The 69,873-nt window shown below is 50.4% G+C and overlaps 3 protein-coding genes, 1 non-coding gene and 1 pseudogene across 6 annotated transcripts; 2 read left to right on the top strand and 3 right to left on the bottom strand.

Moving 5' to 3' along the window:
• Positions 1-14,697: 14,697 nt before the first annotated feature.
• TENT5B (terminal nucleotidyltransferase 5B) lies at positions 14,698-22,122 on the top strand. Its single transcript, XM_043445829.1, has 2 exons — positions 14,698-15,134; positions 20,227-22,122. Exons 1-2 carry the CDS (start codon positions 14,871-14,873, stop codon positions 21,253-21,255), a joined length of 1,293 nt encoding a protein of 430 aa, XP_043301764.1. The 5' UTR covers positions 14,698-14,870; the 3' UTR covers positions 21,256-22,122.
• Positions 22,123-25,768: 3,646 nt separating this feature from the next.
• On the bottom strand, positions 25,769-32,392 carry TRNP1 (TMF1 regulated nuclear protein 1). Its single transcript, XM_043445849.1, has 2 exons — positions 31,378-32,392; positions 25,769-26,533 (listed from the first exon to the last, which is right to left on the bottom strand). Exon 1 carries the CDS (start codon positions 32,244-32,246, stop codon positions 31,551-31,553), a length of 696 nt encoding a protein of 231 aa, XP_043301784.1. The 5' UTR covers positions 32,247-32,392; the 3' UTR covers positions 25,769-26,533; positions 31,378-31,550.
• Positions 32,393-47,493: 15,101 nt separating this feature from the next.
• Positions 47,494-47,739, bottom strand: LOC122426148 (annotated as a pseudogene).
• Positions 47,740-58,443: 10,704 nt separating this feature from the next.
• KDF1 (keratinocyte differentiation factor 1) lies at positions 58,444-69,256 on the top strand. 3 transcript variants are annotated; one of them, XM_043445251.1, is made up of 4 exons: positions 58,444-58,544; positions 66,332-67,402; positions 67,987-68,061; positions 68,603-69,256. In XM_043445251.1, exons 2-4 carry the CDS (start codon positions 66,364-66,366, stop codon positions 68,683-68,685), a joined length of 1,197 nt encoding a protein of 398 aa, XP_043301186.1. In that variant the 5' UTR covers positions 58,444-58,544; positions 66,332-66,363; the 3' UTR covers positions 68,686-69,256. The 3 variants fall into 3 exon arrangements, 2 of the variants coding, with proteins under 2 accessions (XP_043301186.1, XP_043301185.1); XR_006265154.1 differs by having other exon boundaries at positions 58,528-58,606; positions 67,987-68,150; XM_043445250.1 differs by having other exon boundaries at positions 58,528-58,606.
• TRNAC-ACA lies at positions 63,721-63,792 on the bottom strand. The gene has a single exon. It is a non-coding gene; the product is annotated as a tRNA-Cys (tRNA).
• Positions 69,257-69,873: the final 617 nt, after the last annotated feature.

The following is a 69,873-nucleotide window of genomic DNA, read 5'->3' as shown; positions in this document are numbered from 1 at the left end:
AGCCGGAGCAGAGCGAGCTGGGGTTGGAGGAGGTGATACTAAAGTCACCCAGGGGGGGCCTCCCTGGTGATCCAGTGGTTGAGACAGAGCTTCCACTAGAGGGGCACAGGTTTGATCCCTGGTCAGATCCCACCTGCCGTGGGGTACAGCCAATAAATAAGTAAATAGGTCAGCCAGGGAAAGAAATAGCTTTTTTTTTCTATCAGTGGAAGGCACCTAAGGGCCATCCTTTGATTAGAGGAATGAGTGGGGAAGAAGAAGATGGACTGGGTGCAGGAAGGGGTACAGGGTCAGTGGAGGTGAGGGCAGGGCTTCCTACCATGTTGGGCTCCTGTTTCCTCAGTGAGATATGAGACTAGGTCATCACTGCACAGGGGAAGTAGGAGATGTCAGGACACGGGTCCATAAGGCCACGTCAGGCTTCCAGTGTTTTCGACAGAGCCATGATACAGTCCTGGGGAGGCCCTCATCCTCCTGGGCACCTCCTGGCAGTTCCCCTCAGGGGGATGGAGGCATTCCCTTGACTGAGGTCAGTGGTAGCAACCGAAGCCTGGTTGATGGTTGATCACAAGTACGACATCAGCCAGGATCATCATCACCATCACCTTCACACCAACAGGCACAAGGACAGGACCGGAAACCCTGGAGGGCACCCTGGCCCTGTGAGCTAGTGGGACCCCAGCCCCTATCTGCCTGTGGACACAGCGGTAGGACTGTCCCGGGACAGAGCTAGTGGTGTGTTAAAGCCGGCTCCTCCTGCTTGCAAGACACGTTGCTATGAATTTCTTCCCGACGCCACATGCAGTGACAACACATAAGTAGCTAGAAATCAAGACAGTGGAGGGCTTTTGGTTATTTTTCCTGGTAGTCAGTTGCCCAGCAAACCCTGAGGACAGAGGCTCTGACCTGCACCACTTGCCTCTGTAAACTCCAGAGACTGTAGCACAACCAGTGCAAGGAGGGTGCAGAGTTCTGGTGCTCAGGTTGTCTGGTGGGAGGATATTGGGTGGAGGTGGGAGGTCCCCTCCCCTCAAGACACACCTGATGGTGGACCAGAGCCTGGGCATCACCAGAGCCTCTGCTCCAGCCCAGGAGCCTAAAGGAAGCCTGTGGATTCCCAGCTGGACTGCCTGACTCAACCTCTTGGGCTGGGTCTGTCCTGGGAGGGACCAGCAGGCTGCTTCTCCCTGCTCCCTGATCCCAAGATGAGCCCTGACCTTGGTCATAACTGGACCTGAGCCCCATGACAAAGATCTCCACCCAGGCCCAGACAGCACCCCACCCTGGTTCTGGGTTGGGCTATGTTGGGGCCACAGAAAACACACTCCCACCTCTATCTGTGCCTGACATAGGCTCAGCCCTAAAGTCATGTCAAAGCCCAGCCCTTAAGCCCAGAGGGGAGCAGACCTGGCCAGAGGCTGGCTCAGCACCATCCACCTCTGTAGTCAAGGCTTAAGATCCTGCCTGGGAAGCAAACAGTGTGAAACAAAACCAAATTAAAACCCATCACCATCTCCTCCTTGTTTTAGTGACACATCTTCATCTTTGGAAAGAAAGCCTAAAGGCAAAGCATATTTTCTAAGACCTGAAGAAAGAAAGAGTCGGATACGACGGAGCGACTGAACTGAACTGAAAGAAAGAAAGTGAAGTCTCTCAGTAGTGTCCGACTCTGTGTGACCTCATGGGCTGTAGCCTACCAGGCTCCTCTATCCATGGAATTTTCCAGGCAAGAGTAACTGGAGTGGGCTGCCACGGACCTAACCCTTCCCCATTCCTGTCAGGCTCTCTCTGTGACTTGGAGGATTCTTGCCCTAAACTCTCCATCTCTTGTCTGAAAACACAGGCCTGCAAGTCACCAGGAGGACAGAGAGCTGTAGAAATCCCAGGAACTTCACCTGAGAACCTAGGGGTGGAGGCCAGGGCCTTATCTGGTGTAGGGGCAAGATCATTCCTCTCTACAGCCTCAGTTTCCCCATCTGTAGAGTAAGAGCTTCAGCTTTCCAGCTCTAATAGCCAAGGATCTCAGGACTGCCCTAGAAGTCCAGTGGCAAAGACTCTGTGCTCCCAATGCAGGGAGCCCGGGTTCGATCCCTGGCCAGAGAACTAAATCGCACGTGCCACAACTAAAAGGTTTCACGTGCTGCAACTAAGACCCATTGCAGCCAAATAAATAAACATAAATATTAAACACACACACACACACACACACACACAGAAAAAACAAAATTAAGGATCTTGATGGAAATTTAGGGCCCCATGTTCAAGAGTTGGAAGGGTTGTACTTCCTGGACAATTTAGACCCAAGAGACCCAGGAAACTTTTCCTAAAACATGCATGGGATACTGGGTTCAAGTCCCGGGATGTCTTCTTAGTTGTTCTGATTCCTTGCACTAGCGACTTGGCTTCTCTGAACCTCAGTTTTCTCATCTGTCAAATGGCAGTAACAGAGATGGAAGCAAGAAAATTGCTTTGGGACTTCCCTGGTGACTCAGTGGATAAGAATCCGCCTGCCAATGCAAGGAACATGCGTTTGATCCCTGGTCCAGGAAGATTCCACACGCCGAGGAGCCACTGAGTCTGTGTGCCACAACTCCTGAGCCCAAATGCTGCAACTATGGAAGCCCATGTGCCTAGAGCCTGTGCTCCACCATAGAAGTCCACACACCACAACATGAGAGTAGCCCCCACTCTCTGCAACTAGAGAAAGGCCACTTGCAGCCACCAAGACCCAGCACAGCCAAAAACAAATAAATAAAGCAGTGTGTCACGTAAAAAAAGTATTTTTAAAAAAAGTGCTTTTAAGGTGTGGTGCAGTTGTCCTGGGAGGGAGGGGCATTTGGCATTCCTGTTGTCATGGGTTAATGCTTGGCCTTCCAGCAGAGCCCAGAAGGTGGATTGGTCTGGCCAAGCTCTCGGGTGGGAGAGCTCTTCAGTCTCCCTGGAACCCACTCCACCACCCAAAGCTGGCTCCAGCCCTGCATAAGCCAGCTGCCTGGCCTCCCCGCCTCCCCACCTTAGAGATGACAAATTTTCCTCACTGGCCATGAAGGGACTGCAGGGTTCAGAGTCGGACTGGCCTTGGGGATCCTCAGGTCCCATCCCTTTATGGTGGCCCAGACAGGAAAAGGGCTTGCCCCAGGAGGCACACAGTAAGTCAGCAGCAAAGCTGGACCTCAAACCCAGGCCTCTCTTCGCTCTACCCTGGCCCCTAAAATGGGATCCTCTGGAATCCTTACAGCAGCAACGCCCCAGCTGGTGCCCCAAGTCAGCACCCTGAGGCAGGCAGGGACTCTGGGAGACAGGGCTGTCTAAGGCATCCCTCAGTAGTCATCACGCCCTCTGGGATCCTGCCTCCTCCAGGAAGCCTTCCCTGATTGGCACCCACAAGGTTGGCAATGAGTTCCTTGCCACATACCTCCTTTGACAGAACACCGGCTTAAAGGTGAAAGGTGTCAGTTTGCCTGTCTGCTGGCCTCCGGACTGAGAGTGTCTCAGGATAGGGAACCTCTGGATTCATCTGGTCTCCCCACAACAGAGGTCTGAGACCAGACCGGGGGCAAAAGAAGGAGGGAGTGGAGAAGGAAATGGCAAACCACTCCAGTATTCTTGCCTGGAAAAGTCCATGGACAGAGGAGGCTGGCGGGCTGCAGTCCATGGGGTTACATGACTGAGCATGGGTGCACGAGGGTGGAGGGAGATGGGTTGGTAGCAATAAAGTGGGAGAACTAAAAAAAAAAGAAAGAAAGAAAAAGAAGGAGGGAGGAGTGGGAGACAGAAGGATGGGAGGGCGCTCGGGGCAAGAAGACAGTGCACTGGGATTGACGGGCCCAAGCTGTCAGGACATAGGGTGGGGCCGACTGGACGTGGGAGTCAAAGACCCCGCCCCTTCAGACGTCAATTCCCGGGGCGCCCAGCCCTCCCCCGCGGCCAGAACCCCCGGGCGGGCTCCTCCCGTGGGAACTGCTGTCTCGGCAGCGGGCACCCAGCCACGTGGGTGCCAGGAATGAGGCTTGGCTGCAGGGCGGGCGCTTGCCTGGGTAGCGTTTGTTCCGGGCCCTCTCGACGGGGCTGCACCTTGCTTGGGACTGGGGAGGGGGCGGCTCTGGGCGGAGGCCTCGCTGGGAGGGCGGGTGCAATGGGCGGGCCCAGGGAACAGAAGGCATTTCTTCTCCCGCCAGCGCGCCCGCGGAGCAGCGGCTGGGCAGCGCCCGGGAGCTGGTTAGAGCTGCAGGTTCTCAGGTCCTTCCCCTGCTGTTCAGAATCTACACTTTAACAAGATCTCCGGGTAACTCTTACGCACATTTCCTTTTGAGAAGCCCTGTTTTGCAAGTGTCGGCCGGCCTGTGTATTTACAAATAAGGCAAATAAGTAAATGTCTACACATTTCCAGTTAATACAATAAATAACTCATGGGTGTACTGCATGGTAACTAAAAATAATAATGTTGTATGGTAATTCAAAATTTGCTGAGAGTGGATCTTACAAGTTCTCAACACACAAAAAATGTAACTAGATGTTAGCTAGATATTGTGGGAATCAATTCAGTGTATACAAATATCAAATCATGTTATACATCTGAAACTTAAATGTTTTATGTCAGTTATATAGCAACTAATAATTAAATCATAAGGGGGAAAAAATGTGAACTTCTTTTCATTTCTTCTTTAAGTTTCAGTTAGGGCATTACCTTGATTTTTTTTTTTAAGAAAAATAGGAGTATGTGAATAGGATATTTTATCTGTTAATTTCATTCCATTACTGGAAAGCAATATTGCCAGAAGTGAAAGTCACTCAGTCGTGTCTGACTCTGCAACCCCATAGACTGTAGCCTGCCAGGCTCCTCTGTCCATGGACTTCTCCAGGCCAGAGTACTGGAGTGGATAGCCAGTCCCTTGTCCAGGGGATCTTCCCAACCTAGGGATCGAATCCAGGTCTCCCGCATTGCAGGAGGATTCTTTACCGTCTGAGCCACCAGGGAAGCCCAATATTGCCAGAAACTTATTATAAAAGAGGGTGTGGGGTCTGCTGGGGCTGGAAACCCACCGATGAATACCCACTCCTATTTTTAGTCTGCAGTGTCAGCCCTGAGTAGACAGAAATGGGAGTAGGCAGCCCTTGAACCTGAGGATCTTAACTTCTGGCGGGGTAGATGAGACAGATGTATATTGCTGCCTCCCGAACCTCAGTTTCCTCACCCATGAAATGGGCATAAACAGTCATCAGTCAGGGATTCCCAGGTAGCGCTAGTGGTAAAGAATTCACCTGCCAATGCAGGAGACGTAAGAAACATGGATTTGGTCCCTGGGTCAGGAAGATCCCCTGGAGTAGGAAATGGTAATCCACTACAGTATTCTTGCCTGGAGAATCCCATGAACAGAGGAGCCTGGCAGGCTACAGTCCATGGGGTCGCCAAGAGTTGGACACAACTGAAGTGACTAAGCACGATCATCAGTCATGTCTGCCTGCCTCCTCAAGGGGCTGGACAGGCTCCAATGAGCTTGGGGACAAGGAGGGGCTTTGTGAGCTGCCTGGTACCTGAGGGATGTGAGGCCTGAGAGTGCCCTGCTTATAGCTATCTTCTGGTGTGTATCGCGGTCCTTCAGGGTCCAGCCCTCAGGCTCCTCTTTTTCTCCCAGAGCCCCTCTGTCTCTATGGTCTCACTCTCTCTTCCGCCTTCCTCCCCATCCCCACTTCCAAAAAACCCACACCTGTCTGAACCTTGCTGCAAATTAGAACTGTTTCTGTGGAGAGCGAGCATGCACTGGGTGCTGACTACAAGCCAGGACCCTTCCTGCACTGGACCTTTCATGCCGGTCCAGAGACCTGCTAATAATATCCCATTGAGCAGATGAGGTGTTACTCACTTCATGTATTCTGATGGGACTTCTGGGCCCATCACTTCATGGCAAATAGATGGGGAAACAATGGAAACAGTGAGAGACTTTATTTTCTTGGGCTCCAAAATCATTGCAGATGGTGACTGCACCCATGAAATTAAAAGATGCTTACTCCTTGGAAGAAAAGCTATGGCCAACCTAGGCAGCATATTAAAAAGCAGAGGCATAACTCTGACGAAAAATTGTCTGTCTAGTCAAAGCTATGGTTTTCCCAGTAGTCATGTATGGATGTGAGAGTTGGACTTTAAAGAAAGCTGAGCACCGAAGAATTGATGCTTTTGAACTGTGGTGTTGGAGAAGACTTGAGACTTCTCCAAGTCTTGAGACTCCCTTGGACTGCAAGGAGATCTAACCACTCCATCCTAAAGGAAATCAGTCCTGAATATTCATTGGAAGGACTGATGCTGAAGCTGAAACTCCAATCCTTTGGCCACCTGATGCGAAGAACTGACTCATTTGAAAAGACCCTGATGCTGGGAAAGATTGAAGGCAGGAGGAGAAGGGGATGACAGAGGATGAGATGGTTGGATGGCATCACCAACTCGATGAACATGAGTTTGAGCAAGCTGGTGATAGACAGGAAGGCCTGGCATGCTGCAGTCCACAGGGTTGCAAAGAGTCAGACGTGACTGAGCAACTGAACTGGACTGAACTGAGCAGATGAGAAAACTGAGGCTCAGCGAAAGGGAGTGGTTTGTGCCCAGGGTACACAGCCAATAAGAGGCCACGCTGGAACTGGAACTCAAGCTTTTGGTTTCTCCGACAGCGGGTTTCTTTGGCTGGAAAACAAAAACCGATTTTCCATGACCTTAAGGACGACTCCATTTGCACCCCCCCCCGCCCCCACCGCAGAGATCTGCCTGAAGCCACGCCCTGGTTCTAGAATAGTGCTGTTTCCTCCTTCCCTCAGGCATCCCTCATTTGTCTCATGAATATTTATAGACTCCAGGAGTTGGAAAAAAAAAAAAAATAGTGAAGTCGCTCAGTCGTGTCTGACTCTTGGCGACCCCATGGACTGACTCTTTACGACCCCATGGACTGTAGCTCACCAGGCTCCTCCGTCCATGGGATTCTCCAGGCAAGAATACTGGAGTGGGTTGCCATTTCCTTCTCCAGGAGTTGGGATACCCAGAAAACAAACTCTCTGCCCTCTTGTCGATTCTGTTCCAACAGACAAAGAGGCAACAAATAGGTAAACACACAGCATGATGTGTAGATGGTGCTGGGTGCTATGGAAACAATAAAGCAGAGGAGAGGGTGAGGAAGGGAGGTTGCCATTTATTATTTTTTAAGTTTAAAAAAAATTTTATTTATTTTTGGCTGCCCCGGGCCTTCATTGCCACACCTGGGCTTTCTCTAGTGTGGCATGCGGGGGCTACTCTCTAGTTGCAGTGCAGGAACTTCTCATCGCAGTGGGATCTTCACAACCAAGGACTGAACCCCATGTCGCCTGCATTGGCAGGCAGATTATTAACCACTGGACCACCAAGCAAGTCCCAAGGTTGCCATTCTAACTGGGTAGTTAGAAAGGCCTCACGGAGAAAAAGACCTGGAAGAACTGGGAAGAAGCCATGTGGCTAAGAGGGAACAAATGTGTCAGGCAGATGAAAGCAATCACAAAGGCTCTGAGATAGGAGAGCTCTGGCTTCGAGAAGATCAGTGTACCCGCAACAGATGATGGAGGGCAGAGGGGGAGGAGATGGGGGTGGGGTATCCCATGGAGCCTTGTGTGGAGTGGAAGGACTCTGGCTTTTACTCCAAGTGAGATGGAGGCATTAAAACACATGATCTGACTTCTGTTTGAAAAAGATCACTCTGGCTGCTGCGTTGAAACCACCCTCTCAGCAGCAAGTGCAATAGCAGGAGGGGCCAGCAGGGAGGCTCCAATAATCCAGGAGCGGGGTGATGGCCACAGAGGTGGCAGTTAGCTGGGTGAGGGGCAAGATGGGGCCAGAGCCTGACCCATGTTTTGAAGGTAGAGCCCACAGGACTTGCTGACACATTCGATGTGGAATGGGAGAGGAAAAAAAAGAATACGAAATGGCTTCAGATGCTCAGCCCAAGAACTGGAAGTTGCCATTTGTTGTGAGAGGAGCAATTCAGCTCAAGAATTCAGTTTTTGACGTGCAAAATTTGAGGAACATAAAGAGACATGGAGAAATGTTATGTAAAATTAAACAAATGGGTATAGAGGTCAGAAGAGAGCTCTGGGCTGGAATGTATAAACCTGGGACTTACCAGCACAGAGATGGTATTTAAAGCATGAAACTGAATGAGATCACCAAGGGAGTGAGTGTAGACAGAAAAGCTAAGAGGACCAGGGAATGAGTCCTGGGCACTTCACTGTTTAGTGGTTGAGGGGATGAGGAGGAAACCACAAAACAGTACTCAGTGAAATAGAAAACTCAGGACAGTAAGATCTCTTAAAAGCCAAGTGAAGAAAGTATTTCAAAGAGGAGGGAATGGCCAGCTGTGTCACCTGCAATTTATAGATCTAGGAAAATATGAGGATTAAGAATTGACAGGACTTCCCAGGTGGTCCAGTGGTTAAGATTCTGCCTGTCAATGCTAGGGACACAGGTTCAACACCTGGTCCGGGAAGATTCCACATGCCGCAGAGCAACTAAAACCCATGCACCACAACTACTAAGCCCGAGTGCCTAGAGCCTTTATATGTGAGAATATGTTAGGTGAATTATATCTTGATAAAGCTCTTTTTGAAAAAAATTGATGACTGGATTTACCAGTGTGAAGGTGACAGATGACCTCCACAAAAGCAGTTTTGGTCTAGTGGTGGGGACAAAACCTGACTGAGGTGTGTTCAAAAGAGAACTGAACAAGTGACGGCAGCAAGTATGAACATTTTCAAGGAGTTTTACTATATAGATAGTGCTCTACTTATAGTGATTCAATTTATAATGTTTTGACTTATAATAGTTCAACTTACAAGTTTTCAACTTTGAAAGTGAAAGTGAAGTCAGTCAGTCATGTCTGACTCTTTGCGACCCCATGGACTGTAGACTACCAGGCTTCTTCGTCCATGGGATTTTCCAGGCAAGAGTACTGAAGTGGGTTGCCTTTTCCTTCTTCAGAGGATCTTCCTGACAGAGGGATTGAACCCAGGTCTCCCGCATTGCAGGCAGATGCTTTACCCTCTGACCACCTTTTCAACTTTCCAGTGGTACAAAAGCAATACTCACTCAGTAGGAAATGTACTATGAATTTTGATCTTCTCCCAGGCTAGTGATATTCAGTACAGTACTCTCTCATGATGCATCTCAAGTGGCAACAAGCTGCAGCCCCCAGTGAAGCACGCTCTCACATCACATTGAGGGGAAACAACCCATACACTTAAACCATTCTTTCACTTTAAGCACAGGATTCAATAAATTACACAAGATAGGGGACTTCCCTGGCAGTGCAGTGGTTAAGACTCTGCACCTCCAATGCAGGGTGTATGGGTTCGATCCTTGGTTGGGGAACTAAGATTCTACATACTGTACACAGAACAGCCAAAAAAATTTTTTAAACTATTACATGAGATATTCAATTATTAAATAGGCTTTGTATTAGATGCTTTTGCCTAACTGCAGGCTAATGCTAGTGTTCTGAGCACATTTCAGGTAGGCTAGGCTAAGCTATGATGTTTAGTAGATTACATGTATTAAATGTATTTTCAACTTAGAATATTTTCAGATTACCATGGGTTTATGGAATGTAAGTCCTTCGTAAGTCAAGGAAGATCTGTATAAAGAAATGGGGTAGAGAGGAGGCAGATGTGAGGCCAAGAGAGACTTCATGGTTTTGTTGTGTTTTTTTTCTGAGATGCGAGAAGTTATGTTTCAGTGCTGATTGGAATGATCCAGGAGACGGGGGAAATGGCTCAAGTGAAGTCCTTGAGTGGGTGAGAGACAGGGAATCTGGTGTGTGAGTGGAGGGAAAGCACAGAGAGGAGCAAATGGATGAACATCCGAAGTAGCAGGAGCGAGGGACAAAATGCGGCAGACTCAGAGATTGGGTAGAAGGGGTGTTGAGAGTTTGCGGAAAGTGTCCTTTGATCACTTCTATTTTCTCAATGACTAGGAAGCAAGGTTAAGAGCTGAGGGAGGGTTGAGGGGAAGAGCTATCAAGGACTGAGGAGAAGTAAGACATTGTTTATAGGGGGACTTGCCTGATGGTCCAGTGGTTAAGAATCCACTTAGCAATGCAGGGCATACGGATTCAAGCCTTGGTCAGGGAACTAAGATCAGGGGAAACTAAGCCCACGTGCCACAACTACTGAGCCCACCCACCACAGCTAAGACCCAGTGCAACCAAATAAATACATTATTCTGCTTTTAAAAAAAAGAAAAAGAAATTGTCTATAGGACTGTGACAGAGTGACCAGACTAGATCATGTGCTAGGTCACATGGTAGGACAGTGCTAAGGGGCCCCTGGAAGAGGGCGGGGGTGACATTAAAGTGAAACCAATCATCACGGCTGTATGTCTTTCTCCAACTTCTGTCAGCTGTGTGGGTGCAAGTGCAGGGTTGTGGTTTTGGACTAACCAGGGTGTGGTTTTGCCAGGTGAGTGCAATTTAATACAAAAGGAGCAAGGGGATTGAGGGCGTATGCAAGGAAGTCATTATAATGACGGCCCATGGAATCTAAGCTGGTGAAGGAGGAAAGTCAGGACTTGAGAGAGGCGAGGAGCAGTAGGGGAAAAGGTGGAAAGATCAATGGACTGAAGGTCCTGGTGGGTCTGGAAGCGACGGAGCCGGGGTTCCAGAGGGAGTGAGCAGAAAAGACAGGAGGTGGTGTCAGGAGGATGGGATACTTGATAATGAAATTACACAGGGTAGGGGCACAATTATGAGTAATAACAAGGTCTGGGAAATTATCTTGGCCATGAGGGGCTGAGGCAGGGTGGAGGACAAGAACCATGGGAGGAGGGAATGGGTGTTCTCCATAGGGGAGGGTCATCTGTGTGTCACTGAACAAACCAAGTCATCCTCAGAGGCAGGGCCCTGGGTAGTGCATGGGCTTGGGATTCAGCCAAACCTCAGTATGAAGCCCCTCTTGCCCACCCCCTCTCATGGGAGTCGTACTCAAGTTAATCAGCTTCTCTGAGCCTCAGTTTTCTCTCATGCAAAGCAAGAGATCACTCCTAAGTCAAAAGATTATGTTCTGAAAATTGAATGAGCTGTGCAGAAAGTGCCTGGTGTGGTTTTAGGCACAGGGTGCTCTGTAATGTGGGTGGATCCCAGGATGTTCCTGTCTTGGGACTCAGAGCTGAGGAGGGGCTAATGTAGGGACCAAGACTCTCCCAGGACCCCTTCTCCTTTCCCACCATCTCAGATCATAGAAGGTGTGAGTGGAAGAGCCTGACTCCTATTTCTCTCCCATTTCACAGAATAGGAAACTGAGGCCCAGATAGGAAAAGTGACTTATGTGTGTCACTATGACTCAATTATCATATAGAGTAAGTTCCCTTGTAAAATCAGTTGAAGTCAGGATTAAGGCAGGACATTTGTATGAGGGGGGAAAGGCTTATATATAAAATTTGAAAGACAGTTGGACTCTTCAGGATGTACTTTAGCCATCATTCCCCTCCGTTCATTGGAACAATTAAAAGTTGATCTTGGTGAAAATGAAACCCTATGAGATTACCCCTGCTCTCTCGCCTCTTCTCTCTCCTCTTCCTACATCCCCAAGTCACACCCCCACCCCAGCACTGACGTTGAGGTCCTGTCATTGGTCAAACATTGGACCAATTAGCTTTGGAAATGGAAGTGTCAACAAAAGGGTGACTCACACCCCCTGAATTTGCCAATTGCTCCTCCTAGCCCAGACAGAAAGAAGGGGAGAGGAAAAGAGACCTCTTAACTTTCCTTCTTTAGGGAACTTAATTCCAGGGTACGGAGTGGGTGCAGCATCAGCCCACTCTCACAAGACCCTATAGTGAGTAGTTCCAGCCCTCGCCAGTCTCCTTGGGGTAAATCCTTTCTGCTTTCTGGACCGCAGTTTCCACATCTACAAAGTGGGAAGAGAGTAAACAAAATGATTGTCAAAGAGCCTGTCAGCTCAAGTCTTCAGAGTTCTAGGAATATGTGGCTTGGCCCCATCTCTGCTGCCCTAGCTGTCCAGGGACAAGCATGGGGAGATTGGGCCGAAGTGGATCCAGTAGGCACAATGGAAAAATCACTTCCTTAGGGAGGCTTTCCACGATTGCACCATCTAACAATGTATATGAATCTCTCTGGTTCTCTTCCCTCTCTTGAAAACTGTATCTTTTTAACACTCACACATATGATTGCTCTCCCTCCCATTGCCCTGTTCTATTTTCTCCTTAACACTATTATAAATGTCTTATTTATTTACTTACTTGACTATGGTCTTACTACACTAGAATGACAGTTTGAGAAGGGCAGGGATCTTGCCTATCACACACCAGAGTCTAGCTCAACACCTGGTACACAGTAGGTGCTTAATATGTCAGTGTTGGTTGATGAATGAATAAATAAGTGGATGAATGGATCCTGAAGGTGGTACCAGGCCTGTGCCAACTCTTCTAAGAAGAGCAGTTGGACAAGAGGACTTTGGAATCAGGAGACCTGGATTCAAGTCTCACACTGCCCATTAGAGTTGTATGACCTTAGGCATGTCACTTGACCTTTCTAAACCTTAGGTTCTTCATCTGTTAGTTGAGGATAATGATACCACATCTTGAGATGTATTTTTAGGAATTAGAGGTCATGTGTATAAAATATCTGTGCATAGTAGGTTACCCAGTAAATGTTACTTTCCCTTCTTTTCCTCCCTCTGCTGGGACGTGGAAGGGATAGGTCAAGGGTTTGGAGACTCTGGGTTCAGCTGAAGAATGTTTCTTATCTATTTCTTATCTTTCAAGAGAAGGTAAAATAAAATAGCAAGCAACTGAGCTGAGGATAGTGCATGCATGAGACTTGGCCCCAAGTCACAAAGCCAATGAGTGGAGCAAATAGCAGATTCCCACCCTGAACCCAGACAAGATGGAGAGAAGGGACAAGGGCAGGATCTTGCTTGCGCAGGCCTCCAGATAGAGGAAACAGGTGCTCTAGCCTGAGTCAGGTTCCTGGGATCTAGTCCTAGGTCCGTCTGAGGTAACCTGGTGACCTTGGAATGTCGTTTACTATTTCTAGGTCTTGGTTTCTCTGTTCATTGGACACATTGCTCTTGCCCAGCCTACCTTACAGAATGGGGGTGTTAAGAGAATTATATTTAAAGAATTGCTAGAAGAATGATGTTTAATTTAAAAGAGAATACTGCAAGGATTTCCCTGGTGATCCAATGGCTAAGATTCTGCACTCCCAATGCAGAAGACCTGGGTTCGATCTCTGGTTGGACAACTAGATCCTATATGCTGCAACTAAAGATTCCACATGCCACAGCCAAATAAATAAGTATTTTTTAAAAAGAGAGAATATTGCAGAGATGAATCAGACACAATTTCTAGAATTTTGCCACCAGCACCTATATTTAAAATAAGAAAAGATTAAACATGATAACAATAAGCCTCATCCCACTAGGCTCTGTAAAGTGGGAGAGAAAAACATGTAAATGTATTATTTCAATAGAACATATGAATATGTTTTGCCAACTATAAATAACCAAACCAAATTTTTAAAAAATATTTATTGAGCCCCTTCTCTGGAGCAGATGAGGAAACTGATTTAGAGAGATTTAGGGACTTGCCCAAGGACACACAGGACCTGAGAAGCTAAGAGGCTGGTAGGAAGGATTTCCACCTGCTGCCCAGGAAGCTGCTGCCAGAAGACCAACACTCCAGTTCCAGCTTCCCTCCAACCTCCAGCCCTGTGATGGCCCTGAGTCTGAGCAAGTGTAGTGGGAAGAGCAGGTGCTCACAGACTCTCTAGTGCGGGTTCAACACCAGGGCCTGTCTCACTTGCTGTGTGACCTTGAGACAGTCAAGCCCCTTCTCTGAGCAGGTTTCCTCATCCCTAAACCAAAACATGGGGCTTCCCAGGTGGCTCAGGTAGGCTTCCCGCCTACAAATCAGGAGACACGGGAGACATAGGTTCGATCCCTGGGTCCGGAAGATCCCCTGGCGGAGGGCATGGAAACCCACTCCATTGAATATCTTGCCTGGAGAGTCACATGGACGGAGGAGCCTGGACTACAGTCCATAGAGTAGCAAAGAGTCGGACACAACTGAAGCGACTGAGCAGGAGCATAAACCAAAACATTAACGCTAGCCAGGTAGAGGTGTGCTCGGGAGAGTACATTACAAAGTATCTACCTCGTATAGAAGTTTGTCACCTTTTCTCAACTCCGGAAGATTGCCTGAGAGCAGGAGGAGCACTGTGTTAAGTTGAACAATTGGCACAATCTCTCTGGGCTTCTGAAAATAGTGAATGACTAGGACCAGGCCCAATGATTTCTAAATTCCTTCCAGTGCAAAAAAAAAAAAAAACCTTAGTGGTCCAATTCCGCTACAAACTTCACAGGTCACTTCCTTCTCGTCTGCCTCTGGAGGGCGCAGTCCCTTTAAACCCAGGACGTGCCTTCCGCCCGAGCCAATCACCGCGAACAGAAGTTCTTTAAGGACCAAAGGAGGGAATTAAGCCGGAGCTGGAGGGCGGGCAGGGGCGTGCCATCCAGCCAATCGGAATCCTCCTGGCGACCAGTGACTCACGTGCAAAGCTTTGCTGACCAATGGCAGGCGCGTCGAGAGGCGGGGCGGTTCCCGCGGGTGACAGCAGTCCGAACCAATGGGCGTGTCGCCCGCGGCCTATAAGAGTCTGCTGGGCCCCGGGCGACAAGCTTTAGGGTCGGTTGGTCGTCGCCGTCGGAGGTGTGCCCTGGGTTTGCCTCGCCGTCGCTGCTGTCCGGTCCCTGCGTCCTCCGCGTTGTCCGGGGCCCAGCCGCTCTCCCTGCCCTCCTCCCCTTAATCGCCCCCCGGTTTCTGCCGTCGGGGCCCCGGGGCCGGGCTAATGATGCCGTCGGAGAGCGGAACGGAGGGCCGGGACCGGGCGGCTGCACAGGTGGGGACGGCTGCGGCCGCGGCGGTGGCTAAGGCCGCCCCGGCAGGCGGCGGCCCTGACCCGGAGGCCTCATCGGCCTCCCTCGGACAGCACCTGAGCGGGTTGAGCTGGCCGCAGGTGAAAAGGCTGGATGCGCTCCTGAGCGAGCCGATTCCCATTCACGGGCGCGGCAACTTCCCCACGCTGAGCGTGCAGCCCCGGGAGATCGTGCAGGTGAGAGGCACTGGGCGGTGGATAGGGGGTCTCCATCCTGAAGCTCTCGTGGCTGGGAGGTTCCCGGAGTCTGTTCGATTTGCTGGACAGCTGGGAAAACAAGGCTCGGGGAAGGACAAGGCAAAAATCGCGCAACCTTGATGGGAGTCCACATCTTACTACCCCCGCACCTCATAATCTTCTTTCCCCACTTGACTTTCCCGTCCCCAGCCCCTTGAGGAGCCCGGATGGCCCTAGGACCATTCACCTAGGTCCTGGCTGGAGGGGGCGGGAAGTGGGGAGGGACCTGGTCTGGGAGGAAGAACAGCCCGGTCTGCAAGGACAGGAGATGCCAAGCAGCCCTGGGTGGGTAGCTTTGCACGCTTGAGCCTGAGATAGTTCTTTTCATCTCCAAATCGTCATCCCCAGGTCTCATGCTCAACCCTTTACCTCTCTCTAGATTCTAGAAGCAGATTCTGTCTGTTCTCTGCTCCCACAGCCCACAGCTCAAGAGCCCCCTCCAGAAAGCTGAGAAATTCCAGCTAGGACTCCCTCTCAAACGGGGTTGTGTGGCAGGAAGAGATTACACGAGGCACCTGATGGCTGTGTGCTGGGGGAGCAACATCAGGTGTCCAGTTTAGCTGTTTCTTTCCTTTCCCAAGATTGGGAATGAGGGTTGAGTCTCTGGCCCCAAGCCCCTTCTCTCTCCTGAGGAGAAGAGAATTCTGGCAACTCCTTTCCTCTTTCACAGACTCCCTCTTCCCCTTACCTGGCCCTCAACAACCCTAAAATTGTTCTTTCACCTATACAGCCCAGGCACTGTCATGCTCTGAAATACTAATATGGTAATTACTGTACCCATTTTATAGCTGGGGAAGCTGAGGTCCCAAGAGGGGTCGTGAGCGCCATAAGATTTCCTAGAGGTGAAATCTTTGGTTTTCCAAAGATCTGGGTCTTTCCAAAGACCCAGAGAATCTTTGGTCTTCCCAGGAGCTGGTTACTGCAAGTTCAAGGCTTTCCCATTTCTTCCCAAGACTTCCCAAGTTCCCAAGACTCAATTTGTAGGTCTTAGCAGTTAGAAGAAACCAGAAAATCTAGCTGCAATTCCTGCATATTCCTGGCACCAGATGGGGAAGTAGACATACAAGGCAGGTAAAGCAGACCACCCCCCATCCCTGGCTCTTCTGTCTTAGCTTCCACAGAGGGGGAAGGTTGCTTGCTGGGGGATTACCTCTCCCTCCCTCTCAAGGAATGGGAGGGGGTGGGGGCAGATTCCCTAGGGTTGAGTCATCAGTGGCGAGGCATTCCTGGGCTGCCCTGCTGTCATGGGGCAATTAGGAACCAGTTGAGGTTTTTCTCCTCCTTGACAGTCAGGTCAAATTTGGGGCCCCAAATGCCGTATCCCCAGGACTATTATCTCAGGCATGAACCTAGTGTGGCAGTTCTCCTCTGCAGGGACCATGGGGTGGCCTAAGGGGAAGTCCCTGCCCCTGTCAGCATGGTCCAAACTGCCTTTACTGGTATGTTCTCTGTGCCAAGCCCTGTTAAGGACAGCAGGGGTACAGATGTGACTGAGACCCAGCCCCCTGGCTTTCCAGCTACTCTCATCCAGGTGGGGAAGGCTGCAGGTCAATAGGAGCTGACTCTACAATGTGATAATAGTACAATGTCTCCTAGACTAGGGTCAGAAATATACAGAACAGAGAGCTGCCGGCTGTGGGGGGGAGGAGGACTTAGAGACTTGGACTTAGAGACTTGGAGACAAAGTCTGACTCTGTGGAACCCTATGTAGCCCACCAAGCTCCTCTGTCCATGGGATTCTCCAAACAAGAATACTGGAGTGGGTTGCCATGCCCTCTTCCTGGGGAATCTTCCCAACCCAGGGATCAAACCTGCGTCTCTTACATCTCCTGCATTGGCAGGTGGGTTCTTCACCAGTAGTGCCCCTGGGAAGCCCAGTGTCCCTATCTGTTCAATGGGGATGGGTTGAACTGCTCTCCGTTGCCCCTTCTGCTTCCAGAATCCAAAGGGTCCTTTACCTGGCCGGTACAAATGCCTCCACAGGGAAGAAAGTCCATCTTCTGGCAGGAATTTGTAGCTGGCAGCTTCACAAGCTATTGGGATGTGTGTGTGTATATGTATGGTGGGGGGAGGGGGGTGGTCGGGCAGGGGGTACTGTTTGTGTGTATGTGGTGGGAGATGCTGGTTTGTTGACCTTGGGCTTCTCACCTGTGCTGAGTTGTCCCATGGTTCAAGAATTGGAAACTTTCTCCCTCTCTGCCCCCCCCCCAAGCCTTGCCTACAGCAGTAATCTGGGCATTTAGAGATACGATTCCTGCTTGTACCTGGGCTAGAGGAAACTACTCTCCTGTAGGAGGCCCCCACCCCCACCCCACCCACAAACAGTTCTGGGAGAACTGACTTAAGTTCAGCCACTTATTGACTGTGTGACCCTAAACAAGTCCTCTGCCCTCTCTAGATTTAGAGGATTGAATTAGTCTCTGATCTCTCCAGCTGCAGCCAAAGGGCCTGCCTTAGGTGGCTCCAGACTCAAGTTTTGTAAGCCTGCTGGCTGAAAGCACCTATGGTCTCACTGCAGGTCTCAGCAGCAGTCTGGGAGCAGAGTGGTTTGGGGGAGGGCCTTGGCACGAGGGCAAGGAGGGTGCAGCCATTGCCCCGTCCGTGGCTGGAAAGTCTGATTCAGGAGGCTCCAAGCTGCCCTGCAGTCCTTGGGTGTGGCAGTATCTGGGACTGCCTGCCAAGTTGGCTGCAGTCACACCTGGGAACCAGACAACAGCCGCTGGCTGGCTGACACAGCCAACCCCATGGCCTGACGCAGGAGTTTTAACAAGGGTACTCCTACCTACTCACCAGGCCAGATGCCATGCCCTGGGGTGGGCAGCAGCCTGGAGCAGGAGCTGGCACTGAGTAAGGCTCAGTCAGCTCTAATGGGACTTGGGGAGGGGGCTGGCCAGTGCTGCAGCTCTGCCAGGATCCTTGGGACAAGGTCTCTGGCCCGGTCCTCCCCTTGGCCTACATGGGCACAGCTGCCAGAGTGCGGGAAAATAGTCCCACAGGCTGGTCCCTTACTCCAGCCTCCCCTATCTGCCTGGTCAAGGCTTCTGCCAGCCCCACCTTCCTGCTCCCTAGCTACTCTGGCCCTGGGCTTCAGTTACTGGAGGGTTGCTCTCACTTTGAAACTCTGAAATGGAGAGCAGATTAGAGCCCTAGTTTCTGGTCTCTGCTCCTTCCAAACCCTGGATTAGTAATGCGGTAGAAAGCAGATAGGATTGGAAGTCAGCCATAAGTGAATCTGAAGGCCCCTCTGGGTGATGGCAACCCACTCCAGCATTCTTGCCTGAAAATCCCAAGGACAGAGGTGCCTGACAGGTTACAGTCTATGAGGTCACAAGAGTCAGACACGACTTAGTGACTATATCACCCCTGGGTGATCCTGTGTAGGTAATTCACTCCTCAGTTTCCCCATCTATAACCTGGAGATGTTAAAGATCTAACCCCTCATAGGTTCTGGTGAGAAGGCCCAATGCCTGGCCCCCCAGGTTCCTGATGGCCAGGATAATACCTTCCCCTAGTCAGGGGCCTCCTCCAGGAAGCTTCTTGGAGGGAGCCGCCCGCCTCAGATTGCCCCACTGCAGCTTGCCTCCTCAGCACTTAGGTGCATTCTTTGCAGTAATTCCCTGGGAGGCCAGCAGAGCAGCCGGGCCTGAAGCTGACTTGGCAGCAAGGCGGGGTTGCAGAATCGCTCAGGGTAGGAATGCTGCCTGGTCACTTTCTGTGTGTGAAGTACTCTGGGCTACTGAGAAAACAATGTCGGATCCCAGCTCCTCTCTTCTCCCCTCCCTGGTGCTAGGCCCAGGGAGACGCCTCTGCTGGAGGAACAGATTCAAGATGACACAGGTTTCCCTGTCACGTTCCTGTGTCAGCGGATGGGGTCTGCTACATTCTTTCCACTTAGCTCACTTCCCTGGTGGCTCAGACCGTAAAGCATCTGCCTACAATGTGGGAGACCCAGGTTCGATCCCTGGGTTGGGAAGATCCCCTGGAGAAGGAAATGGCAACCCACTCCAGTACCCTTGCCTGGGAAAATCCCATGGACGGAGGAGCCTGGTAGGCTACAGTCCATGGGGTTGCAAAGAGTTGGACATGACTGAGCAACTGCACTTTCCTTTCTGGCTCAGAAGGCTTCCTGAGATTTTGACCCACCCCCCTGCCCAAGAGCAGAAAGAGTCTGGGTTTTAACTTCCAGCCCTGCCATTTCTGAATGGCCTCTCCTCTGAACCTTAAGTGTTCTACTACTAGAAGCCTCAGTTTCTTCATCTGTAAAAATGAGTCTAATATTTGCTTTGCTGGGTCCTTGTAAAGATAAACGAGTGTGTCATAATCAAAAGAGCGTGCATGGACTTGAGAATTCAACTGACCTGGGTTCTGGTCTCAGCCTGACTACTCTATGACTTTGGACATGATTTTTCTGTGCCTCAGGTCCCCCACCTGTAAATTGGGATAATAATACATAAAAATTGGGATTATTATGAGGGTAAGGGAAGTAATGTATGTGAACTGCCAATTACATTCCCAACACATTTGAGCAGTTTGCATCAGGCCTGGCACAAAACTGCTTTACTTGCAGTTTTAGAGAGGTGGAATAGCGTAGTGGTTGAGACATGAACTAGAGTTTAATTCCCAGCTCTGCATTCACCGACTGTGTGACTTTGGGCAAATTACGTGGCCCCCCTGTCCTTCCAGTTCCCCATCTGTAGGGTGGGAGTTAGAGTACCTTCCAAATAGAGTTACTGTAAGAATTGTGTGAGTTTGTATCCTAATGCATAAAGTGCCTAGATCAAGACCTGGCATTTAGTAAATTCCATGCACCTATGTGTTATCATTATTGCTGTTCTGAGTCATTCCTCCAAAGGGGCCACTCTCCAGATTAGGAAATACAGGTTTAGAGAATGAAATGACTTTCCAAAGGCAAACCAGCTGGTAAGTGGTCAACAGTGATTGATGTCACTGTGGTTATTGCATGGAAACCCATAGCGGACCCCCCCAGAACCCAGGTCGCTGACAATTCTCCCTCCCGCCGGCCCCCCTGCAGGTCGTCCGCAGCAGCCTGGAGGAGCAGGGGCTGCGGGTGCACGGTGTGCGGCTGCACGGCTCGGCCGCCAGCCACGTGCTGCACCCCGAAAGCGGCCTGGGTTATAAGGACCTGGATCTGGTGTTCCGCGTGGACCTGCGAAGCGAGGCGTCCTTCCAGCTGACCAAGGAGGTGGTGCTGGCCTGCTTGCTGGACTTCCTGCCGGCCGGCGTGAGCCGGGCCAAGATCACGCCGTTGACCCTCAAGGAGGCTTACGTGCAGAAGCTGGTGAAAGTGTGCACCGACGCAGACCGCTGGAGCCTCATCTCGCTGTCCAACAAGAGCGGCAAGAACGTGGAGCTCAAGTTCGTGGACTCGGTCAGGCGCCAGTTCGAGTTCAGCGTCGACTCGTTCCAGATCCTCCTGGACTCCCTGCTGCTCTTCGGCCAGTGCTCGCCCACGCCCATGTCGGAGGCCTTCCACCCGTCGGTGACCGGCGAGAGCCTGTACGGGGACTTCGCCGAGGCCCTGGACCACCTGCGGCACCGCGTCATCGCCACGCGCAGCCCGGAAGAGATCCGCGGGGGCGGCCTCCTCAAGTACTGCCACCTGCTGGTGCGGGGCTTCCGGCCGCGGCCCAGCACCGACGTGGGCGCCCTGCAGCGCTACATGTGTTCCCGCTTCTTCATCGACTTCCCCGACCTGGCGGAGCAGCGGCGCACGCTGGAGCGCTACCTCGAGGCCCACTTCAGCGGGGCCGACGCGGCGCGCCGCTACGCCTGCCTGGTGACGCTGCACCGGGTGGTCAACGAGAGCACCGTGTGCCTCATGAACCACGAGCGCCGCCAGACGCTGGACCTCATCGCCGCGCTGGCGCTCCAGGCGCTGGCCGAGCAGGGCCCGGCGGCCGCGGCCGCCCTGGCCTGGCGCTGCCCCGCGATCCCCGACGGGGTGGTGCCCGCCACCACCATCAGTTACTACGTGACCCCCGTGCAGCCTCTGCTGGCCCGGGCCCACGCCTCCTATCCCACCTGGCTGCCCTGTAACTGACTCGGACCCTGGCCGGCAAGGACTCAGCCGCCCCGGATGGAGTGGGGCCTCCAGGAGGGCGGGGAGGACCCCGCCAGAGACAGGCAGCCGGGGCTAGGGGGCCCAGCACTGCTGCAGGGTCGGGCCTCAGACTGAACAGACCAGATTTCTCCCCCCGAGGGAGGGCCCCTGTGGACTGAAGGCCAAGCCGGGGTTCTCCGTAAATGGACTTGTTGGTTATTTGCACCACCCTTTTGGAGCAGCATAATTGTGGGTGCCGGGGTAATTCATCTTGAGGGTCAACTGCCTTTAGGAAGAGACAAAGAATGTTTGGGATGGTAGCCTCAAGGCCCATCATCTCAGGCTGATGTCTGTGGCCTAGAAAGGGTCTTTCTGGCTAGGGCCAGCCCTCAGTGAAACCAGCAGCCTCTAAGAGCCTGCAGCCCATGCAATGGCTAAAATATTGTTATGATATGGGAATCACTCACTTTGAGTTGGGCTGAACCACTAACTAGGAGGAGGGAAGCTGAGGCAGATGCCTAGGTTTGCAGAGGGATAAGTTTAGCGCAGCCCCCTAACACCCCTACCCCAAGCTGTCTAGGTGCGCCGTGGGCAGGAACCAAGCAGCCTGGGGTGGAACACAAGCCATGCTCCTGTCGGGGTGCTTCTCCCTTCCCCCACGCGGTGAGGAGCCCTCCTGCCTGGGAGCTTGTTTTCTAGAAGGTGCTGGGTCCAATGTAGCCACAGTCAAGTGATCCCACCCTACTGGCCTGGTTACAGGGTCCTCACAAGGAAAAAGAGAGGTATACCCCACCTCCCTTCCCATCCCTCTGGATTTGTTACTATTTTGCACTTTTAACACCTGCCAATAAAGATTGTCCACACTCAGCCTAGCACCATGCTTTCTCCTAGGAGAAGGACCTTTCATGGCTGTGGGGTCCGAGACTGCCTCTCGCACAGCCTGAGTCAGGCTTGTATTGTGGGAGGGGACTTTGGGGGATGGGGTCTGAGTCCTGGGCGGTGGTTAGGGAATGCCCCTCCTTCCCCAGCTTGGCGGTTGTACTACAAGCCTCTGTCTACACCTGTGACTTGCCCCTGCACATCACTTCAGCAAATCTCTTGCTAAAAAGCAGATATTTCAGTATTTCCTACCTGGAGTCCTGATGACCCTGAACCTGGCCTCATACTCCAATGCTCAGGGCTGCTTGACTCCATCTCTGCTCAACCTTCCCCAACCCTCCCCAGGAAGCAGGTGAACAAGGAGGGGGAATCTGGACTGGAGACCCTCCCTCTAGATGTGGCAGCTGGGGCTAGGGGGTGCTTCTGGCACCTCTAAAGCCAGAGCCCAGGTTTGGCCTCCCCACTGGGAGTTGTCGTTCAGTCGCTAAGTCATGTCCGACTCTTTGCAACCTCATTGAAACACACCAGGCTTCCCAGTCCACTGTCTCCCAGAGTTTGCACAAACTCATGTCCACTGAGTCAATGATGCCATCCCACCATCTCATCCTCTGCCGTCCCCTTCTCCTGCCCTCAATCTTTCCCATCATCAGGGTCTTTTCCAATAAGTCGGGTCTTTGCATCAAGTAGCCAAAATATTGTAGATTCAGCATCAGTCCTTCTAATGAATATTCAGGGCTGATTTCCTTTAGAATTGACTGATTTGACCTCCTTGCTGTCTCCTCCCTCTCATATCCCCAAGTGCTGGTGTGGGGATGCCTTGCTCTAAGCAAGTCCCCTAGAGGGGCAAGGACTCTCCTTTCCAAACCCAGTTGGGACATGCCTGGCTGCCTGGGAGTGCCTGCCACCAGCCACAAGCTCTTAGGGAGGTGTTCCCTCAGGGCATCAGCCAGTCACAGGCCTGGACGCTGCCTACTGTTTACCCAGCCTCTTTGATCCAGGGAGTGCAATGTTCTTAACATATTGAGGCTCATTAGTGGCCTCTGAAGTGCTGGCTTTTATGGTTCCAGTCAGAGTGGAGAAAACAAGGCCGCAGAGGAGGCCCCAGGTCACCTGGTTGAGTCCAGTCATCTCACCTGCTCGGTGCGTCCCTGCTGGGCTCAGAATGAATGGCTAGAAGGATGAGTGGAAAGGCTGTCTTTGCTTGGTGACTAAAAGCAGCCTCCCACCCTACCCTGGCCCTGCCCACCCAACTAGGGTCCTAGGATAGGAGTTACTAAATTTGTCCCAGCTCCTGCTTTGGGGTGTGAGGGGGAAGCTCACAGTGTAAGCCCAGAGGCTTAACTTCTTGGGGTGGGGAGTGGGATTCACCTGCATGTGCTTGTTTCAGAGGGGAGAGAGCCAGAAATCCATAGCACATGTGTGTGTGCACTGGATTCCACCCACGTGTGCTGGCTACCCCTCCAGGGGGTGGAGACACAACAGTAAACAAAGACCAACATCCCTACCCTTGTGAAGATCACATTCGAATGGGAAAGATAGAAAATAAACTAAATTATATAGTCTTAGAAGGTCAGCGATGCCTAAGAATATACATAGCTGGGTAAGGGATTGGAAGTGCTGAGGTGTGCAATTTTAAAAAGGGTGTGCCTCCTTGAAAGGGCAACAATCTGATTGAACAAAGACAATGGGGAGCAAACCATGCGGATGTCTGGGGAAAGAGCCTTCCGGGTGGAGGGGACTCGTCACGTGCTCCTGGCAGGCGTGTCTGGGGAAGGGCACGTGCACCTGAGGCTGCCCGGCTCACCCTGTGCAGGTCTGTGTGCTCCCCAAGAGAAGTGGGAGACGGGAGTTTCCCGCTAACAGCTACCACTTCTGGAGAGCTCTCCCCCAGACTGGGCGCCACGCTGAGGTCTCCCCAGTCACAGCATCCCAATGCACCCTGACAACAACTCCACGAAGGGAGAACAAGTATTTCCATTTTACAGACAAGAAAACTGATGCCAGACAGGTGTGTGGGCCATTGCTGTTAACCCCTGCACCATCCTGCCCCTACCCTCTGGTTTCACGGGGTTGGGCATGACAGTATGTCTCCTATACATACATGTGACATGGCACGTTTGGCATGTGACAGAAAAAAAGCTTGCATTCCTGTGACTTGGCTGTTTGACAATGATGGCAGAGTGTAGCAGTTGTGCCCGCTTGTACCTTTTCTTGATGCAACCGTAACACCAGATATGGCTTGTGGTGACAGTGTCAGAGGCCATGCCCCACAGGGGCATGACTGTGGGTGTGTTTGGGGGAGGTGTAGTGTTTCCGGGTGTGAGAAAAACACTGACTCAGTGGCTGGCATTGTTCTCTGGTGGACAATCCCTGTAGCCATCTAAGATGCCAGGACAGGAAAGAATCAAGAACTAAGAGCCAGAGAAGGGGAAGACTGAGGGAAGAAAAGACCCATGCCCCTTCCCCTCTCCAAGCAACAGTCCATTTCCCCCCAAGACGTGCAGTGGGTAGGGGAGCTCCAGAGCGGGAACTGCCTTGTTGTGAACTTTGGGGAATGAAAGATAGGCCCCCAGGCAGCTGCTGGACGTGTTGGCCCTTCCAGTCCCACTCTCTGCCCTCCTTCATGCTCTGTGCCCCTGGGAGGCTGACCTCTATGAACTGTGCATCAATGGCTCCCTTGTTCCCTGCCTCTCTGTTGGGTTCAGCCAATGAGAGTCCCCAGCAGGAGGTACTGGAGGGAGGAGGAGAATGGGGTGTTTCTTTCCCTGCTCCCTTCCCATCAGGTCTCAGTGGTTGCCTACATTGCTCAGACAAAGGCCCCTGCTCCTGTCAGGATCCCTCTCCACACAGCTCACTCTCCAGGTCCCGAAGGCCTTGCCTCCCCCTCCCCTCTTTACGCCTTCAGGCCCAGGGGTTGTAAAGGCTTCTGTCTGTTGCTAGCCCCACAGATAATTGCAGTACCTTGTTAGTCTCTTAAGCCTAGCCCGCAGCTTTGGAAATAGTCTCTTAAAAAAAAAATTCTATTTATTTGGCTGATCTGGGTCTTAGTCGCAGATCCCAGGACCTTCGATCTTCATTGCAGCAGGATCTTTAGTTGTGGCATGTGAACTCTCAGATGCAGCATGTGGGGATCTAGTTCCCCCACCAGGGATAGAACCTGGGTCCCCGGCATTGGGTGCTCGGAGTCTTAGCCACAGGACCACCAGGGAAGTCCCAGAAATAGTCCCTTTTTAAATCTCTCCCGAGTTTGAGTGTGCCCCGTCTCCAATGGGACCCTGACTGTGGGGTCCATCCCCACGGTCCATGGGTCCATCCATTCACCAGCACAGTCACACGCAGTTCCCCACAGATCACCCTGCTGCCATGTCATCACACTCGCATCCCTTTGTCCCATGCGGGCATCCCATCCCTGAGCTTCCTCATCACATCCTTCATTGAGGAAGACTTCCTGGAGAGGTTCAGCTGGGAGTCAAGTCAAGGGAGAAGTCAGTCTGCAAATCTGTCAACAGGCCCAGACTGCCAAACGAAACTAAACAGAAGCTGCTCAAGGAACTGCCCACTTAAAGAGCCCTGACAGGCACGCAGAAAGGAAAGGTGGTGCGGGCACTCACAGAGTAAACCTCAAAACCACGCATGCTTGTCTCACATTCACTGAGGTTTATTCTTCCTGAATGTACACAACAGGGAACTGACTCCATATGCGATCATTTTGTGGAATTCTACAAGTTCTGGGTTAGGTGTGAGTCCATGTGGCCCCCTTCCGTCTACCATCAAGATATTTGAATCAAGTTAATTTGAATCAATTTAATCTTTCATTTAAAACTTATTATTTTTATGTGGTCAACCCCTCTTCCTGAGAAAGAGGTGTGTCCCCTGGGAGCCAGCAGCCCATTATCTTTCTGAGGGGCTGCAGGCAGGCACCCACACAGGGCAGGGATGGTGGGCGAGGGAAACTGGGGGATTGTTCAGAGCAATGTTTCCCCTCAAACAGCCCTCCTACCACTGTTCAACTGAGCAGCAACGGCATCTACCAAAATGGGGACCCTAGCTGCGCTGAGACTTGCTTAAGAACAGTAACGATATCTTTAAAGAGAAATCCTTTTCTCGGTGGAAAGGTTTGCTGCTCTGTTAATCTGATTGCATCTCAAAGGACTTGTAACATCCCCAGTTGTACCATGTAAGCCAGAGTCAAATGCGGGAATATATAAATTCCTATTAGAGGCAACTTCCCCAGAACCCAGCCCCTTGCCACTGTCAAGTGAGGGGCTCCTTTGAGGTGAGGAGGGTGCTGCGGTTGTGCAGGGTCGATTAGAGAAGTCTTCCTGAAGGAGGTGCCCGGGCAAAGGAGCAGAATCCAGAAGTCAGATCCTGAGTTGAGGCTCTGAGGAGCTGGGAGGAGCTGGAAAGAATAATTTCAAGAGCTTTCATTACCTCTCTCTCTCACACACAGCCACCCAGCCCCACCCAAACCCTTCAGCATCTACCTCCTTAAGAGAGGCCATTGTGGAGAGAAGGCACAAGGGCAATATTTTGGAAAAGGGCTCCACTGGCTCCCGCCCTGGAAGGGGTGGGGGCTCCTGGGGTGAGCTCCCTTGGGCCTCTGTCCTTGGCTGGGATCCCCACTGGTCTGAGCAGCTGGAATGGAATGTTCCTGGGATAAAACGCCTGCCCCTCCTCCACCTCTCCCCTTATGGAGTTCCTCGGGGAAGGCACTGGGGGGAGAAGGGGGACTGTTCTGGGATGCCTGATATGGCGATGCTCTGGAGAAGCAAAGGCCCACACTGCCTGGGGGCTCTGTCCTGGAAGCCTCTCCTAGGCCAGGTAGGTTGGCTCCGAGCATTTACAGACCTTCGCTGTGTGCTAGGCACTTAATGTCACCTCTCACTTAATACTTGGAAATTATTTCCTCCCTAACTCCCCATAAAACACATGCACACGCATGCAGACACACACATAAGAAACGGACTCAGAGAAGGGAAGTCATTTGCCCAAGTTCTCCCAGCTGAGAAGCTGAACTCCAGGCCAGGACTAAATCCCAGGTCTTTCTTGTTCTAAGTAACAGGACACTTTCTGCCCCACCATGGAGCCAGTCACCCTCCTCCTCTACCATCCCAGGCTCTTCACTCTCCAATCATGCCAGCCCAGGTACACAGGGGAGGAGGAAGCCCTCCAAGGCAAACCCAGGCCCTAAGCATCCCTGACCTGCCCTTGCTGACTCAGCCTGACTCATACCCCCAGAGCACAGACAACCGAGGTAGGGAGCCAGCCTTTGGGGGGTGTGGCCAGACCTTGGAGGGGTGGCAACTTGTGCCACCAATGTCTGATCACATCCCTCCCCAGAACCAAGGACTAGGGTTTCCTGTACCCAGACTTAAAGAGCGAGTGCTCAGAAACCCATGTGGAGCCCTCAATATCTTGATAAATGGAAAGCCACATAGCCTAATGTTGAAGGTGTCCCCGACTTAAGTGTTCTATGTCCTTGGGCCAGTCACTCACCCTCCCTGACCCTCAGTTTCCTCATCTGTGGAAATGGGAATAACTCCTACTTTGTTGGCAGAGTAGCTGGGAGGATTGAAACAGCTAATGGGTGTAAAGTGCTTAGCACAGTACCTGGCATAGATGTAGTGGTTAATATATTATTCCACAACCAAGGATTCCCTTCCCTTACCACTCCTAGCCAGGGTGCGGTCAAGATCTAATGCAGGAAGAAATAGGCTGGGGATGTCCCAGCTTTCCCAAATACCTCCTCCCACACTGGATGTAAAGGAGGGGAGGAGATAAAGGTTCTCCTCCTTCAGCTCGGAGAAGACTGGGACCCCCTGGAGGGACCTGGCTGTCAGGATAAGGGAGCTTTCTAGAGACCACCCACTGCAGGGTTGGAGCACCTTAGCTGCGAATTGTCGCTTCAGCCTAATCTCTAGGAAGCCACCTTGATCCCCAGGTGGCGGCGGCAGAGATGGAGTGTTCTGATCAATTATCAGTCTAACACATCTGGGAGGAGTACTCTGGGCTTTTACTCAGACGGTAACCGCCAACAGGTGCAACCTCTCTCTCCAAGAAAGTCTCTCCTGATGGACCTGCCCTCTGAGGTCAGAGGCCCGCCCTTTCTCTAAGTGACCGCCAGTACCCGCACGTTCTTGGCAGACCCTTAAAGCTCAACGCCTGAGATGCCCGGGCAATAGGAGTAGGGGCTGGCTGGGGGCGGGGATATGGACAGAGGGAACCTGCTCCAGGCCACGCCCCCACGCCCCAGGAAGCAGCCCACACTGCCCTCTGGTGGCGCCTCCCGGGGGCGCCACACTTGCCCAGGGCCAGCCAAGAGAGCGAAAAGACTCATCCAGAAGAGGAGCAGGTTCCTCTAAATCCCTAAACTGGTCTTCCCGCCCCTCCCTTCGCTTTGCTGACATCCCAGCTTCCCTAGTGGCCATCAGCGTCCTCAGTTCACAGATCCCTCAGGATCGCCTGTCCTCAGTCCAGTCCTTAGGGCTAGATGGCTGGGCCATCTAGAAAGTGTTTAGGAAGTCATGGGGGGTGGGGTGGGGGCTACAATATATAACCAGGGGCCAGAGTTAGTTGTGGGGCTTCCCTAGTGGCTCAGCTGGTAAAGAATCTGCCTGCAATGTGGGAAACCTGGGTTCTATCCCTGGGTTGGGAAGATCCCCTGGAGAAGGGAATGGCTATCCGCTCCAGTATTCTGGCCTAGAGAATTCCATGGACTGTAGAGTCCACAGAATCACGAAGAGTCAGACACGACTGAGTGACTTTCACTCACTTCATAGTTGTGAAGGCCTGAAGACAGCCCTCCTCCAACAACACCAGGGCAGGCTGCCTAGAAGAGGGTTGGGAGACACAAGCCCTTGAAAGCAGAGACCCTCTGATTCAGCGCTGCTTCTTGAGCGCCTGGACTGAGCAGAGATCAATGTTTGTTAATTGAAGAGAAAATGGAACCTTCTAGAGGCATCCTGGGTGGGCCAAGCAAGGGTGGGAAGATGACTTGTATTTGTTGGCTGAGGGGTAGTAGGGCTGTGGCGCCCCCAAACAGAGCACTGAACCAAGAGCTGGGGTTTAAGTCACTGAGCACTGTGAGCCCTGGCTGAGGCCCTTAATGAGAAGCCTGAGACTTCTGGAAGTGGAGGGGGGGACAGAGCTGCCTGTGCGCCTGGGACCAATCTCCATCCCTACATATACCACTTTCTCCAGCAAGAGCCATCTCTAATTCCCTATCCACCCCACTCCCCTCTTCCAAACCAGAGCAAAGCTGATTACCAATAAATCCCAGAGAAAGGCAAAATTGTGGTGACACAGAGCACTTTAAACCATTAGCTAAAAGCTTCTGGGGACCAAGAGTCCCTCCCATGCAAACAGACCTGGCTGCAGCCCAGCACTGCAGCCTGAAGCTCCTCACCGTCACCTCCAGGGAGTCCTTGTCCTCTCTGGGCCTCTAGACCCAAAGTGACCCAAGTGGCTTTGGAAGGTCATTTCTCTCTGGGCAGACCAGAGGATGCCAGGGCCCCTCACTGCTCTCTCGGTCCCCAAGCTCTCAGTCTCTGAGACCTCCTCCTGGACTTCCCCTCCCCAGCTAAGAATGGGTTCAGGAAGGCCTGGCTGTGAGCTGAGAAACCAGGAAAAAGTTTGGTACCTGGGAAGAGGAAGAGCTAGCTGGAGAAGGGATAGGTGAGGGCCCCTGGGGCTCTGGCTTTCAGAGCAGTGTACCTGACCCCAAGGACTCTAGGATTAAACCAGAATCCCGTGACTCTTAACTGCCTCGTTCTACCCCCTTCTCCCCCAAAAGCTCTGACATGAGGAGGGACAGTTATGTTCAGAGGGGGACTGAGGAAACCAGCCCATATTAGGGATGGAGTTGTTCTAGGTCATGGGTCCCCAATCTCTGGGATCTAATGACTGATGATCTGCTGTGGAGCTGCCATAATTACAGTAGAAAGAAAGTGTACAATACATGTAATGCACTTGAATCATCCCCAAACCATCTCCCCCCACCCCCACCCAGCCCCAGTGGGTAGAAAAATTGTCTTCCCAGAAACTGATCCCTGGAACCAAAAAGGTTGGAGACCGTTGTTCTAGGTCACACGGCAGACAAGCTGACACCAGTTCTACCTAGCCCCTGCCCCTGGCCAGCAGAGAGATACACCAAGAAGGACACACACATGCCCGAGGACCTAGGTCTGTCCCTAGCTGGCAGGTGACCTTGCCACTCTGTAAAATAAGGACTTCAGATCAGCTCCCGGGCTCCGGCAGCAAAAGCAGTGCCTGTTTCTAGGTGTGACGTAAGAGAATAAGACATTCTTCCATGATTTATGGGAGAAGACAGACCTCTGCCCTGTGTTAACCTCCAGACAAACCTTCCAGGAGGTGAAGACACCCAGTTCACAGACCAACAAGTGAGACTGCAGTCAGCTCAGCTGGTGGGCAGCAAAGCAGCAGCCAGGCCATTCACAGCTGAGTGGAGCAGGGGAGCGGGGCCTGAAGGGCATGTGGAAGGGAAGTGCATCTCATTTCAGGTCTGGCCCTTTAAGGCCCCACTTTCTAGAATCTAGAAGCCGGTGACATACCTGCTCCCCTGGGGCCCCATTACAGGATGTACCTGGCTCCATCCCTGGCAGAGCCATCTTAGCGACAGGTTGGGAGCCCCTAGGAGAACCTGCAAACCTTCAGGCAGTCACCAAACAGCCCTGGTCGTCTGAGTCAGCTCTTATTGAATCTGCATGAGGGCCTGAGGAAAGACCTCTGTCCCCCAGAAGTGAAAGGGCCTAAGCATAGTATGATGGGAGCAAATCCTTCACCTCTCTGCGATTCCATCTCCCCAAATGGGAAATAGGGCCTTAGGAGACAACTCAAAGCGACATCGCTGTGCCAGCCGCCACCCCATCCTGGAGCCTCATTATTCTGCCTTGCGAAGGGCGCGCCAGAGAGTAGCGGCCTCAAGGGCAAGACTCTTCTTACAGCCCCAAGGGACCCAGGAAAGGCAACGCTGAGGAGGTGAGAGTGGGGTTGCTCCAACCGGTAAAAGTTTGCTGGCAAACCCTTCCTGGGATCTGAGCGGCCTCAACGTGTCCAACTCTATAATGGGGACTTAGTGCCACTACCTCATTCCCCAGGAGTTCTGGGAGAGGCGGCAACAGAAAGTGGACAGCTTTATTTAAGGACCCAGCGAACTCCAGAAGCTCTAGGGAAGGGAAGCCTCTCCGCCCCGCCCCTCGGATGCGCCAGCCGCTAAGACCACACCTCGGTTTCGCCTTCTTTACTGGGCCCCCGGCCCCCCGACTGTCTCTTCCTGTGGTCGGCCAATCTGTCCATCCGCGTCGGTGACGTCGTTCCACCCAGCCGGCGTCCTCAGTCCATCGGTCGGCACCCGGGCGGTGGTCTCTCGGGGTGGCCAGGGGTCCCGGCGCCGGAGGTCAGCGCTGGGGTGAGGCGGGGCCGCGGGGCGGGCTGCGGCGGAAGGGCGATTCCGGCTCCGGGCCGTGGCCCCGCCGCAGGCGCCCAGCGCCCCAGGGCACGCAGCTGCCCAGACCCAGCGCCGAGGCGAGCAGCGCGGGCGGGCGGGCGCGGCGGCCGCGGCGCGAGCCCTTCTTGAGGCGCGGCCCGTGCGCCGCCAGGTAGAGCTCGGCCTGCGCCACGCCGCCGCCCAGGCGGCCCAGGCTCTCGGCGCGGTGCGCCAGGCGCAGCTCGGCCGCCAGAAAGACGCGGTGCAGCTGCAGCACGCGGCTCTCCAGCTCTGACACCAGGCGCCGGCGGCCCTCCACCTCCAGCAGTCGCCGCCGCGCTTCGGCCAGCTCCAGCGCGCGGCCACCCGCCGCCGCCGCGGCGCCCTGGCCGCCGCCCGCGCCCCCTGCCGGCCCGGGGCCCCCCGCGCCCCCGCTAGCGCCCTGGCGCCAGCGCTGCAGCTCCAGCCCCTCAGCGGAGCCCGCCGACTCTTGGGCAGCTTCGGGCTGCGATGAGGCCTGAGCCCGGGTTGGGGTCAAGGTCGGACTTGGGGATGGGGGCTGAGGGCACGACAGGGGCTCCCGGGGCGGCGGCGGCGGCGGGGATCCTGGTTCCGCCGACCCTTCCTGGGCCCCCGGGCCGCAGGCGCTGATGCGGCAGCCCGGCATCCCCCGCCCCCCACCCCCGGCGGCCCTCAGCGGCAGGTCCGCGGGTCTGACCGGCTGTTCCCCCCACGCGGGGGAGGATGGACGCAGCAAACAAGGGTGAGATGCCGCCGCAGCCCCCACACTGGCCCTGAGCGAGCCGCGCGCGTGTCTTATAGAGCAGGGGGCGGAGCGAAGGGCAGCACAGCCAATCAGAGGCGTGCATGCCCTGAACCCGCTTCTCCTGCCCCGCCCCGTCAGGACACTGCCCGAACCCTTCTGGTCCGCTGGTCCTTCGACCCACCGGATCCAGTGCCCATCCACCTCCTCCACCTTTGGGGTGAAAAAGGGGCCGCATCTTTCCCGGTCTGACCCCTGAATCATAAGCTTTGGTAGCTGGGGCTTAGGAATCACGGACCCCGGGCCCCACCTGCGGGAGGGTTTTGCCTGAAGCCACACTATGTGACAGTTGAAAGCTTCAAATAGAACTCAGGAGGCTTGTTTCCTGGCACGTACCGAACACTGTCGCTCGGCTGAATCGGCTCTACGTGGCCTCCCGGGCCGGAAACTTCACCAGGACACCCTTCAATCTCCCGGCGGCCATGGAGAGATTAACGCAGAGAGGCAACTGGCCCCTCCTGGTGGGGATCTGGCAGGACTGACTACTCACCAGGCAGGCCCTGAACTTGCAGAGCAAACCTCAGCACTTGTTGCTGAGCTTGGCGCAGCTTTCGCAAACCTTAGTGCCCGCCCGTCCTCTTCCCCCCAGAGGAGCCCCACCCTTCAGTGGGCAAAATTCTTTTCAAGCCCCTGCTCCTGTCTGCTCCTCCCGGTAGGTGTCCCCACACCTTTCACAGAGAGAAGGAAACAGGACCAGAAGTGTAGTGAAGTCTTGCCTGTGGTCCATGGTTCATTCTGGACCACCGAATGGGACCAGCTCAGCCACTCATGCCCTTGGGAAGCTCAGATAACCTGGGCTCACTGTCACTGACGGGACTTTGCTTCACTGGGACTTTAGTCATACTGGCAAAATGATAGAACTGAGCTCTAGTTATTTTTTCCACAGCCGCAGTGGATCCTGCCATACCCGCTCCAAGCATTGACCAGACACCATGGCACTGCCATCCACTGGAAAGTGCCCTCAGAAATGAAAAGGCTCTGTGTTAAGTGATGGCAGGGGCTGGAGGGCCGGAAACTAGCTGAGACCGATGGAGAAGAACTGCAGCAGACACTGAGCTCACAGGAGGGGTCGGGCGGGGGCTGGGGGCGTGGGGGGGGGGGTGGGGGGCGGGGGGAACTTGCCAAAAGTGTGGCCAGTGTGACTACCGCCTCAGCCTGAAGAGGAGGCTGAAGGGGACGCTGCGCTGGCTTGATGTGGAGAGGGAAGAGGAGGTTGGGGGCACACCTCTCCACACACAGCACCCCGCCCCACCCCCGCACCGTCTTGTTCTCTAAGTGCATTTAAGTGCCTTTGACTGAGTGATGGGAACTCGTGGGCGTGGGCGAGACAGCTTGGCTCCCAAGAAGCAGCTCCGCAGGGGCTGGGAGAGGAAGGAGAGGTCCATGAGGGGGCTGTCAAGCTCAGTGAACGGGAAGGGAGGAAGACTCAGAAGCAGGGCATGAGGAGAAGGGTGTTCAGTGACCAGGAGTGGTGGAGGCTTGGAGGAGGGGATTCAGTGAATGTGATGGACTCAGTGAGGGGAGAGGGGTTTAGGGGGTGCATTGGTGCTAGAGGCTCACAGAGGAAGAAGGAGAAGGGAAGTTCAGTGGAGAGGATGGGGCTTGGGGAGTCAGAGGAGCTCAATGGGATGACGGAGTGCCTTGCTGCTGGTGTCATCCCTTTGAATGGTCTCCTTTGTGTCATCAAACCTGTGTCCTTCTCTGTGCAGAAGACCCCTCCCCCATCACTGTGGGGAGATCTACAGGTGATCATCAAGCAGATCACTGCTCCCCACTTCTGGGGGATGAGTCAAGGGGGGAAAGATTAGGACTTAACCTCCACTTTCCACCATCAGCCAGATCCAGAGAATCAGTCAGATCTGAGTTTGAATCCCACACATGCTGCCCATCTGGGTGACTTTGGGCAAGTTGTTTCTCTGAATTCAGCCTACATTTACCGAATAGATGAACATTCTCATCTTTCCACAGCATCCCTAAGGGAGGGGCATCAGCAGCCTTTGTTCTTGATGGGAAACCGAAGCCCAGAGAAGTAAAGATAATTGCTCGAGGTCACACCACAGATCAGTGACCAGACAAAGATTCAAACACAGATCTGACCCACCCCAAAGGCATAGCTCAGCTCCCTGCTGTTCTCTGATATGTCCCCTGTTCCTACCCTCTATGGCATTTCCCACCAGTCATATATATATATATACGTATTTGTTTATTGTTTAGTTACTTAATAGTCTCTTCCCAGACTGGTTTTGCTTTTCATTAGATTCCTTGAAGTGAGGTAGAGTGCCTGTCTCCATAAGGTCACTCACATAGTGTTCGTTTGAATTGAAAAATAATACAAGCGTATTCAGAGCTAGTCAGGAATAGAGAGGTCTTCTTCTTCATTCATTTGCCCATGCACCCTTTATTTCACTCACTTGACAAATTTGATCATTACCTTCTCTGTGGAGCTGGCTGCTGGCGGTAAAGCAGTGATCAGATGGGGCCCTGCCCTCAGAGAGCACACAGTCCAGGGAGGACACAGGTGACTGCAATTCAGTGAGGTATCTCCTGGGATAGGAGAAACACAGAGGCAGTGGGAGCACAGAGCCAACACTGAGGCCAGCTAGGTGGAGAGGGGATCAGGGAGAGTTCCCCATAGAAGATGATATTTAAACAGAGATCTGAAGGATGAATCAAAGTGCAAGATGCACAGCTGGGGAGCGGGGACAAGAACGGAGAAGGATTCAGGATGGGGACACCATGTGTATAGGACCAGAGGTGAGAGACCTTTGGCATCTGCCAGCTTCCTTAACTGCCTTGAGCTCCATGCTCCCAGGAGTGGGCAAGGGCCACAGCCAACCATCTCTTAGGGCACAGCCAGCCCAGCTAACACAACATCTGGAATTAGAAAATAAATTTTTAAAACTATAATGATTATTCTTTTTTTTCTTTGGTCTTATCAAAGTTATACATTCTCATTGCAGGAAATAGAGAAAATACTAAAATATATTTTTAAAAAGGAATAGAGAAAAAAAGGCATCTGGAATTGGAGAGATCTGAATTTGAATTGAAGCTTAGTTCTTTCCAAGCTGCATAACCCTGACAGAGGTGCTTTCTCTGTGAACTTCAGGGTCTGAGGAATGGAACCGTTAATACCTATGGCACAAAGACATGCAAAGATCAAGGATTCCTCCAAGGTTTCACAGCTAGTCATGTCTGTCTGTGGTCTGAGTCAGAGACCTTGAAAGAGAAGAGGCAGCCCGGCGGCGGAGGGCGGAGGGCGGTGGCGGGGCTGGGGGGTGGGGGACCTGGTTTCAGAGTCTTATCCATTATATACACACCCCTTTCAGGACAACAGCCGCAGACACAGAACCTTCCAGAGGGAATGGTGAGTGCAGATGTGGCCCAAAGCAGGATCCCCTTTGTTAGCTGAGAGGGCGGTGGGGTAGGAAGTCAAGGCTTGAAAAGTCGACTTCCATCCCAGCTGAAAGATTCAAGCCCTCGGCTAAGAGATCCAACACCTCCATTTCAGTCTCTTGCTGGCAACCTGGCCTGGCACCCTCTAGGATGTGATATCAGTTTAATAATTTAGCAGATGCAGATAAAGATAGCAGCTCTGAAAATAACCCAGCTAGGCCTCAGCCTCCATCTCCTCTTTCCTCAACAGACTCCCCTGCCCTCCCTGCAAGGTCTCTGGTCTCCCTGCACCCCTGTCAGTGCTCCTGTCCGCCAGTGGGCACCTCATTCAACAATCTCTTCCTGTTTTCTAATTTCCTCCTCCCTCTCACCTCATAGTAAGAGCTTTTGTATTAATTAGGGCTTAAAGGAATCTTGTGCTAGAAGTCAGAAGATTTGGGTTTAATTCATTATGTGGACCTGTGGTGAGCAAGTCCCTTCTCCTCACTAAGCCTCTGTTCCCACATTTGTTAAATGAGACCCCTGGATTCCTAAAGGAAATCAGTCCTGAATATTCATTGGAAGGACTGATGCTGAAGCTGAAACTCCAATACTTTAGCCACCTGATGCAAAGAGCTGATTCATTTGAAAAGACCCTGATGCTGGGAAAGATTGAGAGCAGGAGAAGGGGACGTCAGAGGATGAGGTGGTCATGGACATGGGTTTGGGTGTACTCTGGGAGTTGGTCATGGACAGGGAGGCCTGGCATGCTGCGGTTCCTGGGGTCTCAGAGAGTTGGACATGACTGAGCGACTGAACTGAACTGAACTGGATTCTTAAAGGTGGCATGAACAACATGTTTGGGTAGAGGGAGGACAGTAATTTGGATGGGGACGAGATAATTTCCCCAGGAAGGCACAGCTGCAGTGTCAGCCATCTCAGTCATGCTGCATCCAGAGACCTCACAGGTTTTCTTTCTTTTTTTTTTTTTCTCTCTCTCTCGTGATGAAAATTTTGCCCTGGATCTTATTCCTAGAATAAACAACTGTGACTTGCATTCACAATGGATGTAGCAGGTTCCATGTGCTTTTAGGGCTCCATCATGTTTCTGACAAGTAGAAATTTTACTTCCCTGTGGGATCTTAGAAACAGCAATGCCCCTCCCCCTTGAAGCTTTGCTCAAATCACCCCACCTTTATGGGTCTCCATTTTCACAGCTCTAACATGGCCAGGTGGGACTTCCCTAGAGGTCCAGTGGTTAAGACTTCACCTTTCAGTGCAGGGTGTGGCTTCAATCCCTCTTAGGGGAGCTAAGATTCCACATGCCTGGCAGCCAAAAACCCACAACATAAAACAGAAGCAATATTGTAGCAAATTCAGTAAAGACTTTAAAAATGGTCCACATCAAAAAATCTTAAAAAAAAAAAAAAAGATGGCAAAGTGTTGAAGGGTAAGGACAAGGTTAGAGTCTATGTTTTCTAGATTGTAAGTTCCAAAAGGGATGAGTTGGAATCTGCCTCCTGCATTCATTCAGCAATGTAATTAGGCATATGCCATGTACCAGCCACTGTGCAAAGTGCTGGGGGTACAGCAGTGAATAAGAAAAGCACAAAAAAAAAAAAAAAAAAGGAAAGCACAATTCCTGTTCCAACAAAAGCTTACATTTCAGAAACCAAAATAATTGAATCCCAATAAATGTGCCATGAAGGAACAATAAAATACCTGTCAATATTTATCTAGTGCTTACTCTGTACATGGCACAGAGTGCTTATCTTTTGAGGTACTATTATTAACCTACTCCCATTTTACAGATAAGGAATGTGAAGGACAGATTGGTTAAGTAAATGTGGTCAAGGTCACATGGTACAAGAGTGGCAAAGCTAGGATTCAACACCCAGGCAATCTGCCTCCAGAGCCTGTTTTCAACCATGAGGTCATAGTGCTTCCCTAGAAATCATGAACAAGGACTAATCTGGTGACATGATAGAAAGGGGAGTCAGGGAGGGCTTCTCTTTTAAGAGGTGACATTTAAGCTGAGACCTGAAAGAGGATCAGGAGTAAGTTATGTGGAATTGGGGAGAGAGATTTCCCAGTAGAAAAAATAGTATGTGCAAAGGTCCTGAGACAGAAAGATCAGTGTGTTCAATGCCTACTAAGCCAGCAGGAAAATGGGGAGAACTAAGGTCAGAGGAGCTGGGTCTGGGAGCCAGGGTGAGGATTTGGGGCTTTACCTTAAGTGCAGGGGATGCTTTTGAAAGGTTTAAGTGGGGATCAACATGATCTGATTTTTTTTAAAGATTGTGCTGTTAGCTGTGTAGGGAATGAACTGAAAGGCAGCAAGAGGAGGATGGGAGAGAAGGTTAGGAGATTACTGCAGTAATCCAGCTGAGAGAGAACGGAGGCCAGGCCCCTAGTAATGGCAAGAGGTGGGAGGAGGGACGGATTTGGATTTTATTTGGAGATGAACTGAGAGGACTTGTGGATGGATTAGTGTGAGGTTGAGGGAATGCTCTCTGGTTTGGGGGATTGAGCTGCAGAATGAATTGCAGTGCCCTTGACTGAGATGGGAAAGACCAGGGGAGGAACAGGTTTAATAAATCAAGGTTAAAAGGTTTTTTTGTTATTTTGATTTTTTTACCCCCTACATGATAATTGCTTCACTATAAAAATAAGGGTTGAGATGTCATTACTGTAGTAATGGTTCATGGCTTCCCTTTTTTTTTTTTTAGTCTAACTAAGGTTTCCCAGGGGGCTCAGTGGTAAAGAATCCCCCTGCCAATGCAGGAAACACGGAGACACAGGTTCGATCCCTGGGTCGGGAAGATCCTCTAGAGAAGAAAATGGTAACTCACTCCAGTATTCTTGCCTGGAAAATTCCATGGACAGAGGAGCCCAACAGGCTAGAGTCCATAGAGTCAGCCAGGACTGAGTGACTGGGCATGCATGCACAAGAAACAGTATACCTTGCAAGGAGTGTACATTCAGTTCAAAGGTGAAACAATTTTTTAAAATAACTGACATTAGCACAGCAGCATTCAGATGTTATGGTTTAAGTTACTGTGTGCTGGAAAATGAAAGTCTAACTTGAAAAGCATGCTCTCTGCATCCATCTAACATAGAAAGGCAAAACTCAGTTCAAAAAAAAGTAACACAGAATGGAAAAAGCATATTTTACTAGCTAGTAAAGGTCTACACATATAAGGAATAAGTAAACCTTTGGAAACAATCTTGCTGTGGACACCTATTTTGGAAACTGTCTTCTGTTTTTCTTGTTTCCTCTCAATACTCACAGAATACTTGTGACAATTATGGTCACCAAATGTGTGCGTGCGTTTTCCCATGCCAACCAATTCTTCCACGCTAGCTGCGTGTCCTGTAATTTGATTCTGATACTGACACAGACCCCACAGGTAAAGGGCCTATTCCCACAAGACTGCCCTTCACTTCAGACACCAGTCACAAGTTGTAGATCCCCAAGTTACCACAACTTTGTCTGTCCAACTCACCTACAGATCAGAGGTTCCTACAATCCCCACTAGGATTCAATAATTTGCTAGAACAGCTAGAAAACTCAGGGCAACACACTTACCAGTTTATTATATAATAAATGATACAGTTGAACAACCACCTGAAAAGATGCAAGGAGTGTGATCTGGGCAGGTCCTGAGCACAGGAGTTTCTGTCCCTCTGAGTTGGGGTGCACCACACTGCCAGCGTTGGGTATGTTCACCAACCTAGAGGCTCTCCAAACTCTGCACTTTGGGGAATTTTTATGGAGTCTTCATCACTTGAACATGATCAACTCAACAATCAACTCAATCTCCAACCCTTCTCACCTTCCCCGAGGATGGGGTAGGGGCGGGGGCTGAAAGTTCCAAACTTCTAATCATGGCTTGGTTTTCTGGTGACCAGCTCTCATTATGAAGCTATTCAGGTGCCCACCAAGAGTCACCTCATTGGAACAAAAGATGCTCCTATGACCCAGAAATTTCCAAGGGTTTTAGGAACTCTGTGTCAGGAACTGGGGGCATCTATATATCCCATTATTTCACAACACCCGTGTTGGATATCCATGATAAGTAGGCAAGTGTACAGAGGCTTCTGGAAGTCAGCACTGGAGAGTCACAGCTGGAGACTTAAATCTGGGTAGTCATCCATAGGTGGTACTTAAAGCCAGGGGACAGGATGAATGGCCTTGGGCAAAGGTGTTGATGGAGAAGTGGACATAAGTCAGAGACACCACGTTTAGAAGTGGTGATGATGGAGAGGGACCAGCCAAGGAGCCTGAGCAGGGGCGGTTGTCAGTAAAGGAGGGAAATAGAAGTGAGCTGAACAGTAAGTTGAAATTAAGGAAGCAATTATGGCAAATGCAGACTATTCTTCTGCATAAGCTTTGTTTTGAAAAGCAGAGAAATAGGGAGTGGTGGCTGGCAAGAAAGTGGGGTCGAATGTGTGTAGTTGCTAAGTCACATCTGACTCTTTGTGACCCCATGGATTGCAGCCTGCCAAGCTCCCCTGTCCATGGGATTCTCCAGGCAAGAATACTGAAGTGGGTTGCCATTTCCTCCTCCAGGTGGGGTGGAGTAGGGATGGGAGCTGCTAGGAGCACCTTTGTATCCTGATGGGGTTGATCGAGTAGAAGGGAAAATAAGGCTACCTGGCATTATCAACTTCCTGTGGGAGATTCTTTTTTTTGGCCACCCTGTGCAGCTTGTGGAATCTTTCTTCCCCAACCAGGATCGAACCCAAGTCCTCTGCAATGAAAGTGTGGGGTCTTAACCACTGGACCACCAGGGAGGTTCCCATGTAGGAATTCTATTTTTTTTTTTTTGTAGGAGATTCTTGAAACAGCAAGAGAAGATGAGCTCTCCAGCAAGTTCATTCCTATCACAAGCCTTTATTAAGTACTTACTGTGTAGCAGACACTTCCAAGTGCTAGAAATATAGCAGTGATCAAGACAAGCAAGATCCCTGCCCTCTGAGCACTTTCAATCCAAAGGAAGAGAGGAAGGCCATAAAGAATCAAAACAATTAAGATCATTTCAGATTGTGTTACATGTATGTTTTGAAGAAAGAAAACAGGGTGAAAAAAAAAAGAAAACAGGGTGATGTGATAGGGAGTAACCCGGCCCTGTACCTTAGATTGGAGAAGAAAACAGCAACCCACTCCAATATTCTTGCCTAGAGAATCCTGTGGACAGCGGAGCCTGGTAGGCTGCTGTCCGTAGGGTCACACAGAGTCGGATATGATGAAGCGACTTAGCATGCATGCATGCATTGGAGAAGGAAATGGCAACACACTCCAGTATTCTTGCCTGGAGAATCCCAGGGACAGAGGAGCCTGGTGGGCTGCCATCCAAGGGGTCGCACAGAGTCAGACACGACTGAAGCGACTTAGCAGCAGCAGCAGCAGTACCTTAGATAGAGGAGTCTAGGCTGACGGAGTGGGTAGCTGTGGGTTTTGCCTTCCCACCATTCATTTGTGCTACTTTTAATCACCATGCCTTTATATTTCGGGGGAAACCACTGCTGCTACATGCTCAGTGCATGTTTCTTGCGGGGCTGAGCCCAGCCCATCTCCAGGAATGGGCTTATGATCCTGGGCTGGCCAAGGAAACCCAACACTAGGAAATTTCCCGGAACTACAGAGAAAGAGAAACTTTTTTGCCCAGGAATTGTTGACTAAGCGGATTATAGACCTGGAGCGGCAGGCAGTCATCCTGCCACTAAAAAGGAAGTGCGTGTCCACTGCCTGGCAGGAGAGCCCAGAAACAGGGACCTAGTGAATGTGGAAGTTACTCGAGTCACCTGATTCAGTGGCGCCTAAGGTTACCCTTGGACTTTTCTGTTAAGTGAGCCAACAATTCTCCTGTGTTTCTTAAGCTATTCTGGGCTATTTTGAACTTACAGTTGAACAAATCCTGATTGCTGAAGACAGCCAAGGAGCCAGGCTTAGAGGTGCGATGCTGTGCTTAGTCGCTCAGTCGTGTCTGACTCTTTGAGGCACCATGGACTGTAGCCCGCCAGGTTCCTCTGTTCACGGGGATTCTCCAGGCAAGAATGCTGGAGTGCGTTGCCAGTTCCTTCTCCAAGGGGTCTTCCGGACCCAGGGATTGAACCCAGGTCTCCCACATTGCAGGCAGATTCTTCACCTTCTGAGCCACTGGAGCTAGGTATAAAGCACCATTAACCTGATAAGTGCCCCCTCCTGGAGAAGAGAGTATCTACATATATTTGGAATTTTGTAAGGAAAATGGCTGCTCTCCCTATTGATTCAGTCATCTCTGATTTTTTTTCTTTTCGTCATTGACATATAACTAACATACATGTGTAAGTTTAAAGAGTACAGAATAAATCAACTCTCTGTATAAAATAAATTAAGACATTTTTGTGGACCCTTAAAAGTATTGAGACCCCTAGGTACTGTGCTTCTTGTGCCCAGTGGATAAATCAGCCCAAATGATTAACACCATTAAAGGAATGACTGTGGAAAATTCTTCAAGAGATGGGAATACCAGACCACCTGACCTGCCTCCTGATAAATCTGTATGCAGGTCAAGAAGCAACAGTTAGAAACAGACATGGAACAACAGACTGGTTCCAAATTGGCAAAGGAGTACATCAAGGCTGTATATTGTCACCTGCCTATTTAACTTATATGCAGAGTACATCATGCGATGTGTCAGGCAGGATGAAGCACAAGCTGGAATCAAGATTGCTGGGAGAAATATCAATAACCTCAGATATGCAAATGACATCAACCTTATGGCAGAAAGTGAAGAGGAACTGAAGAGCCTCTTGATGAAAGTGAAAGAGGAGTGTGAAAAAGCTGGCTTAAAACTCAACATTCAGAATACTAAAATCATGGCAGCTGGTCCCATCACTTCATGGCAAATAGATGGGGAAACAAAATGGAAACAGTGAGAGACTTTATTTTCTTGGGCTCCAAAATCACTGCAGATGGTGACTGCAGCCATGAAATTAAAAGACGCTTACTCCTTGGAAAAAAAGCTATGACCAACCTAGCCAGCATATTAAAAAACAGTGACATTACTTTGCCGACTAGTCAAAACTATGGTTTTTCCAATAGTCATGTATGCATGTGAGAATTGGACTATAAAGAAAGCTGAGCACCGAAGAATTGATGCTTTTGAACTGTGGTGTTGGAGAAGACTCTTGAGAGTCCCTTGCACTGCAAGGAGAGCAAACCAGTCCATCCTAAAGGAAATCAGTCCTGAATATTCATTGGAACGACTGATGCTGAAGCTGAAACTCCAATACTTTGGCCACCTGATGCGAAGAACTGACTCAGTGGAAATGACTGATGCTGGGCAAGGTTGAAGGCAGGAGGAGAAGGGGACAACAGAGGATGAGATAGTTGGATGGCATCACCGACTCAATGGACATGAGTTTGAGCAAGCTCCAGGAGACAGTGAAGGACAGGGAAGCCTGGCATGCTACAGTCCATGGGGTCGCAAAGAGTCAGACACAACTGAACGACTGAACTGAAATGAATGATTAAAACTATTTTCAGAATATTTTTCTCTGGAAGAATGAGGAAAAAGGAGGCCACGGAGGAGGCTCATACAGAGGGATACAGAGGGCTTCAAAAGTACTAAAATGTCCCGTTAAACTAGTAGTGAGTATCTTCATTTTTACTCTGTAAACAACACATATATTTTTATATGTATGTATATGTACATGGATATACACAATATATTCTATACATATAAGATATTTCACAGTAAAAATTTTACAACAAAAAATATAAGGACAAGGACTTCCCTGGTGGTCCAGTGGCTAAGACTCCATGTTCCCAATGCAGGGGGCTGGGTTCAATCCTTGGTCAGTGAACTAGATCCCACATGTCACAACTAAAGATCCCAAGTGTCACAACTAAGACCCAGCACACCCAAATAAATAAATAAAAAATTTTAAAACAATGTAAGGACCAGGTCATGTGGGGAGGGAGGAGGAGTCGGTCTTAAAGATCAGGGTAGGGCCTAGCCCACCACAGCACACAGAAATTTGCTCTGAATCATTTAATGACCATCTGGTTCTGGATCAGGTCACTCCTGCTCACTCACACTGAAGCTCCAGCTCTGCCTGCCTGCCTGCCACCGCCCCCCACCATCACAGGCATGTGATGGTGGAGGTTCTGGGGATCCTCCTCCAGGCTCCGAAAGAATGCAGGGTTGGCCCCAGTTGCTCAGCTGTAGGATGCTAAGGATCAAGGACTCTGCTAAGGGACAGATTCCCAGATCCAGAGGGATACAAGGGTCTGGCTCTGGGACAGAAAACCAGCCAGATCTTCTAGGGACCACAGTGGGAGGCTCTTTTCCAACCTCTTAGATAAGGGGTGAGGGTGTCAGTTCAGGCTTCCTGATCCCAGGGAATGGATGGATCTAGGCCCTGGGTTCAAGGGGACAAGTGGCATTCAGAAGACTGGACCTCACACTGAATGTGCCCTAGAGGACCAAAGATTCTATGTGCCCAGCATGGCTGGCACTGAATGGCACAGTCCCTGACCTGATAGGGTCATGCTGGGCAGGTGACCAGGGAGGCCGGTGACCAGACTGAAGGACCTTGTCCACGTCTGGTTCTGTAATACCCCTGGGCCTTGGCCCAAACCCTAAGTGCTGCTCTGGGTTGAGAGAGTCCAGCAATAATGAAAACTGGATTTCCCACCAGCTAGATGGCAGGAGAGCTCTGAGTGGGTTTTTAAAAAAAGAGCCTGTATCTTCCCTACCTGTCGGTGTGCACCCGTGTTCATACCCACAACACCTGCTTCTGCCTTTTTTTCTCGCTTCTGTCTCTTTCTAACTCTCCCTGGGCCTGTCTCTATCTCCCTTTCCAGGTCTTTCTCTGATTCTGCCTTCCCCTTCCCCAGCCTCCCACCTACTATAGAGTGCTCTGGTTCCAAGAAAAGAAGCTTTTGCTGTGAGTGCATCAGATGCCAGGACCTCCCCTTCCTACTCCCTCCATCTCTTCTATGCCCCCTTCCTCCTCTATCTGAGACCTGGACTCAGCAGCCACCCCCCCCAACCACCACCACCACCCCCAGACAAGCCAGGCGGGAGGAAGAACAGGGCTCCGGCTGGACTGGATCGGCTTGGATGTGGGGCTGCCTTTCCCTTTGGAGGGGAGGCCAGAGCTCAGATGGCTCATGAATTATTGAGCTCCTGTGCTGGCGGCTCCACTTGGCAGAGCGCTGGGACTCTCGCCACCAGTCTAGAAGAGTGGGACAAACTCAAGGTCATTCAGGCTGAGCTGGGCGAGGCTCTAAGCTCCCAGCCTCCTTCCTATCTCCTCACCTGAGCCCCCAGGGCTAAGCCTGGCAACTCTCCCCACCCCTACTCACTTTATAGGGAACCCAGCCCAGTCCTAGGATCACTGAGCCTAGGTGGCTCAGACCTTAAAGAGTATGCCTGTAATGCAGTTCGATCCCTGGGTTGGGAAGATACCCTGGAGAAGGAAACAGAAACCCACTCCAGTATTCTTGCCTGGGAAATCCCATGGATCGTGGAGCCTGGTTGGGCTACAAGTCCATGGGGTCGCCAAGAGTCAGACATGAATTAGCAATTAAACAACAACAACCCAGCCCTAGTCAGAAGTACCCCATGCTCTCCCCTGGCCCTGACCTCTCACCTCCACACAATACAGTCAGTTCAGCTCAATTGTGTCCGACTCTTTGCGACCCCATGAACTACAGCACTCCAGGCTTCCCTGTCCATCACCAACTCCCGGAGCTTGCTCAAACTCATGTCCATTGAGTCGGTGATGCCATCCAACCATCTCATCCTCTGTCATCCCCACAATTCCCCTCCATCTTTCATCCCTTAGACAAGGGGCCCCTGAGAGTGGGACTCCACAGGAAGGGCTTGAGGGCCAGATGGCTCAGACTGGCGGCTCCACGACTGGATCTGGCCGAACCCCGTCCATGTTACCACCTCCCTTAATGTCTCCTCACTGGGCTCTGCCTTCCTTAGGGGAGGAGATACAGACCCAGGACCCAAGGAGGGGCGCTCTATCCACAGCAGCTCTCAGGCCAGCCCCCAGGCACATCCCTGCCAGGAAGAGAGAGAGCCCTCCCCTCCCCCACCATCCCTATGATTTCAGCAAGAACTGAAGAGGGTGGAAAGAAGCCCAAGATGTGATGAGCTGGATCTGGCTTGAACAACCTACCCACCCTGACTTTCAGTTTGCTCATCCATTAAAATGGGAAGAATAATTTCTGTATCTGGTCTTCCCAGCGCCTCCTGGTGGAGCTGCTTTCAGCTCTGCACTGTCAGGGCTGGAAGGCAGCTACAAAGCCTGGGCTGGGGCCCGGTCTGACCTCTACCTGCTCCAGCTCCACCCTCTTGTCTATTTACTCCCAAGTACTCCTCCCCTGGGACCCCCCCCAAAGGCCCTGGACAACTTTCCACTGCAGCACTAAGCTGCCATCTCTCACACTGGGTAGGAACCTGTAGGTACGGTCTGTCTTCCTCAAACACTTTGGGTTCCCCAAGGTCACAGACCAAGTCTTATTCCTCTCTGTGTTCTGCAGCCATCAGACCGGGACCAGGCCCAGGGGAGGGGCTCAGTGACGCTGCCAAATGAGGGAAGGGCCTGGAGACTTTCCAGGCCCTCTGCCTTGATTACTGCCTCCTACCCTCCCTCACCACACTTGCCAGGGACTTTGAGTTCTCCCAAGCCCACCATCCTCCTCAGTGGCTCACTTGGAAAGTCCAGGGGCAAGACACTGTACCACCACCCCACCACTTCCGGCAAACCCTGCTCTCTGCTTTCTACCCTTGAATTTCACCCATATCCTTAGACCACAGACCCAGAGGTTTGTGCTAAACTCTTACACTGGCAGCCTCCAATGAAGCAGGCCTCCAGATATCCATGCCCTTTTGCGTCCTCTTCCGTGCTGACTCTGGCCTTGGCTATACGACCTGCTCTCTCCAATGGGATGTCAAGAAGCGTGAAGCAAGCAGGATTCAATAAGCACTTGCACAGTGGGCCCTGTCCTCTTGGAAGTCCACTACTTCTCTGTGAAGGTCAGCTAGACTTCTTTTTTTTAGTTGTTTTTTTTTTCTAATTTTATGACAAATTTTATTCCAAAGTGGCTCTAGTAGTACCAGAGACATTGATGTAGAGTTTGAATATTGTTTCAGGTAAAGTGAAAATGGATAAAAGTAATATTTCTAGTTAATATATTTTTAGATGATAGGATTTTAAATGTATCAGTTATAATAAACATTAATGAATTTATTTACAAAACAGAAACAGACTCACAGGCATAAAAAATAAACCCATGATTACCAGAGGGGAAAAGTTTAGATAAACAAGGTCCTACCATATATATAGCACAGGGTACTATATTCAATATTTTGGAATAAATTATAATGGAAAAGAAAAAATGCAATGAATATTAAGAATATATGTTTTACTATTTTATGTATTTTGAAAGGTTTATATATTCAGAATTAAGGGGAGATTTTTTTTTTTCCTTAAGGAGAACCACTTTATATTGAGTAGTAAACAAAACTCCATTTATGACATAGTAAACAACATTTCCATCAACTTCTTCAATTAGTCCAAAGAACAAAACCTCTGACTTAACTAGAATTTATATTCAACCTTAAATATTCTAAAATCCATCCATGTCAATTTTGTAATTTTAATCTTGCCTAATACTATGAAATAGGGCAAACCTTAATCAATAGTCAAATTCCTAATTTCCTCTGTTTAGCCAGTTTTTTGATTTTGCTTTCTGATTCCATATATTCCACAGTGTTCAATGGATTTGCAATAAACCTCCAAGATGAAGTGGGATTTCTTGCTCATTTTTTGCTTGAAATCTTGACTTGTGTTCATCTTTTTAACCAAAAAATATGCTCCAGAAAATGGCCACATGTTCACCTACTAAAACTTCTTTAAAGATGTTCTTTGCCAGTGGATCCATACTGTGGGCCATCCTGAGGCATGTACTCAGGAGGCTCTGCATCTAAACTCCTGAACGATGAGAGGCCAGGTGAAGAGAGGCCCAGGGAGAGGACACTGTCTCGATAATCCAGCCCCCGCTGCTCCCAGCTGAATGCAGACTCATAAGTGACACAGGCAAAACCAGCAGAACTGGCCAGCTGACCCCAGCTGAACTGCAGAATTTCTAGAAATAATATATCATTTTAAGCCACTACGTTTGGGGGTGGTTTATTTCTCAGCAAGGGCTTCCCAGGTGACTCAGAGGTAAAGAATCTGCCAATGCAGGAGACTCAGGTTCGATCCCCGGGTCAAGAAGATCCCCTAGAGAAGGAAATGGCAACCCACTCCAGTATTCTTGTTTGGGAAATCCCACAGACAGAGGCGCTTGATGGGCTACAGTCCACGGGGTTGCAAGAGTCAGACACGACTTAGCAACTAAACAATGATCACTTCTCAGCAAACGATAACTGAAATCTTGGGCCGACCCCGAGTCCTCTCTGCCCACGTCTTGCATGTCCAGTCCTGTGGGGTCCACTTCCAGAATATATCATATATCTGAGCACTTCTCCTCTGATTCCCAGGCACCACTCTAGTCCAGGCCACTGTCCCCCTCACCTGGATTACTCCCAAAGCCTCCTCACTGGATTCCCTGCCTCCACTCTTACTCTCCTGCAGTCATCATAGAGGGACCAGAGTGAAACTTTGAGGGTATTAGATCAATTTCCCCCACCTGCTTGAGACCTTCCAGTTACCTCCTACATCACTTAGATCAAAAGAAAGACCCAGGAATTCTTTGACGGTCTAGTGGTTAGAAGTCCACCTGCAGGGGACCCGGGTTCAATTCTTGGTCCAGGAAGATTCCACATGCAGGGCAGGGGGGCAACTAAGCCCATGTGCCACAACTACTGAGTTTGCACACCCTAAAGCCCATGCTCTTCAACAAGAGAAGCCACCACAATGAGAAGCCCATGCACCACAGCTAAAGAGTGGCCACCACTTGCCACAACTAGAGAAAGTCTACACACAGCAACAAAGACCTGGCACAGCCATAAATAATTAATAAAATAAACCACAGACTCCTTGAAGCCCTGTGCAGCCCAGAGCCTGCACATCTCCACCCCCACCTCCAGTCACCCCTTGCTCAGTGCACTCCAGCCACACTGGTTTCCTTTCTGTTTCTCGAACATGCTAGGCTTATCTCCATTTTGGGGCCTTCACATCAGTCCTTTACTCTGCCCAGAAGACTCTTCCTCTAGGTCTTTCCATCTAGGTCTTCCAGTTCTCAGCTTATATGTCCCCTCCCCTAAAAGGCTATTTACAGAAGAGGGGACTGAGGCTTGGAGAAGTGAGGTCATTTCCCAAGTACACACAGTTAAGGAGAGTCTGGGTTGAGTTTTCACCCTAGGTTTGTGTGAGTCCCCACTCCAGGGCTCTTTCTGCCACATCAGTGGTTTGGGAAGGTGAAGGTCATGGGCTCCTGAAAAGCAGAGGGGTTGGAGGGGCTTCCTTCACTGACTCCTTCCACAAACACACCCAGATGCAACCTTTGGACTCTGCCTTGGGTTGAGTGCTGGGGACTCAGAGAGATGAATCAGACCAGACTTTTCTCTCTGGGAGCGCCAGTCTAGGGACAGGGAAAGCAGCAGAGGAGGTCAAGGCCATCAGAGCGGCTCAGACAGCCCTTTGGGGAGGCATAACATGGAGTATGAGGCTGGCTGGGGGCAGAGGTATGGGGGGCAGAAAGTGGGGGTGTTTGTACAGGGGTCAGAGCTGCCTATTTTCCCCTGAAAGTGACCAGGAGACTTAGCATCAGCCATGCCTGTCAAAGCTGCTGTGAGTGAGAGAGAGAGAGAGAGAGTGTGTGTGTAAGAGAGTAAGGGAGAGTACAAGGGGTAAGGTGGACTTTAGGCAGGAGAAAGGCTGAATGAATAGAATTTACTGATGTGGAATCTAAAGCCCAGAAAGGCTGAGTCACTTGCCCAGCTCACCATAAAGGCAGAATTTGAAACAAGCCTATGCTGACACCACCTCCTCCAGGGTCCACTGCTTCTTCACTATGTGACCTCAGCTAAAGCCATTCTCCTTGGGGGCCTTATTTCCTCATCAGTAAACTGAAGAAGTTGGATCAAGGTTCCTTCAGCATGAGGATTCTGCAGAAAATATCACTACTAGAGCTTGGAACCAAATTCAGAACTTGCCTCAACCAGTACAGGATGGCTTCTCTGACTGCAGCTCCCTCCAGGCCTAAACTGGTGTCACACAGGCTAAAGTCAGGGAACCCCAGTAATTCCCCGTGTCTGGTGGACCTGGGGTCTCTCTCTCAACAGCCCAACCTATAGCTCCAGAATCCCTACAGCCTAGCTCTTTAGAATTTCGGGGCTCCTAGTACACCTCTACTTCATTTTTAACCCAGCCTAGATCCCAGCTCATCTGTCCACCATTCTGAGGGTAAATCTGGGACTCCCCTGGTTCTCTCCAGCCTCCAGGAAACACCAAAGCCAATGAAGGAAAGGGGAGAGGCAGCTCTGAAAGATCATTGGTCCATTGTCTGACCAAGGTCTTTTCAAATGAGTCAGTTCTTCACATCAGGTAGCCAAAGTATTAGAGTTTCAGCTTCAGCATCAGTCCTTCAGGACTGATTTCCTTTATTTATTTATTTTTTTTCCGGATTTCCTTTAGGATGGACTGGTTGGATCCAAGCTAGCCTCAACTCCCATGTTCCAGTTCTGCTCATCCTTCACCATTCTGTTCCCACAGAGTTCCCTTTCAGGTGGTTCCATTCCGTGTATTACATTCAGAATTCCAGGAAATTATATCTGGGAAAGAGAAGTATGGTGAGTAGGATTAGAGCTGATTACAGAAGGAGGATTCCCCCATTCTGCTGGGGCCTGGGGCATCCTCTGGGGCCTGGTCTCAGTGGTACCCACAGGAGCCATGGCAAAGAGCTCAGGCTCTGAACAGGAAGAACTTGGGCTCAGGTCTGAGCTTTGCTCCTTACTAGTTGTGTGACATTGGGCAAGAGGCTTGAATCTCTGAACCTCTGTTTTCTTAGCTACAAAATAAGGATTTGGGATCTATTCACTGAGTTACTGTGAGGATTACATGGAAATAAGGCTCATTATATACCTAAGACATAGTAGGTGATCATGGTAGTCACAGAAATTTGTTCTGCTTATTCTCAGAGGCAGTGGTCTGGCCTCTGAGAGTCCTGGCCCCATAACAGCAGGGGAGGTAGAGAAGGGGCAAGAAGAAGGGGTTAAAATAAAATAGCCGCCACCTAACTACCATGTGCCGGCCCCTGTAGTGATCAGCATATGAAACTATTACTAATTTAACTTTATGAACAAGGCACGTCTGAAGCACAAAGTTCCATAACTTGGCCAGTCACACAGCTAGTAAGTGGCAGAGTTGGGGCATAAATTCAGGCTCTCTGGCTCCAGAGTTCAAACTCTGAACCACTGTTCTATCCTACCTCACGTTAATCCCATTTTAGGATGAGAAAGGCTGAGGTTCAGAGAAATAAGTTCTCGCTGCTTCTCAACAGGGGTGCATCTAGGACTCTAGTTGATTAATAGTGACTGAAGTTCTGGCAATTTCTGCTGTTGGGTGCTGCCCTCTAGTGCCCTCCATGGGAGAAGCACACCAGAGGCAAGCCGCAGAGGCTTGTCCATGGCCCACACTCCTCTGACCCCTTGCTTCTCCCCACCCCCAGAGCTGCAGGTCTTAGAGCTTCTAAATATCATTCTGAACGTCATCCATATATACCATCGTGATATTTCTTGGTTATCTCACAAATCCTTAAATTCAACAGATCCAGTATTCTTGCCTGGAGAATCCCATGGACAGAGGAGCCTGGCAGGCTACCGTCCATGGAGTCGCAAGAGTTGGACACGACTTAGCGACTAAAGAGAGAGAGAATACCAAGTTTGCACTTTCATACCCCAAACCTGCGCTCCCCGAGTCATCTCCATCCATCCCAGTAGCACAAGCCAGAACCCCAGCCGTCCGTGACACCTCCCTCTCCCCGTCATTCTCTCTCCATCCGAGGAACAAAATGGCGGCCGAGGAAGGCGACCGGAAAAATAAACATCAGTCAGAACAGAGCAGAAATGTGGAAGCAGAAGATCAGAACAACGGTCCCCTGTTGTGGCCAAGAGGGAAAAAATGAGCTCAGGTGGTTAGAAAGACACAGAAGGAAGCCCAAACACAGCCTTAAGGGCCAGAAGAATGGCACAGTAAGAAACTGAAAGAAAAGAAAGTGAAGTCGCTCAGTCGTGTCCGACTCTGCGAGTCCATGGACTGTAGCCCACCAGGCTCCTCTGTCCGTGAAATTTTTCAGGCAAGAGTACTGGAGTGTGTTGCCATTTGAGCCAAAAGGACTGGATTCCTACCCAGATCCACTGCTTAGTGACAATATGGCCTTGGGACCTTGATGTGCCTCGGTTCCCCCATCTGCAAAATGAATATGACCACGGTTATGTCTAGGACTTCTGTAAGGATCAAATTTAAGTGTTTGCTTTGTAAACTGCACAGCAGAAGTGGGTTATCATCTGGAAATTTCATTCCAGTAGACTTCTATCTCCTTTGTTATGCTGCATGCTGGACCTGTACAGTGACTTGTTTTGTTTTCAAAGAATGTCATCAGCTTGAGGGTTTTTAAATTGTGGTTTACATATATATTATATATAATATATATGATTTTTAAGTTGTGGTGTGTATATATATATATATATATACACACACACACACAGAGAAAATTTGCCCTTTTGTCTATTTTTAAGTTACAGTTCAGCAGCATTATTTACATTCACACTGTTGTGCAACCATCACCATTATCTGTTTCCAAAAATTTTCATCATTCCAAATAGAAACTCTGTACCCATTAAGCAGTAACTCCCAACTCCTCCCTCTCTCCAGCCCCTGAAAACCTCTAATCCCTCTCTCTATGAATTTGTTTGTTCTGAATGTAAGTGGAATCACAATATTTGTTCTTCTGTGTCTGGCTTGTTTTACTTAGCATGATGTCTTCAAGGTTCATCTGTGTTGTAGCATGTATCACAAAAATTTCATCCTTTTCATGGCTAAATAACACTCCATTGTGTGTATATACGATATTTTGTTTATCCATTCATCTGTTGATAGACACTTGATTTTCCACGTTTCTGCTTTTATGAATAGTGCTGCAATGAATACTGGTGTATAAGTACCTATTTGAGTCCCTGGTTTCAATTTTGGGGGTTATATATTAATACCTATAATGTCATCAGTTTTTGACAGAGTTTTTCAGTATACACTGTGGCAGGGGAATGGGCCCTTGGGAACAGGGCCCAGTGTATTTGAGTGTGGGAGGGAGAAGGGCGGAGGAGGAGAGGGGTTTCAGTGTGGCCATGCTTCCCAGGTGGCGCAGTGGTAAAGAATCTGCCTGCCAGTGCAGGAGATGCAAGAGACACAGATTTGATCCTTGGGTCAGGAACATCCCCTGGAAGAGGAAATGGCAACCCACTCCAGTATTCTTTCTTGCCTGGAAAATTCCAGGTAAGAATTTTCCTGGAATGGACAGAGGAGCCTGACAGGCTCCATGAGGTTGCAAAGAGTTGGACACAGGACTGAGCACATACACACACATGATTAGAATACCAGCTAACTTGTGCCTTTTGCAAAGTACTCCATAAAACCCACTAGAGGAGGAAATATTATCATCTCCATTTTACAGATGAGGAGGAGGGAAGTGGCTTCTCCAGGGCCACACAGCTGGTGAGAGACAGGGGCTCCAGAGAAAGATCCCCTCACACATCAGAGAATGCGGCCAGAGGTTCAGAGATTATATTTTCCTTCCTTCCCTCCCCGCTTTTTCCCTTTCTAGGCAAAGAAAGTAGTTCTGAGCTGCTTCAATCATCATGTTCCTACTTATTAATCTATGGTATTTTAGATACTACAGAATCAGAATTTTGTAATGCACATTTACTAAACATATTCTGGAAAAAGCAAAACTATGGAGACAGAAAAAAGATCAGCGGTTGCCAAGGGCTGAGATGGGGAGAGGAACAGCTTGCAGAAAAGTTTAGGGAAATTTGGGGGGGTGTGGTGATGAAACTGATCTAAATTTTGATTGTGGTGGTGGTTATGCAGATATATGTATTTCTCAAAATTCACAGAGCTGTACACTAAAAAGGATAAATTTCACTGTATGTAAATTATACCTTAATCTTTGAATGAATAAACGAATGGGAGAAAACTGAACTAGATTCTAGACTCTTAGATTTTTTGGTACCTTGAAAACTTGGCAAGGGACTTCCCTGGCAGTCCAGTGGTTAAGACTGCCTTCCAATTCAGGAGGCATGGGTTTGATCCCTGGTTGAAGAATTAAGGTCCCATGTGCTACTTGGGGTGTGGTCAAAATTTTTTTTAAAAAGAAAGAAAATTTGACAAGTAACAGTGCCCTTAATCATTTACTTACAGCATCAGTTCAGTTCAGTCGCTCAGTCCTGTCCGACTCTTTGCAACCCCATGAATCACAGCACGCCAGGCCTCCCTGTCCATCACCAACTCCCAGAGTCCACCCAAACCCATGTCCATCGAGTCAGTGATGCCATCCAGCCATCTCATCCTCTGTCGTCCCCTTCTCCTCCTGCCCCAAATCCTTCCCAGCCTGAGGGTCTTTTCCAATGAGTCAACTCTGCACATGAGGTGGCCAAAATATTAGCGTTTCAGCTTCAACATCAGTCCTTCCAATGAACACAGGACTGATCTCCTTTAGGATGGACTGGTTGGATCTCCTTTCAGTCCAAGGGACTCTCAAGAGTCTTTTCCAACACCACAGTTCAAAAGCATCAATTCTTCGGCACTCAGCTTTCTTCACCATCTAACTCTCACATCCATACATGACCACGGGAAAAACCATAGCATTGACTAGACAGACCTTTTTTGGCAAAGTAATGTCTCTGCTTTTAAATATGCTATCTAGGTTGGTCATAACTTTCCTTCCAAGGAGTAAGTGTCTTTTAATTTCATGGCTGCAATCACCATCTGCAGTGATTTTGGAGCCCAAAAAAATAAAGTCTGACACTGTTTCCACTGTTTCCCCACCTATTTCCCATGAAGTGATAGGACCAGATGCCATGATCTTAGTTTTCTGAATGTTGAGCTTTGAGCCAACTTTTTCACTCTCCTCCTTCACTTTCATCAAGAGGCTTTTTAGTTCCTCTTCACTTTCTGCCATAAGGGTGGTGTCGTCTGCATATCTGAGGTTATTGATATTTCTCCTGTCAATCTTGATTCCAGCTTGTGCTTCTTCCAACCCAGCATTTCTCATGATGTACTTTGCATATAAGTTAAATAAGCAGGGTGACAATATACAGCCTTGACGTAGTCCTTTTCCTATTTGGAACTAGTCTGTTGTTCCATGTCCAGTTCTAACTGTTGCTTCCTGACCTTTATACAGGTTTCTCAAGAGATAGGTCAGATGGTCTGATATTCCCATCTCTTTCAGAATTTTCCACAGTTTATTGTGATCCACTTAGTCAAATGCTTTGGCATAGTCAATAAAGCAGAAATAGATATTTTTCTGGAACTCTCTTGCTTTTCTGATATTGCTATTTTTTCATATACTCATTCATTTATGATAAAAATGAAAGTCCTGGAGTACAACCCAAGAATCAGAACACCACTAAAAGTGAAGTCTGCTTACAGATTTCCCCGTCATTTCTTTTTTTTTCCCAAGACTTTATTTAGCCAAGTAAATATTTATTTCACCATGCATAGAAATATGAGCAATATGCAGTACTGGTGTTGTTTAGTCGCTAGATCATGTCCAACTCTTTCGAGACCCCATGGACTATGGCCCACCAGCCTCCTCTGTCCATGGAATTTCCCGGGCAAGAATACTAGAGTGGATTGCCATTTCCTTCTCCAGGGTCCCTGTCATTTCTGATCCCTCCACTACCCTACCCCCAGATAATCATGATTCTGAATTTTGTGTTCCTCATTATCTTGTTTTTTTTTAAATATTTTTTTCCACGCATAAATTATGCTGAAAGTGAAAGTTACTCAGTTGTGTTCGACTCTTTGTCACCCCAAGGAATGTAGCCTACAAGGCTCCTCTGTCCATGGGCTTAACCTTATGAATTTGCTATATATATATATATATTTTAGGTCAAGAGGGGCTTCCCTTGTGGTCCAGTGGTTAAGAATCCGCCTTACAATGCAGGGGACATGAGTTCAATCCTTGGTCCAGGAAGATCCCACATGCCACGGAGCAACTAAGCCCATACACCACAACAGAGCTCTAGAGCCTGGGCCCTGCAGCGGTAGAAGCCACCACAGTGAGAAGCCTGAGCACCACAACTAGAGAATAGCCCCTGCCCTCTGCAACTAGAGAACACCCGGGCAGCAATAAAGCTCCGGCACAGCCGAAAATTAATTAATCAATTCATTTTTAAAAACCGGTCAAAAAACAGCTATGCAATATGGTTCAATCCAATATTATACCTAAATGTAGTATTTCCAGTTGTATTTGAACTTTATGAAAAGAATACCATTCCACGTGCACTCTTCTCTGACTTGCAGTTTTTTCACTCAGTATTATATCACTGTGATCCAGCCATACTGCTAGTTTTCATTCATTTTCTACTGCTATATAATTATTCCACATTTCTTTACCTCCTATCAACGGCATTTGGATGTTTTCAGTTTGGGGTTACTGTGAACAATGTTTCTGCCACCGTTCTTGTACATGTCTCCTGGTATATATGTGAAATTCTTGTGGCTGTGTCCCAGAAATACTTACTGGGTCTTATGGTACACAGATGTTCAACTGTATACGATATGACTCACTTTCTGAGGTCCAAATACAATGGCCACTTGGCCCAGGTGAGAATGTGGACAAGATGTACTGAGAAGGACTGTCATGGAGGGTCTGTGGTGGAAATTGAGCACCTACTCTGTGCGCGTGGCAGGGCACCTATAGAATGAGACGGTGGTGCCCTGAGAGGTGAGATAGGGAAGGAAACTCCCCCAGTCACTGTGGGAATTAGCTTCCAAGGGGTGTCCCACCCTGGCTGGGGAAGGGGAGGACTTGGCAAACCAAAGAGGGCAGACAAAGGGTTCTCTCCTAGTTGGCAGTATCTCCATCTGGGATTAGGAAGTTCTGTATCTTTGAAATACCTGGAGGGGAAGGGGCTCAGTGGTACTGAATCCCACTTACCCATCCTACCTCAGTGATCTCTTCCCATATCCTTTATCTCACTTTGCATCTGTACCCTTTTGAAATTCTCCCAGTTGGAGAGAGGTACTATTATTTCCACAGATGAGGTTTGGAGAAGGAAGTCTTGCCCAAAGTTACACCATTTGGGCCAAATGCCTAAGCAAATAATTTCCCCTTCCTAAGCCTCAGTTTCCTCATCTGTAAAATGAAGATGATAACACCTGGGGTGTTATTCTCAGATGGAAGGATTAAATAATACTATGCAAGTAAAGGATTAAGCATGGATCCTGGAGATGCTCCCTAAAAGTCACTTGTTCACTGCTGCTATTGTTGCTATGAAGTTGGTATTAAGAGGAATAGGAACCAAGAATAATCCAATCCCTGCCATCTGCCGCCCAATGACATTGCCTCTTGCAGAGACCCCATGGGATGCAGTGATCATGGCCCATTTTGGCCACTTCTGCTCATCTGGGATGTATTTCATGACTGCGCAGCCCAGTCTCCTCTTCCACCCTGCTCCTAGGCCCCAGAGGCCCTTGTCTTCCTCTGCAGATTTCCTGGAACAGAGAAAGTGAACTGATCAGAACAGGCGAACCAGGCCCCCTCAGGACAGAGGGAGACATCAGAGCCCAGCGGTTCACTCAGCAGAGAATATCTGCTGAAAGTGTAAGTCACTCAGTCATGTCCGACTCTTTGCAACCCCATGGACTGTCCATGGAATTCTCCAGGCCAGAATACTGGAGCAGGTAGCCTTTCCCTTCTCCAGGGGATCCTCCCAACCCAGGGATCAAACCCAGGGTCTCCCGCATTGAGGGCGGATTCTTTACCAGCTGAGCCACAAGGAAAGCCCCGAATATCTGCTGAGCATCTACTATGTACCCGGTCCTGCTCTGGGCACCCAGGACATTGGGGAACAGGACTATACCCTAGTCAGAGGCTAAAGGAGGAGACAGGAGAGAATAGTGTGCTGAATATTTTGATAAGGACTGCAGAGAACTGCTCTATTTAACAGAAAACCAGACAGGCATAGTTGTAAAAGAGGAGGCTTCCCAGGTGGCCAGGGTGGTAAAGAACACACGTGCCAATGCAAGAGACGTAAAAGATGTGGGTTCGATTCCTGGGTTGGGAAGATCCCCTGGAAAAGGGCATGGCAACCCACTCCAGTATTCTTGCCTGGAGAATCCCATTTTCAGAGGAGCCTGGCGGGTTACAGTACACTGGGTTGCAGACTTGGACACGACTGAAGCGAGTTAGCACGCAGGCCAAAAGGAAGGCGTCTCTGGAGACATGCCCTTTGGGCTGAGCGTTTAAGGCCTGGCTGGTGGACTGCTAGGACCATCTGCCCATTTAACAGAAAAGAAGACTGAGCCCATCGTCTGTCCACCGTGCCCGCCAGGCCTCATTTAACCGGACTAGGCGGAGCGCTGCGTTCCAAGTCCGCAGGTCAAGCGCCAGAGCCCGGCCGACTTGCCCGCCCAGCTCCCGGGGCGGGGCCTCGGCCCAGGTGCGCGGCGGAGGCGCTTCGCGGAGGCAGGAAGTGTGTCCCCAGCGGCGGCCCGTGCACCGCTCCCGCGAGACGCTCACCTGCGCCCCAGGTGAGCAGCGAGGGGGGGCGGGGGGAGGGGCCGAGCTGGAGGCGGCTCACCTGGCGGGACAGGTAAGCCCCGCGAGGGCCCGAGGGGGCGCGAATCAGGGCGGCACCAGTGTGGGAAGACCCCCCTCCCGAGGCTACAGCCGGGCGGGCGAGGGTCCCGGGGCCGGTTCCTCCGGGGCCACCCTCCCACTTCCGGGGTGCGCGGGCCGGGCCCGGCCAGGGAGCGGCCTGAGCGGGCGCCTAGGCTGGGCGGGCAGACTGGGGGTGAGGGGGCCGGGTTCGCCCTTAGGGTGGCTCTGGCTTGAGGTGGGAGCCGTGCTTGCTGGGGAGGCGGGGGCGCGCGGGGAGAGGGGGCCATGCACAGCCCGAGGGGCTGTGTCTACAGGCTGGATCCTCCCGCGGGCGGAGGGCCCCTGCAGCCGGAGAGGGTGGTGCTTGCCCCGAGGGCACCGCTGGTGTAGGGGCTGTGCTAGCCCGAGCCGCAGAGCCGGGATCTGGTTCTCCCTTGTCCCCAGGACTAGGTGCCCGAGGGGCCGGGAAACGGGGGGCTGAGACTTTGGGGCCGGAGATCAAGGGTGCACAGATGCCCAGGCACGCGAGTCGACGGCTGTTTTGGTGAACAAGGCTGGGGGGCCCCTCTCGGCCGGTCGGGTGTGCCAGACGCAGCTGGGCTAGTGCGGCCGGGCCTCTCCTGGTCACCTTTGGAGGAAGGGGATGGAACGGAGAGAGACCTCCAATGTGTGTGTTCTCAGGGACTAAGAGGGAGTGGGAGAGCCCCAATTAGAAGTTTGGGGAGGGCGTGCCAGGGTCTGGGGGCTTCTGACCCTGAGGAGGATCCCTGCAGTGCCTTGGGGTGCCCAGAGACCCAGCCCCTCCCAGGTGCCAGGCACAAGCTCTAAGGCCCTAAAAGCAATATCTCATTTAAACCTGAAGGTGGCCCCTGAAGGTATTCCGCTCTCCCCTTGTTAAAGATGAGAAAACTGAGGCCAGGAGTCTTACCCCAGGCACAGCAGGAGCCCCTGCTGAAGCAAGAGACTGGTGTCCCTAGGATTTTGGAGGTGGGGGCAAAAGCAGCAAGAGGGAGACATAGCCAGGACAAAATGGACTAAGATTGACTTCAGGAGGGTTCAGGGTCTAGAAAGAAGTGGGAAACTGAAGCCAGGCACTGTCCTTACCCCAGGTCTTATCCCCTTTTCCTCCATCCCACCCTCCCTCCTAGATGTGCTGTGTAGAATAAAGTACAGGGGCTCTAGAGTCTGACAGACCGCAGTACAAATCCAGCTCCATTCCCTCCCACCTAGGTGTCTCTGGGCAAGTCACTTCACCTCTCTGAGCTTCAGAGTCCTGATCTGTAAAGTGGAGATATAATACTTACAGGGCAATTATGAGCGCTTAAATAAAGCAAAAATCCTCTTGAGCTGGAGCCTGTTTCTGGCCCATTTAGCACAGTGTTGGGCACATGGTAGGTGCTCAGTAAATATTTGTTGGATGAATTTAATGAATGGTGGTGGTGGTGTTCAGTTACTCAGTCATGGCCAACTCTTTGCAACCCCATGGACTGAATCACACCAGGCTTCCCTGTCCTTCACGATCTCCTGGAATTTGCTCAAACTCATGTCCATTGATTTGGCGATGCCATCCAACCATCTCATCCTCTGTCGTCCTCTTCTCCTGCCCTCAATCTTTCCCAGCATCAAAGTGTTTTCCAATGAGTCAGCTCTTCGAACCAGATGGCCAAAGTATTGGAGCTTCAGTATCAGCATCACTCTTTCCAGTGAATATTCAAGGTTGATTTCCTTTAGGATTGACCTGGTTTGATCTTGCTGTCCAAGGGACTCTCAAGAGTCTTCTCCAACACCATAATTCAAAAGCATCAATTCTTTAGCGATCAGCCTTCTTTATGGTCCAACTCTCACATCCATACATAACTAGTGGAAAAACCATAGCTTTGACTATACGGACCTTTGTTGGCAAAGTGACGTCTCTGCTTTTTAATATGTCATCTAGGTTTGTCATAGCTTTCCTTCCAAGGAGCAAGCGTCTTTTAATTTCATGGCTGCCGTCACTGTCCACAGTGATTTTGAAGGCCAAGAAAATAGAGTCTGTCACTGTTTCCATTTTTTCCCCCATCTATTTGCCATGAAGTGATAGGACCAAATGCCATGATATTAGTTTTGTGAATGTTGAGGGTTTTTTTTTTTTTTTCTTAATTGAATTTGTTACAGTATTGTTTATGTTTTATGGTTTGGTTTTTTGAGGCATGAGGGATCTTAGCTCCCTGACCAGGGATCGAACCCACACCTCCTGTATTGGAAGGCGAAGTCTTAACTACCAGACTGCCAGGGAATTCCTGGTTGAGTTTTAAACCAAATTTTTTACTCTCCTCTTTCACCTTCATCAAGAAGCTGTTTAGTTCCTCTTTGCTTTCTCCCATAGGGGTGGTGTCATCTACGTATCTGAGATCATTGACATTTCTCTTGGCAGTCTTGATTCCAGCTTGAGCTTTATCCAGCCCAGCATTTCCCATGATGTACTCTGCATCTAAGTTAAATAAGCAGGGTGACAATACACAGCCTTGACGATCTCCTTTCCCAGTTTGGAACAAGTCTGTTGTTCCATGTCCAGTTCTAACTGTTGTTTCTTGACCTGCATAGAGATTTCTCAAGAGGCAGGTAAGGTGGTCTGGTAGTCCCATCTCTTTAAGAACTTTCCACAGTTTGTTGTGATCCACACAGTCAAAGGCTTTAGCATAGTCAATGAAGGAGAAGTAGATGTTTTTCTGGAATTCCCTTGCTTTTTCTATGATCCAATGGATGTTGGCAATTTGATCTCTTGTTCCTCTGCCTTTCCCAAGCCCGGCTTGTACATCTGGAAGTTCTCAGTTCATATATTGTTGAAGCCTAGCCTAAGGATTTTGAGCTTTACCTTGCTAGCATGTGAAATGAGTGCAATTGTGCGGTAGTTTGAGCATTCTTTGGCATTGCCCTTCTTTGGGATTGGAATGAAAACTGACCTTTTCCAGTCCTGTGGCTACTTCTGAGTTTTCCAAATTTGTTGCCATATTGAGTGCAGCACTTTCACAGCATCATCTTTTAGGATTTGAAATAGCTCAGCTGGAATTCTGTCACCTCCACTAGCTTTGACAACTCCTAAAACCTTGGAGGTAGAGAAGACAGTAATTGAAACCATGAATAGTAACCTCTTGTTCTTACAAATCCTGGGTACCCCAGAGTTCAGTGTAGTTCAAACAGGGTAGATATGCCTACCCTCTTGATCCAAGGGCTAAGCCCAAGACTCAAGGCTCTCCCTATGCAAGCACTCCTGGGCACAGGTTCATCCATGGAGTTGGCAGCTGACCACTCTGACTGCCCCCTTACTCTCAAATAATAGATGGGGTGGCATATGAGTCGAAGCGGGCCACTTGCATTCAAACAGATGTGTGGCTTTGACAATTTATTTAACCTCTCTTTGCTTCAGTATAACAACAATAATACCTACAAATAGGGTTCTGAGAATTAATTGGTTGAGTACATTTAAGCGTTGAGAACAATGTAAGCTATCAATAATTAACTCTTTCACCAGAATCAAACTCCTGAGGTTAGGAAATTTTGTCTATTTTACCACTTCATCCACAGAATTTAGAAGTGTCTGCCACACAGTAGGCTCTCAGTAAATATTCATTAATTGAGTGAATGAATAAATCCATACCCACCCCAGCATTGCTCAGGACAAGGCAGAGGGTTTTTAACCACTTGCCTCCCTGGACTGTGAGGGAGGACTTTCAAGCCACCTATTACAGTTTCAGTTTGGGAACCTTTGGAGGGGGACTTCACCTTACCCTCACCAGACTGCTGTTTCCCCCACTCCAGTCAGCCTGGAGCCTAAGTCCTTTCTTTTTCTACCTAATGGTCCTGGTTCTACCCAGAGGTCAGACAGAATGTGTCAGTCTCCCGAAGTACTTACTGTACCAACCCTGTTCTGGACGCTGATGCAGAAAGGACTCAGACACAGTCCCTGTCCCCTTGGGTCATATAGGCTTATCTTCAAACAGTGGGTTCAAGGCCAACTCAGCTGACCCAGAGCCAAGCAGAATGCTGTGCGGGGAGGGGCTCCCATCTGACTTGAGGTTCTGGAGAGTCCTTGGAGAAGGAGCGCTGTGTGGAGCTGGGGGAATGGGTTGAAGAGTTGCAGGAATAAAGAACTCCTGTATCCTCCTCATCCGCATTCATCACAGCTAACATTCCCTCCCTTTCTCTGTCAACACATACCTTCTCTTTTGGGAGGAACACTTTGAGATTAGGTTGCAGACATCATGAGTCTTTACCCCTAAATGCTTCAGTGTACACTGCCTAAGAATAAGAACATTGTCTTATTTCACACTTAATTTAACATTGGTGATTTAACGTGAACATAATAGTATTAAATAATATGCCGTCTAGTTTTAAATTTTACCAATTATCCAGTTTCTCCTATTGATCCAGGATTCAATCCAGGATCTCACATTCCATTTACTTATCATGTCCCTTAATTTGCACTTGTCTGATGTCTTTTCATGATTACGTTCAGGTTATACATTTTTGGCAGGAATACTCCATAAGCGATGCTGTATCCTTTTTAGCACTTAGTACCAGGAGACACAACCTGTCGGTTTGTCCCATTATTAATAATGTTAACTTTGATCACTTGATTAAAGTGGTGTCTGCCTAGTTCCTCCAGGTTCGTGTTTGTTGTCATTGTTGCTGCTTTTTAAATTGTCACTGGCTGTAGTAAGTAGAAGGGAATAGAGGTGGCCAGAATGGGGGCCTTGATATTATCTGGGTGAGAGATGATGGCAGCTGTGTGTAGGGAGGCAGCATTGATCTGCCCAAAGCACATCACCTATTAAAGCCAGAACTGGGACTGGAATACAGATAGCCTGATGTTCAGTCCCAGTTCCCCTCACATCACCAGTTCTAGCGCACTAGTAAAAGATTAATGTCTCAGAAAATCTAGGCCAAGGATAGTTACTGCCCAGCAAACCCTTCCGTGTGGTCAGAAAGACAGAAAGAACATGAAGTCACTCAGTCATGTCCGACTCTTTGCTACCCCATGGACTGTAGCCCACCAAGCTCCTCCATCCATGGGATTTTCCAGGCAAGAGTACTGGGGTAGGTTGCCATTTCCTTCTCCAGGAGATCTTCCCGACCCAGGGATTGAACCTGGGTCTCCTGCATTGTAGGCAGACGCTTTACCATCTGAGCCACCAGGGAAGTCCTCCATGTGATCAGGGACCTTTCCAAATATATCACGACGTAATGTTCCCACAGGCAGAGTTATTTTCTCCTATAATGCTGCGTATATCCTATGTGTTCCAGCTTTTAAGCATCTGTTTTCCCTACAAAACATGTGTGAATCACAGGAATAGCATCTATAGGTCATTCATGTTTGGTTCTACTGTGCCTAACACAGGGCCAGGTTCAGTGAAATCTGAGCTTGCTAGCAGCCAAGTCAAAAAGGAAAAGAAGATGCATTTTGAGGCTTACTTTCTTGTCTAATCAAAGGCAGCAAAATACAGTGCTTGATGTTAAATGTTGATAGGAGAGCCAGTCTGAGTCATACTGAAACATGGACAGGGGACCTGTTGATTCCCAAGTCTGATCTGAAGGAGGAGGGGAAGAAAGGGAAGGTGGTGAGGATCAGGTTCTGTAGCAAGTCAGATGGAAAGGCATTTGTTGAGCAGCCTCAGGCTCTGTCCTGGTGGGCTTACCAATGGTAGGAAGACACTCAGGGAGACCATTACCCCAAAAGTGAGATCCCAGGAGCTTTTTCTTCTTATGTGGTAAAATATGCCTAACATAAAATATACCATTTTAATTTTTAAGTGGTTTTGATGTTACAGTCCTGTATGTGACATTAAATACATTCACATTGTTGTGTAACCATCGCTACTGTCCATCTCCAGAACGTTTTCATTTTCCCAAACTGAAACTCTGCCCATTATATAATAACTTCCCACTCTCCCCCTGCTTCCAGCAACTACCAGTGTACCATTTTTTTACTGTTCTAGATATTTCATATAAGTGGGACCATAAAATATTTGTTCTTTTGTGTCACGCTTATTTCACCTAGCATAATGTCTCAAGGCTCATCTACGTTATTTGTTGTTTAGTTGCTAAGTCATGTCTGACTCTTTGCAACCTCATGGACTGCAGTACTCCAAGCTCCCCTGTCCTTCACTATCTCCCAGAGTTTGCTCAGATTCATGTCCACTGAGTTGGTGATGCTATCTAATCATCTAACCCTCTGCAGCCCCCTTCTCCTTTTGCCTTTAGCATTAGAGTCTTTTCCAGTGAGTTGATTCTTCGCATCAAGTGGCCAAAATACTGGAGCTTCAGCTTCAGCATCAGTCCTTCCAATAAATATTCAGGACTGATATCCTTTAAGATTGACTGGTTTGATCTCCTTGCAGTCCGAGGAACTCTCAAGAGTCTTCTCCAGCACCACAATTCACAGTTACCAGTTCTTCAGTGCTCAGCTTTCTTTGTGGTCCAACTCCCACATCCATACATGACTACTGGAAACAAAACTTTGACTATACAGACCTTTGTCTGCAAAGTGATGTCTCTGCTTTTTAATATGCTGTCTAGGTTTGTTATAGCTTTCCTTCCAAAGAGCATGCAACTTTTAATTTCATGGCTGCAGTCACTGTCCACGGTGCTTTTGGAGTCCAAGAAAATGAAATTTGTCACTGCTTCCACTTTTTCCCTTCTATTTGCCAATGAAGTGATGGGACTAGATGCCATGATCTTAGTGTTTCGAGTGTTGAGTTTTAAGCCAGCTTTTTCATTCTCCTCTTTCACCTTCATCAAGAGGCTCTTCAGTCCCTTTTCACTTTCTGCCATTAGAGTGGTATCAACTGCATATCTGAGCTTTTTGATATTTCCCCCAGCAATCTTGATTTCAGCTTGTTATTCATCCAGCAGTGGTAAAGAATCCACCTGCTAATGCAGGAGATGTGGATTCAATCCCTGGGTCAAGAACATCCCCTGAAGGAGGCAATGGCAACCCACTACAGTACTCTTGCTGGAAAAATTCCATGGACAGAGGAGCCTGGCAGGCTACCACACACTCTGCATATAAGTTAAATAAACAGGGTGACAATATACAACCTTGTTGTACTCCGTTCTCAATTTTGAACCAATTGTTCCTTGTTATAGCATGTATCAGAATTTCATTCCTTTTCAGGGCTGAATAATATTCCATTGAGAGTCTATAGCTTTTTTTTTTTTTTAATTCATTCATCCATCAGTGGACACTTGGGTGGTTTCCATCTCTACCTATTGTGAATAATGCTGCTGTGAACATCGGTATACAAATATCTGTTTGAGTGCCTGTTTTCCATCCTTTTGGGTGTAACCCAGAAGTGATATTGCTGGATTATATGATAATTTTATGTTTAACTTTCTGAGGAAGCTCCACACTGTTTTCCAGAGTAGCTATACCACTCTCCATTCCCACCAGCAATACACAAAGGTTCCACCCTCTCCATATCGTCTCCAGGGCTTGTCATTTTCTGTTTTTAATAGTTGCCATCCCAGTGGATGTGAAGTCCCAGGAGGTTTTGACATATAGGTTAGAGCACAGAGAGAATTTCCTCTTTGGGGAAGCAAGGGGACGGGGTTCATGGGCATCCTTGGGCCCATCCACATCACAGACCTCAGAAGCCAGAAGTCCGAAGCTCCTTAGGTCCCAGCGCAGGCACGTGCCCCAGCCTCTGACCCTGTCTCCCTCCCGGCCTCTCCCTCACAGGCGTCTGGCTACAGCGGACGATGCAGTGAGCCATGCCCCGCCCCGGACACCCCCGCCCATCATCCGGGCCCCCACGCTTGGGACCGTGGGAGCGGCCAGCAGAGCTATGCCTGGAGACCTACGATGAGCCATCCCGGGCCCCACCGAGCCGCCGCACCCGCAGGCCAGACCCCAAGGACCCCGGGCACCACGGGCCCGAGAGCCTTACCTTCATCTCTGGCTCTGCCGAGCAGACTCCCGAGCCCCCTGCCTGCTGCCTGCTCTGGCGACCCTGGGTGTGGGACTGGTGCCGGGCGGCCTTCTGCTTCCGCCGCTGCCGGGACTGCCTCCAGCGCTACGGGGCCTGTGCGCGGGGCTGCAGCCCCTGCTTGTCCTCGGGGGACTCCCCTGAAGGGGCCGCCGAAGCCAGCTGGGTCAAGGAACACAACGGCGTGCCCCCCAGCCCTGACCATGCGCCTCCCAGCCGGCGGGATGGCCAGCGGCTCAAGTCGGCCATGGGGAGCAGCTTCAGCTACCCCGACGTCAAGCTCAAAGGCATCCCAGTGTACCCTTACCGCAGCGCCACCTCCCCCGCCCCCGACGCGGACTCCTGCTGCAAGGAGCCGCTGGCTGACCCCCCGCCCATGCGGCACAGCCTGCCCAGCACCCTCGCCAGCAGTCCCCGGGGCTCCGAGGAGTACTACTCCTTCCACGAGTCGGACCTGGACCTGCCCGAGATAGGCAGTGGCTCCATGTCCAGCCGAGAGATCGACGTGCTCATCTTCAAGAAGCTGACAGAGCTGTTCAGCGTACACCAGATCGACGAGCTGGCCAAGTGCACCTCAGACACTGTGTTCCTGGAGAAGACCAGTAAGATCTCGGACCTTATCAGCAGCATCACCCAGGACTACCACCTGGATGAGCAGGACGCTGAGGGCCGCCTGGTGCGCGGCATCATTCGCATCAGTACCCGCAAGAGCCGCGCCCGCCCGCAGACGGCAGAGGGGCGCTCAAGCCGGGCGGCCGCCCCAGCTGCCACCGCCCCAGACAGCGGCCACGAGACCATGGTGGGCTCAGGGCTCAGCCAGGATGGTAGGTGGGGTGCCACGCCGAGGGGCGGGATGGAGGAGGCTTTGGCTAGGGAGGGTTACACTGGGCTCTTTGGACGCTGTAGATCCACCCCTCAGCTGGTCCCAGCTTTTCCTCCTTCTGGTTCTCCGGTCCTCTGCATCCCCTCACAGGCTCCTTCTGTCCCCTGCTGCTACCTGCCAGAGGGGCTTCCAGGCCTAGCGAGCTAGTCTGGTTAACAGGACCCAGGTACCCATATGAATTTGGACCTCTGACCTGTGCTGGCCTAACCAAACCCCCCATCCACCATTGTACAGACAGACAGACACACACACACACCCCCTCTGTGTCGCTTTTTAAACATCATTTCTCTACACACACACACACACACACACACACACACGATGTTTCTGTAACCCAGTGCATGTACACACACACACTCCGTGTCATTTTTTAAACTTCGTTTCTACACACACACACACACACACACACACACACACACACACACACACACACGATGTTTCTCTAACCCAGCCCAGGGCTAATAAGTGGGGAGTGAGATTGAAAGGACGTGATAATGACCACTGCCCCTCGTGTTCCCTCCCTAGAACTCACAGTGCAGATCTCCCAGGAGACGACCGCAGATGCCATTGCCAGGAAGCTGAGACCCTATGGAGCCCCAGGTTTGGTCCCGACGTGATGAGGAGTGCGGAGAGGAGAGGGGACAGCCCTCGCGGCCCCCAACCTGCCCCTCTCCCAGCTTCCTCCTGGGGTGGGTGAGGATGGGATCAGAAAGGGAGGAGAGGCCCGAGCAGCCTCTTACCCTATCCCTGTCCTGCAGGCTGGCTCAAAGATTCTGCTGGGAGAGATTCAGGGGGATGCCCCTGAGCCAGGAGGCAGGCAGGTGCCCAGAGCCTGAATGGAAACCCTGGTCACTGGAGAGGAAAGTGGAGGGCGGGGGAGGTGGGCACCCACTGGAGCTGGACAGGCACCCTGTGTGGTTTCTACTGCTATCTTCCTGGCTTTCACAAGCCCCTGGAAGCAGGGTCATTCCCCTTTACAGGGAGCAAGACTGGGGTTGAGAGAGGCAAAGCTGCCAAGTGGCTCACCCACCCAGCTCAAGTCCCCCTCTGTTTCTCCTCAGCAGCTTGTTCCCTGCCCGAGGGCTTTGCATGAGCCCCTCCCCATCTCTGAGCCTCTGTTTCCTCCTTCCTTCCCCCGCAGGATACCCTGCCAGCCACGACTCATCCTTCCAGGGCACCGACACAGACTCTTCAGGGGCACCGCTGCTCCAGGTGACCTGCTAACCCTCGCCAGGCCCAGCGCTGCCTCCCCATCTGAGAGGACAGTCTACAGCATGAGGAGAGGGACCAGAGCCCCCCTTTGTGGGAGGCAAGGCCGTGAGCCCAGAAGCAGTGCCCACTCCGGCTCCTCCCGCCTTGGCTGAATGGTTCCCGAGCCACATGCATTTCACTGGGCTGTGGCGCCCCCGTTCCCCTGGGGTCCCCCGCTGGCCTGGCCCCTGCCTGGGCCTGTCCTTCCTGCCCCGTCTTCAGGAGGCCTGGGTCATGGAAAGCAAAAGCTGAGGAGGGGACTTCTGGGATTGAATCCTGACTCCATCCCCATAACATGCTCCCCCTGTAACATACAACCCATAATCTATCATACAGTCCTCCCCCTCCCCAGGACAGAGCGGGTAACAGCTCAAAGAAGCTTGTCTTAAATGTATTGGGTTTGAGGGCAGGCAGAACCTCTGTCTGGAACTCTGTGGGCAGTGCCCACTCCATGTTATGTTCTGTTGAGCAGTTAGGTTCCTGGCTGGTGTTCTACATACTAATGTGACCATAGTACAAACTTAATAGATATCTGTCTGCTCATCTTGGCTATGATGCTGTCCTTTCTGTCGCATTTGCCTGACTGCTGCCTGGGGCAGGAGACCACGCAGAGCATCCAGCCTGGCCTAGTGCTGTGGGGTTGAGGTCAGAAGGCTAAATTGACAGCGGTAAGGCCCATCTCTGACTCATCACGGTGAGTTCCAGGAGATCGAGACAAGTGCAGCATCTGTACCTTAGAAGGATTTACTAAGTAGCTTCTGTCATGATTGAGAGGTCCGTCTAGGCAGGCCTTTTGCCCCAATTCACTGCCCACAGGTGGGCCTGCTCCTGGCCATCCCTGCAGTTTCTCCACACCCTGAGTGCATGTCAGCCCCCGCCCAGCCCGCCTCAGACCTGGGGCTCCCTCCATCCCCCTGGTGCTGACAGCATTGAGCATCACTGGTGTCTTCTTGGCTCTCCCAACAGTCCTGGGGTGGATCATTCTTTCACAGGGGCTGGGAATCAGAGGCGTTAAGGAATTGAGTGGGTCACATACTAGTAACTGTGGCTCTGTACCCAGAAGCTGGCCTCTTAGCACTTTTGCCCCCAAGCTGGCAAACTGACCTGCTTGGGGTAGAAGTCAGATCCCCTATGTGGACATCAGAGCCCAGCTGGGTTCAG

This window comes from Cervus canadensis, chromosome 24 (assembly GCF_019320065.1).
Source record: "Cervus canadensis isolate Bull #8, Minnesota chromosome 24, ASM1932006v1, whole genome shotgun sequence".
Lineage (NCBI taxonomy): Eukaryota > Metazoa > Chordata > Mammalia > Artiodactyla > Cervidae > Cervus > Cervus canadensis.
Note: the sequence above shows the minus strand (reverse complement) of the source record. Positions and strands in the feature narration are given on the sequence as shown.

Bases quoted from the DNA above. Each gene is read 5' to 3' on its own strand.
- TRNP1 (XM_043445849.1), bottom strand. From the start codon at position 32,246: ATGCCGGGCTGCCGCATCAGCGCCTGCGGCCCGGGGGCCCAGGAAGGG.
- TENT5B (XM_043445829.1), top strand. From the start codon at position 14,871: ATGATGCCGTCGGAGAGCGGAACGGAGGGCCGGGACCGGGCGGCTGCA. The intron at 15,135-20,226 runs GTGAGAGGCACT...GCCCCCCTGCAG, and splicing joins AGCCCCGGGAGATCGTGCAG to GTCGTCCGCAGCAGCCTGGA.
- KDF1 (XM_043445251.1), top strand. From the start codon at position 66,364: ATGCCCCGCCCCGGACACCCCCGCCCATCATCCGGGCCCCCACGCTTG. The intron at 67,403-67,986 runs GTAGGTGGGGTG...TTCCCTCCCTAG, and splicing joins CTCAGGGCTCAGCCAGGATG to AACTCACAGTGCAGATCTCC. The intron at 68,062-68,602 runs GTTTGGTCCCGA...CTTCCCCCGCAG, and splicing joins GAGACCCTATGGAGCCCCAG to GATACCCTGCCAGCCACGAC.